At 36.7% G+C, this 72089-nt stretch overlaps 4 protein-coding genes and 2 long non-coding RNA genes across 8 annotated transcripts; 4 read left to right on the forward strand and 2 right to left on the reverse strand.

The window, feature by feature from the left end:
• Positions 1 to 23745: 23745 nt before the first annotated feature.
• Positions 23746 to 24752, forward strand: LOC131640382 (ethylene-responsive transcription factor ERF017-like). Its single transcript, XM_058910782.1, has one exon. It carries the CDS (start codon positions 23883 to 23885, stop codon positions 24531 to 24533), a length of 651 nt encoding a protein of 216 aa, XP_058766765.1. The 5' UTR covers positions 23746 to 23882; the 3' UTR covers positions 24534 to 24752.
• An 8512-nt stretch (positions 24753 to 33264) lies between these two features.
• Positions 33265 to 35162, forward strand: LOC131640384 (uncharacterized). 2 transcript variants are annotated; one of them, XR_009295241.1, is made up of 4 exons: positions 33265 to 33539; positions 34482 to 34549; positions 34659 to 34746; positions 34907 to 35162. It is a non-coding gene; the product is annotated as an uncharacterized LOC131640384 (long non-coding RNA). The 2 variants fall into 2 exon arrangements; XR_009295240.1 differs by having other exon boundaries at positions 34482 to 34746.
• A 10106-nt stretch (positions 35163 to 45268) lies between these two features.
• Positions 45269 to 47166, forward strand: LOC131640385 (uncharacterized). Of its 2 annotated transcripts, XR_009295243.1 has the most exons (4): positions 45269 to 45543; positions 46486 to 46553; positions 46663 to 46750; positions 46911 to 47166. It is a non-coding gene; the product is annotated as an uncharacterized LOC131640385 (long non-coding RNA). The 2 variants fall into 2 exon arrangements; XR_009295242.1 differs by having other exon boundaries at positions 46486 to 46750.
• A 1836-nt stretch (positions 47167 to 49002) lies between these two features.
• Positions 49003 to 51626, reverse strand: LOC131640379 (uncharacterized). Its single transcript, XM_058910780.1, has 4 exons — positions 51422 to 51626; positions 50654 to 50872; positions 49702 to 50520; positions 49003 to 49580 (listed from the first exon to the last, which is right to left on the reverse strand). The coding sequence occupies exons 1-4, from the start codon at positions 51624 to 51626 to the stop codon at positions 49003 to 49005; spliced, it is 1821 nt and encodes a 606-aa protein (XP_058766763.1).
• Positions 51627 to 52856: 1230 nt separating this feature from the next.
• Positions 52857 to 54812, reverse strand: LOC131640386 (uncharacterized). The gene is made up of 5 exons (XM_058910784.1): positions 54775 to 54812; positions 54492 to 54697; positions 53702 to 54143; positions 53003 to 53581; positions 52857 to 52881 (listed from the first exon to the last, which is right to left on the reverse strand). The coding sequence occupies exons 1-5, from the start codon at positions 54810 to 54812 to the stop codon at positions 52857 to 52859; spliced, it is 1290 nt and encodes a 429-aa protein (XP_058766767.1).
• An 83-nt stretch (positions 54813 to 54895) lies between these two features.
• Positions 54896 to 55747, forward strand: LOC131640387 (thioredoxin-like fold domain-containing protein MRL7L, chloroplastic). Its single transcript, XM_058910785.1, has 2 exons — positions 54896 to 54920; positions 55110 to 55747. The coding sequence occupies exons 1-2, from the start codon at positions 54896 to 54898 to the stop codon at positions 55745 to 55747; spliced, it is 663 nt and encodes a 220-aa protein (XP_058766768.1).
• Positions 55748 to 72089: the final 16342 nt, after the last annotated feature.

The following is a 72089-nucleotide window of genomic DNA, read 5'->3' on the forward strand; positions in this document are numbered from 1 at the left end:
GTCAAAGTTGAGTTGACTTTTCAGGCAAAAACCCTAATTTTGAATCTTAGGGTTTTGTTGATTTTTGATCTTTCCTTGATGAATTGTGATCATCCAATGATCAAATGTTGAATCCTTTGACAAAATATGGACTTTGACAAAAAATTTCATTTTTGACTGTCAGTTGACTTTTTTGGTCAAACGGGTCGTCTGTTGACTGTTTGAGCTGCTGACGGTGCGTCTGAGTGAATTGAAGTTTGAAAATTTGTATGATGGTACTTTGAGATGTATGGATGTATATGAAATCCATTTGAGCTCTCAAAACTTGTTGCTCCTGTTAAAACAAGAAAAACCCTGATTAGGGACTGTCTGTATAGGAGGCAGTTAAGCGTACCTGATTTTTGTGCAGTGTTGAGTTTCTGCTAATCATGTGATATTCAGAAGACTTCTAACACAAAAATCTTGGAAATTTGAATTGTGAATGATTGATTTGATTGATTGTACAAATCACTGTGAATTGTACTGTCTGCAGTTTGTCTGTCAACCGACTGTTCGTGTACTGAAGCAGCAGTTAAAGTGAAAAATCAACTGTCAAAGTTAATTTTCTTTTTTTTTTTTTGTTGTTATTTTTGTTTTTGTTTGGTGTGAAGCATGAAAATTTATTTACATGACTTGTTAGAAAACAGAAACATAATAAATAACTGATATTTACGGTATGCGGGCAAAATTACCGATAATAACCTGAAAATTATTTACTGCACAGAAATAGAAATATTTGACTGGCAGAAAACACACAAAATATTATCTTAGTAATTAAGCAATATTATGACAACTAGTACAACATTTAATACTGACAGTATAAATATTACATACTATATTGAACAGTACGACGAATAAACGGTACGTTTAAGAAAAAATAAGAAACACGGCAAATTTTAAAAATGACGGTTGACGAACCATGCTATGATTAATAACATGTAGAGGATTGGGAGTGCAACCATTGCAGGTCCACACTTCTCAGGACTGTGTAGGCAGAAGAAAGTCATGATCACCGTAGCAATGGTGATGACTGTAAGAAACAGTGTCTCTATCCATTTTGCCATTCTTGCTAGGAAAGAAGAAAGAAAATGGATGATGAAGTAGAAATTTGAAAGATGATTTAGAATTTGATGTGAGATTTGTGGGAAGAATGAGAGGTATTTATAGAATGGAAAGATGATAGAGACGTTGGGGAATGATGTGATTCCGTACAAAAGGAAATTTGAGTGGTAGTGAGATTTGAAAGAAAGTGTAAGGTATTGTTGGGAAAAGAGAGATGGATAGAATAAAGTTGAGATTTGAATTTGAAAGGATAGATTTGAAAAGATTTTGAAAATAATGGAATATAGCACAAAAGTTAGTGGGAAAACAAAAACAATTGTTACCAGTACAGTGTGAGTTTCCTGCTTTTGCGCCTGCAAAAAGATTTAACCCTGCATGAACTGTGTTAGTACTATTTATCTGTAAAATAAATAAATAGTATTTGTGAAGTAAAGAACAGTATTTGGCGTTTGCGTAAGAATAAATTCCACTGTAAGCCAAGTTACTGTGTAAGAAAAATTCTGAAAACCAAGTTCTTCATATGTCAGGATATTTTGAAAAAATCCATGTTTATATGAGACTCTTAATTTTCATATTGAAACTTTCCTGAAAAAAGAAGTGGGCAAATTTTGGGGTATAACAGTTGCCCCTATTCAATCTTCTTAAACCTGAAGAGATTGTCTGAAATCTGAGGGTAGAAGATGATTGAATAAATAGATGCCCTGAAAATTTGCACTTACCTTGATCAGCAGAGATGTTGGAAGTTGCATTTGAATGTTGTCTGTGAAATGTTGTTGGCAGATTGAAACATTACCTGAGATGGGCTTTCGGATGCCACCTGGACAATGTGTTGATGGTTTGTTCATCAGAATGAATCTGTTGATTATATCTTGATGAAGGATTTGAAAGTTGATCATTGTGGAACCGTTTGAGGATCTGCAATGTTAGATCGTTCTGGAACCGTCTGAGGTTTCGCCTTAGATCTGCAATGTTAGATCGTTCTGGAACCGTCTGAGGTTTCGCCTTAGATCTGCAATGTTAGATCGTTCTGGAACCGTCTGAGGTTTCGCCTTAGAAATGCTAGATCGTTCTGGATCTGCAATGTTAGATCGTTTCTGGAACCGTCTGAGGTTTCGCCTTAGATCTGCAATGTTAGATCGTTCTGGAACCGTCTGAGGTTTCGCCTTAGATCTGTAATGCTAGATCGTTCTGGAACCGTCTGAGGTTTCGCCTTAGATCTGCAATGTTAGATCGTTCTGGAACCGTCTGAGGTTTCGCCTTAGATCTGTAATGCTAGATCGTTCTGGAACCGTCTGAGGTTTCGCCTTAGACTAGCAATGTTAGATGATAAATGAGTTGAGAATGAGAGTTCTTCAGAGTGAATCTTTGGTTTGATTGTATCTGAAAGGACTGCTTGTCTGAATAAGTTTCAGGATGAACACTGCATGTGAGTGAGAACATCTTTGCTGAAGACATCTGTCTACCTGAAAAATCAAGTTAATAATATGCGATGTCTATGATGCATGTATGATATGAGATCCTCGAGCTAGAGGAGAAATATGCAAGTTATGTTGTGTATGAATATGCGTATGATGCATGATTGTGAATGTGAATATGAGTGTGAATGTGATGCATGGTTTATGCAGCTTAGAGCGTGTCAAGCTCCTGATTGGGAAAATAAATCCCAGCTTAGTCGTCAAGAAATGAAGGCATTGTGATTGGGAAAATAAATCCCTGCTAGCCATTTGGAAGTGAAGGCATCGTGGTTGTTGATGATCTTCTGTCTCGCTTGAGTACCCTGGGTTGGGGAAATTCTTTGAGAACCAGGATGTTCTATTGAAGGATCTTTGATTACTGCTCGGGGATGAACAGTAGTTTTGAGAGTTCGGACTGTGACGCCCTTTGGAGTGGGAATGAGGAAGATGCATAATCCTCCGATGCACTATCTGACCAAGTTTGGGTGCGGAGATCACACCTTCTGAAGACAGTAATCTGGAACAACCCTGCTGGGGAATAAGACTTCTTTCGAAAGAAAAATCTTTTTGAGGGATTTGTTGAGGAATGTGTCTCCATTGGGGAAACTTCCTTCTGATGCTGGTTTAGGATAATGTCCAAATAATTGGGACATGTCCGGAATGCTATTCCTGTTTTTCCTGGTAAACATCAATCATATTCAAATGCATATGTTCATTCAAAATATCATTGGGATGCTCGCGTATTCAAAACAGAAAAAATGAAAATGTTAGTTATAAGCTGCATTGATTTTTGAAAAGGTGCCGTGATAGGCGGATTAGTATAGGGAGACAACAATCCTAGAAGTAGGAAATTGTCAGAAAGTTTTGAAAAGTATTTATGAAAAGAAATAGCTATGTGAGAACGATCCAGTCAAGTTTCAATTCTGCTATTGCCAATCTGTCTTCGAGCATCTCATCCCTCACTTGTTGGAGGAAAGTGATTGGACTGATCGGTGTCTTTGAGGTGTTGAACCTTGTCGGTGAGTAGGCAGCTGAGCGGGACATAGTTGTATGCTTTATTCCCTAATTTTTGCCTAGGCTGCCCTTTCAGGTTTTCAGCCTACCGGGATTGTATTTGTTTTGTCTCTAATTTTTGCCTGGATCGCCCTTTCGGGTTTTCAATCCACCGAGACGCTCATTTTTGCCTAAGTTGCCCTTTCAGGTTTTCAACTTAGCGAGCTGTATTATTTTTTTTTTTTTTTAAGCAAAGTACTTTTTGACTATGTCCGCATTCACAGGGTGTGGGAAATCCTCGCCATCCATGGTGGTAAGCAACATGGCACCGCCGGAGAATATTTTCTTGATTATGAATGGTCCCTCGTAGGTGGGGGTCCATTTGCCTCTGGGATCACCTTGTGGTAAGATGATGCGTTTGATAACCAAGCCACCAGTTTGGTATGCTTGACTTTTGACTTTCTTGTTGAATGCTTTGATCATGCGCTTTTGGTATAGCTGGCCATGACAGATAGCTGCAAGTCTTTTCTCATCGATCAAGTGTATTTGGTCGAATCGAGTTTGAATCCAATCGTCTTCGTCTAGATCGGCTTCTTTCATGATCCTTAAGGAAGGAATCTGGATTTCGATTGGGAGAACTGCTTCCATACCGTAGACTAACGAGAATGGAGTTGCCCCTGTTGAAGTACGCGCAGATGTGCGATAACCATGAAGAGCAAAAGGTAACATCTCATGCCAGTCTTTGTAGGTTACTGTCATCTTTTGTATGATTTTCTTGATGTTTTTGTTGGCGGCTTCGACAGCGCCGTTCATCTTTGGTCGATATGGAGAAGAATTATGATGTTTGATCTGGAACTGCGTGCAGAGTTCAGTAATCATTTTGTTGTTTAGATTCGTGCCATTGTCAGTGATGATCCTTTCGGGGATGCCGTACCGACAAATGAGATTGTGCTTGATAAACCTGGCTACCACATTCTTGGTGACAGAAGCATATGAAGCTGCCTCTACCCACTTTGTGAAGTAGTCAATAGCGACCAGGATAAAGCGATGTCCGTTGGAAGCAGTAGGTTTGATTTCTCCAATCATATCAATACCCCACATTGCGAAAGGCCAAGGAGCCGTCAGAACGTTTAATGGAACTGGAGGTACATGCACTTTGTCGGCATATATCTGGCATTTGTGACAAGTTTTGGAATGATGATGGCAATCTGTCTCCATGGTAGACCAGTAGTAACCTGCTCTCAAGATCTTTTTAGCCATTGTATGTCCGTTGGAATGAGTACCGAAGGTACCATTGTGTATGTCTTCCATGATTTGTTCTGCTTCCTTCTTGTTTACGCAACGAAGTAAAGTCGAGTCATGGTTGCGCTTGTACAAAGTTCCATTGCTTAGGAAGAATTTGGAGGCAAATCTCCTTAGAAACTTTCTGTCGTTAATAGATGCCCCTTCAGGGTACTCCTGGGTTTCGAGATACCTTTGTATTTCATGGAACCATGGTTTGTCTTCCATTTGTTTGGTATCGATCTCATTGCAATAGGCTGGTTCGTCTTGCCTGTAAATGGTGATCATAGGAGCTTCGTCGTCCCAATTGACTTTGAACATGGATGACATGGTAGCTAAGGCATCAGCTAGTTGATTTTCTTCGCGTGGGATGTGTTCGAAAGTGATCTCCTCGAAGTAAGGAATCAAACTCAACACATGTTCTTTGTATGGAATTAGATTTGGGTGCTTTGTGTCCCATTCCCCTTTGACTTGGTAGATTACCAAGGCCGAGTCTCCGTAGACTTCAAGGAATTTGATTTTTAGATCAATTGCAGCTTTGAGACCCAGAATGCATGCTTCGTATTCGGCTATATTGTTGGTGCAATTGAAACACAATCTGGCGGTGAAGGGTGTATGACCTCCTGTGGGGGAAATGATCACAGCTCCGATGCCATTGCCGAGCGCATTAGAAGCTCCGTCAAAAACCATAGTCCATCGGGATCCTGGTTGTTTGTAGTCATTGACTAGCATAATGTCTTCGTCTGGGAAGTCAAAGTTCAATGCCTGATAATCATCTACTGCTTGATGAGCTAAATGATCAGCTACCACACTTCCTTTGATTGCTTTTTGCGAAGTGTATTGAATGTCATATTCTGTTAGGATCATTTGCCATCTTGCAATCCTTCCAGAGAGAGCAGGTTTTTCGAACACGTATTTGATTGGATCCATCTTGGAGATCAGGAAAGTGGTGTGATTTAGCATATACTGTCTTAATCGGCGAGCCGCCCATGCTAAGGCACAGCAAGTTTTTTCGAGTAGTGAGTATCTTGTTTCACAATCGGTAAACTTTTTGCTAAGATAGTAGATTGCGTGCTCCTTTCGACCGGAATCGTCATGTTGTCCGAGTACACACCCCATTGAATCTTCTAACACAGTTAGGTACATTATCAGAGGTCTGCCTTCCACAGGAGGTAACAAGATTGGCGGTTTTTGAAGGTATTCTTTGATTTTATCAAAGGCTAACTGGCATTTGTCATTCCATCTTTCCACTTGATCTTTCTTCAGTAATTTGAAGATTGGCACACAAGTAGGAGTCATATGGGCAATGAATCTGGCTATGTAGTTTAGACGTCCCAAGAATCCTCTGACTTGTTTCTCGGTACGGGGTATAGGCATTTCTCGAATGGCTTTGACCTTGGCAGGATCAACCTCAATACCTTTACTGCTGACGATGAAACCTAAGAGTTTACCGGATCTTACTCCAAAGGTACACTTGTTCGGGTTCAGTCGCAATCTGTATTTCTTGAGTCTGTCAAACAGCTTGTGTAAATGACTCAAATGTTCTTCTTCGGTGTTGGATTTTGCGATCATGTCATCGACATACACCTCTATTTCCTGATGAATCATATCATGAAATAGTGTTACCATTGCTCGTTGGTAGGTAGCTCCAGCATTTTTTAGACCAAAGGGCATTACTTTGTAACAAAAGGTTCCCCAGGGAGTTGTGAAGGTTGTTTTTTCCATGTCTTCGGGTGCCATCTTGATTTGATTGTACCCTGAGAATCCGTCCATAAAGGAGAATACCTTGCATTGTGCGGTATTGTCAACTAGTACATCGATGTGTGGTAAAGGGAAATCATCTTTAGGGCTTGCCCGGTTCAGATCTCTGTAGTCTACACACATTCTGACTTTCCCGTCTTTTTTGGGTACAGGCACGATGTTAGCTATCCAAGGAGGATAACTTACAACTTTTAGGAATCCGGCATTGAATTGTTTTTCAACCTCGTCTTTGATCTTTTTTGACATATCAGGCTTACTCCTTCGCAGTCTCTGTTTGACCGGAGTGCTTCCTTCTTTGATTGGCAGGCGATGAACTACAATGTCCGTGTCAAGGCCAGGCATATCTTGATAAGACCAGGCGAATATCTCGGCGTAGTCTTGCAACAATTGAATCAGTCTTTGCTTGACACTGTTTTCTAAGTCAGCCCCAATTCTGACCTCTTTCTTTTCTTCGTCACTGCCCAAGTTGATGACCTCAATCGGCTCCTCATGAGGCTGTATGGCTTTTTCTTCTTGTTCTAGAAGTCTTGCAATTTCTCTTGGCACTTCACAATCTTCCTCACTTTCGTCCTCAGTTTGGTAGATCGGATTTTCAAAGTCATGACGGGCAATAGCAGAGTCGTTATTGACTGGATCCAGCGTGTATGTGAATCTGCATGGTAGATATGTGAGTGTGTATGAAGAGAAAAACATAGCTATTTGAAAGTGAATAAAGAAAGAAAAAGGATCACAAAATTTTGAACATGCAAGCATCCCATGATTTTATTGGATGCACATAATCATGATATGACAAACCCTTTTTATAGAAGGACCGTTGTGCTAAGGCACACGGCTTTCAAGCTCATGGTTCGATTGTTCAGGAACCACTTTTATCTTTGCACAATATACACAAAGAAAACAGGAAATGGCATTTACTCCTGATCAAAGGAGATCACATCCTCTGCTTTCCAGTTGTTCAATCCACCGTTGTTAGCAGGGAGCACCCAGCTGTTCCAGTTGCAGTTGTTCTTTTCGTCTTCCGTAGCATTGATTCCGCTAGTGGGAAAATGCGTAGGTAATTCCTCAGGATAAGTTGGATGATTTGTTGGATATGAGAATCCAGGTGGAGGTCCCTCTATTGGCTGAGCGAGATGCTCGATAAGGCCGTCCCATGCAGTAGGAATGATGTTTTGAATAGAGACTTGTGCATCCTGATAAGGAGTGTACTGTGACAGAAAATAACCTTCGTTGTTTGGCATCTTCCTGGCTTCTTCAAGAGCGAAGTTGTCGTCGTACTGTTCGTCCCATCCAGTCGGGACAATGTCTTTGATGGGAGTTGAAAAGCTCGGAGGAGCGGAATATTTCACCATATAGTCGTATTTGCCGCTGGGTTCTCCTAGCGTGTCCCATACTTCTTTGGGTGGATTTTGATATTGCTGAGTGACGGGACTTGTGATACTTCCGTCATTTTGATTACCCTCTTCTGTTGGAGTAAGATCTTCCAGAGCAATGTAAGAATTCTGAGGTGTGATATACTGGTAGTTGTAACCGTCATTTGGTCCTCCCACAGCATCCCACATTCCCATGGTAATGGGTGGAATTTCGTCTGGATATGGCTGAATGATGTGGTTCAAGTATGTCCCTTCATCATCAATGGCGTTTACTTCTTGGCTGGCGAAGTGTGATATTAACCCTTCAGAGCGAGGATTTTGATCATTCTTTTGATTTTCACCATTATAGCCCAGACCTAGCTTGTCGGACTTGTAGGGTATATCAGGGAGTTGTCCCCATACTGTGCGATCACCCTGTTCAATCATGGCTTTGGCATCTTTGAGAGAAGCCATAGTTGTAGCTGGAGTAGCAGGAATATGCTTGGTGGTAGAGATATCTGGAGATACAACCTCAAAAGCTTGATACGGAGTTTCGATGGATTCGCCCTCCATCTCAACATACTTGTCGTTGCTCAAGTGACTGACCATATATTCTTCTTCGCCATAGACTGTGACAACCTTTCCTTTTACTGGGTATTTTAACTTCTGATGCAGGGTAGAAGTTACAGCGTTTGCCCCATGTATCCAAGGGCGTCCTAGTAAACAGGAGTATGTTGGAAGAACGTCTATTACGGAAAAGATAACATCGAAAGTTTGAGAGCCCACTCTGATTGGGAGCTTAACTTCTCCGTACACCGTTCTTGTTGACCCATCGAAGGCTCTTACAACCACATCACTTGGTTGTAGCACAACTCCTTTGAAGTCAAGTTTTTCCAGTATTACCTTTGGTAACACGTTTAGAGAGGAACCATTGTCTATTAGCACATGAGACAGAGTGGTGCCGTTGCATTCGATAGAGATGTGCAGGGCCTTGTTGTGATTTCTTCCAGCAGGAGTTAGATCCACATCAGAGAAACCAAGACCATTGGGCACTGTAAGACTGGCGACACAATTCTCAAATTGGTCGATTGGGATTTCTTGAGGCACATGCGCAGCTTGAAGGAACTTCATTAGAGCTTTAGCATGAGCTTCTGAATATTTTAGCAGAGATAACATTGAGATTTTTGAAGCAGTATGCCCCAGTTGTTCGACAATATTGTAATCACTTTTGCAGATGATTTTCAATATTTCGTCCATCTCTTGCTTTGATGGATCCTCAGCAGTGATCTCTACCGGATTTTGAACTGGTTTGATCAGTGGCTCTTTGCCTCGAGTGTTGATATCTGGAATAGGAATTGGAACCTGGATTGGACTAGCAGCAATATTTGGAGAAATTTCTGGTGAAAAGATTCTTCCACTTCTCGTGATCTTGCTAGTGCCTGCAATGTTACTTACAGCTGAAGTAGTTAGTGTTGCGTCCTCTTTAGTCGAGGGATCCTGCTTAACTCCATGAATGTAAACATTAGTGTCATATCCCCATGGGACAGCTTTGTCTGAGGAGTATGGAAATGGAGTTGGTCTAGCAATGACTACTGATGCCACTTTGAGTGTAGCAGAAAGTTTGAATGGAGCCTTGGTAGAGATTTTGAATGGTAAGCTGGAGATCACTGAGACGTCTGCCATTCTTATCCCGTTGGCAAAGACTTTGCCCAACATGTCCATAGAAGGGAGCCTCTCAAACATAATGATACGGCGATCCATGTGTTTTTGAATTCCCATCTTTAGATTTTCACAACCATTGGGTTGGCGTGAGCAATAAAAGCAGTCGGGATCACAACCTGGAAAGTAACCAGCTTGGATGAACTTTCTTTTGACTTCGAGGAGTGGAATTGATACTTCGTTCACATCATAAATGTAAACTGTGTCTATGATAGCATTAACAGTTTTGTCATGCTTTGGCATAGGTGCTGTGATGACATTTGGAGTTTCTGGAGGATCGAACTCAATTTCTCCAGCATCTATCATGTCTTGGATTTTATTTTTCAGGGCCCAGCAGTGATCTGCGTCATGTCCTGGACAGTTTGAATGATAGGCACATGTTGCATCAGGGCGATAATTCAGAGAAGAAGTATTGACATTCTTCGGAGGACCCCTTAATGTGATCAGATCCGCTTTAAGCAAGTGCTGCAATGCCTGAGAGATTGGCATGTTGATTTTGGTGAAAGTTCTTCTTGGTGCATCTGGTCGATGCGTATATTTTGGTTGTTGATCTTTTTGAGGTGCAGATGCGGAGATCATAACTGCCCCTACAGATTGATGCTGATCACTTTTGTGACTTGTCTGAATTTGCGCTGTATTGACCTCATTTCTGATGGGCCTTTTTGTAGTACCAGAGGAGGATCCTACTTGAATTTTTCCATTTCGAATGCCACTTTCGACACGTTCTCCGGTCAGTATTAGGTCAGTGAAACCTGATGATGAACTTCCCAGCAAATGGCTATAGAATGGGCCAGTTAAAGTGCCCATGAACATGTCGACTAGTTCGCGATCAGATAAGGGTGGTTGAACCCTTCCAGCCATATCTCTCCACTTTTGTGCATACTCTTTGAAACTTTCTTTTGGTCCCATAGACATGCCTCGCAATTGAGTACGAGTGGGTGTAAGATCAGCATTGTATTGGTACTGTTTGTAAAAAGCAGCAGCTAATTCTTCCCAAGTATGAACCTTGGTATTTTCTAGCTGGTAGTACCATTCGAGTTGTGTACCTGACAGACTTTCTTGGAAAAAGTGAATCCACAATTTGTTATCTGTTGTATGAGGTTGTATCTTCCTCACATAAGATCTCAAATGTAGTTTTGGACAAGAAACTCCATCATACTTTGCAAAGGTTGGAACTTTGAATTTTGGAGGGATGACAACATCCGACACGAGTCCCAGATCATTGAAATCTAAGCCAGGTATTTTTTGTATTTCCATAGCTTTCATACGATCCTCCAACTGTTGGTATTTGTCATCATCCTGTTCGTCTCCAGAATGATCTTCTTCTTCATTTGAAGAGAGAGAGGGTTTAGCAGAACCCTGGTTGCTTTGATTATCTTCTTGTTCACCATCACCGACTATTTCAGGGATTGGTGGCTTTTTGATCTTTTTGACAGGGATCTTGATCTTCCTTCTCAGGTAACTCAAGCCTGCAGATTCTTTGGGCTTCTTCTTCTTCTTGAGTATCAGGGCTTTCAGCTCTTGTTGCCCCTTTGCCAGTTCCAGAATTGCCACTTGAACTTGGGCATTCTGTACTTCGAGATTCTTGATGCTTGCCTCAGATTCCATCTCTTCTGACTGAAATAAACAGCGAAGAGATGAGAAACCCGTCATGAGAACCTGTTATGAAATGTGTATGACTGGATGCCATGTATGCAATGTGTATGCAATGTATATGAATGCAATGTATGAAATGCAATGTATGAAATGCAATGTGTATGCAATGCATGTGAATGCATGTGTGCAATGTTTTCAAGGATCATAGAGTCTAGATTTGTTAAAGAAGCAACAAACGTTAGTTAATCAATTTATTCTTTTTTCTTTGCCTCATTTGGGCTTACAAGACAGAAAATAAAATAAATGATCTTTCAGGTCTCCCGTGGGCGCTTTTTCTTTGTCCCCAGGAATGCGTTGATTCTTTGTTCTTCTTGAAGCTGTCTGGTGAGCTCGAATAGCCTTCTCTCATAGTCTTGACAGTATGATTTGAAGGTGTCTCTTTCCTCTTTGAGTTGAACCCAAGATTTTTGCAACTCTTCTAGGTCAGTTGGCATGTCCGGGTGTAAAGTAACTTGAGGTTCGTATCCTTCGACCTCTGGCTCAATAGTCACAGGTAGAACAGCAGGATATGGCATAAGGAGTTTCTGAGCATGAGTGCGGACCCATCTGAGGTAGGGTTCCATAGGAATAGAATTCCATTGCCCCAGAGTTTTGCTTTCTATTCTATAGACACTGTCCCAAGCCTGTATGAATCTTCGTCGGTGTCTGTGAGAATCATTCTCGTAATCAAACACAATGCCACGGATAATCATGTCATGAGGACCGTTGCTTCTTGCATATCCGAATTGGCGTAGAGCTAGAGAGGGATTGTAAGTGATACCTCCTTTAATGCCAAGGAGTGGCACATTAGGGTATTCTCCACAATGATCAATGATAGTAATGTCTCTTTGAAAGAAGTTGTTCCATCGGATATCTGAATGAGATAAAGACATGATTCTGTAAGACCATTGTGCTCTTTGTTCATTTCTCAGTACTGATCGGGGAAGATGACATGTAAACCACCTAGCCAGCAGTGGTATACAGCACATGAGAGTTCCTCGCTTCTTCGTGGTACGAGTGTGTAGAGAGTGTAGGATGTCTCCCAGCAATGTTGGTACCGGGTTGCGAATTAGGAAAAGGTTGATGATGTGTACACTTATGAACTGGTCGGAATTAGGGAACAAAACCAACCCATAGATCAAAAGAGCCATAACTTCTTCAAAAGCTGGATAACTTTTGTTTTCTAGCAGTAGTCGAGCCTTTTCCAGTAAGAATTTGGCAAGCAAACCCTCAACTCCACTCTTTGTTTCCCAATTGGATTTGATTTCTGACTTTTGTAGATGTAAAGCAGCAGCAATGACTTCAGGTTTTGGTTTTCTTTCTAAACCAGTGAAAGGTAATTGATCTCGGATTGGTAATCCAATTAATTCAGAGAATTCTTCCAAAGTGGGTACCAACTGGTAATCAGGAAATGTGAAGCAATGATGTTCAGGGTCGAAGAACTGGAACAGGACCCGTATCATGTCTTCTTCAAACTTTGAGGTAACCAAATGGAGTAGGTGACCATGCTTTTCAGTGAATTGAGCATTCCTGGGGAATTCTGCTACCAAGACTTTGAGTTCAGATGGCACCGTTGAGATATTGATTCGGATGTAATCTCTGGTGGCGGGAGCCATTACCTGCAAAAACAAAAGTAAACTCTTTGATCCTTGAAATGTGTAGTGAAAAATGATGTGTTTATGATGCAAACATGTGGCACACAAAAACAAATCAAACAATAGCCTTAGGTTTAAAGGCTTGCATGAGGTTGATAGGTGATACCCTCCCCTCTGAAGTTGAGTTGGTTGAAAACCTGTCCTAGAATAGTATTCGGGTTCTATGATCCTTGGAGACAACATCTCAATACGGCGCTCGGACGGCCGATCAAGAATATTCCTCGAGGATAACTAGCTTCGATCAATTTCAAAGCTAACCACTTAATAGGCCACAAGTCAAGTTCAACTAAAAGGTTCTAAGACAAATTAGTGTTAATGACACTTTGGAAGCCTAATATACTCCTTGATCGCTTTCAAGGGACATCAGTATAAACCAAAGTATCACACTAACGATGACTACCAGATCAACCGTATCGGTACATGCCGTACAGTTTCCTTGGTCTATTGTCATATACTTAAGGTATCTCGAGATTCGGGTTAGAATCTTTCACACAAGCAAAGTACCCAAGCAAACCTGTGAAAAGTAAAGCAATCAGATCAAACAATTGAAAACATCGAAATGATCTATACTCTAAAGGTAACCCCTTTTGAAAACATTTTGAATTTGTATTCCCCAGCAGAGTCGCCAGTTCTGTGGACCGTCCTTTCGGGCCATACCCCTCCGTGGGTGGGATACGTGAACTGACTCTTTTTTGTCGATCGGACGCTTTCGCGTCACTTTTGAAAAAGTTTACAGAGTCGCCACCGACCTTTTATTTTATCCAATGAAGGAAAGGTTTATAAAAGAAACAGAAAAAAGACCTTTGAGAGATTCTGGGTAAGGGGGTAGGTTATACAAAGGGAAGGTGTTAGCACCCTTTGTATCCATGGTTATCCATGGGCTCTTTAGTTTGCTTAGCTCATTTGCTTTACTTTTCAATTGATTCGGAATGCTTTACCTGTGTTTTTGAAATACCTTTGCAAATAGAATTTGTAATGATCCTTGTGCGGATATATACAAATGCTTGTTTATCTTTCGAAAGATGTTTTGAAAAGATCGTTAATTTTGTAATGATCCGTGTTTGGATGTATACAAAATATTGTCTTTTGGAAAATTCGTTTTAAAAAAACAACAGTGTATGAGAATTTTGTTTGTTTTGATTTTGAGCAAGCAAACTAGGAGGTCTACCCTGAGTTAGGAGGTCTTTATCCTTGTTCCCTTTAAAAATCTATCCATTCGTCGGATATAAACAAAAGGTTCGATTTTGTACTCGAAACAGTAGAAATGTAACTTTGATTTTGAAAAGAGTGAAAAGGGGTTACCCTAGGAGGTGCAAATGTGATTGTGATTGAATTCAGATATTTATCTTTGAAGTTAGTGATCTGACGGTTCAGTTTTATCTTTGACATACACGCAGTTTATATGGGTGCTGGAAATTAAAATGCGGAAATGTAAAGTGCAGAAAGTAAATCTACGCTATTACATCGATTGTGCGGGAAATGTAAACTAGCCTATTTACATGAATTTGACATCCTATACATTTATCTAGGAATTTTAAATTGCAAGAAATAAAAGGCATATTTTTGTATTTTTGTGATTTATTTTAAATATAATTAATGCATTATTAATTAATTTAAAATAAAGAAAAGATGGAAATATGATTAAACCTAGCAAATAAGTTTAAAAATATGTACAAAATGTTTGTTAATTGATTTTAGAACAAAACTAATTTTTTTGGAATTTTTGAAATTTGTTTTTGGATATTTTAAGTTAATCAAAACATAATTATGCAAATAATTACACAAATAATTAAAACTTAAAGAGAAAATTATCCTAAATATGTACAAAATTAGTTTATGATATATAAACAATATTTAACACAAAGAACAATTTTTTTTTATGATTTTTTGACTAATTAAAATAATTAATAAGCAAATATACAAATACATACTAATTAATTATGAAAAATATTGAAATTTTGAAGAAAAATAAAATATTTTTGTTTCATAAAATAATATATTATTTTAGAAGTTTAAAATATTTTTTGTGGAATTTTTGGAAGTTTTTAACTATTTTTAATTAATTTATCAAAGAAACTAAAATAAAAATAGAAAATAAAATTAAAAATATAAGGATACTGATCTGGTGTGGCAATTAATGAAGGAGCATGGTGAGCTTGCATGTGTGAGGCGTTGGATTGGCTTTGAGATTGATCCAAGGGCACAGATTTGTAGGTGCATGGTATGATGGTGTACACTGAATCCAAGGGGATTCAAAGTCTTTGCAGGGGCCCACGCTGGATTGACCAGCGAATAAGATTTGAGGGAAGGGCCACCTTGGCGCGCTGAAAAGTCAGACGAACCACGCTTGGACGCGTGGTCGTCTTCAACCTCCAGAAGTGAGGTTTTCAGCTTCAAATAGCGGGGGTTTTTAACCTCCCCTATTTGGACGTTAAAATTCCAGTTTTTTAACAACCTATGAACCTGCAAAAAATACGAGTTAGCAATAGAAACAAGTGACCCAGATCCACTAATTAGAGTGTCCTGAATCCAAATATGTCATTTGTTTTAAGGTTTGAAGCTCCTAGCTATGGATACGAAGAAGATGAAGCTTAAACACTCATGGACTCGTTTTAATGGTGGAGCCTGATCCTCACGTTGGAACACTCATGCTAAGGCCCAGATCACACATATAGGTCCCCATAAGGATGTTAGGGTGGTTAGTTTGCAGTGAAATTAGTTGCATATACAAAAACGAAAATAAAACTCATATGTACATGAAGAGCTTTAAGTGCTTTATACGACTCTCATATGTCTATATTTAGAGCTCAATCTTACTCTATAATGTTTGAGGAGATGATTAGAAGTGTTTATTGGTATTGATATTGATTGGAAATTTGAATTTGAAAATTACAAAGTATATGCAAATTTTGAGAATTTTTGTGATATTTCTTGCTATACTCTTGCCCTATTTCGTGTGTCCCTCTTTTGCTGAAGTATGATGCTTCTTTTATAGCCCAAAGTTGCTTGGAACTCAAGCTAAGAAGCTTTGTTGTCTTTGTTGAAAGTTTGATTTTTAAAATATTAAAAATCTTTGAATTGTTGACCAAGCTTGACTCCATTCAATGCTCTTGTCTTGCTCTTCAATTCTTGCAGAAAAAATGAAGATTCCTTGAAGTGAGTCATACTTGGAGGCCAAGCAACCATTATCCATGCATTTTCCTTTTAATTTTAATCTTAAAGTAAGATAAAATTATGCAAAAAATGGCCAATAAAGATGTGGGCTTTGTCTTGGTCGTGGGAGGCCCATAGTAACATGGCAAAGATGTTTGGACCATAAAAACTTGGACTCATTTGGAAAAAAAACATTTTTGAGCAATGTTGATTTCATGCATTTTCCCAAAATTTAGCCAACTTCAACAAGGTGTAAATCCTTCAATTTTTGTCATATGAAGGAGATCTTGCACTTTTTGGAAACCTCAAAGAGTCCTCTAACCAATGTCTTTGGTCTCATATCAAAATGATTTTTGGTTCTCCTTGTGTGTCCATTTGAAAAAAGTGTCTTTTTGTTGACTTTGAAAATGACCTGTAATGTCTTTGGCCATATTTTTCAAATGGTGAATGCTATGACCATGGGATCAATTGCATTTGAAAGATAATTGAATTTCCTTCAAAATGAGCTTTGGTTGACATTTTTTGGATGAAGGATGAGAGAGTTATGATCAGTCAAAGTTGAGTTGACTTTTCAGGCAAAAACCCTAATTTTGAATCTTAGGGTTTTGTTGATTTTTGATCTTTCCTTGATGAATTGTGATCATCCAATGATCGAATGTTGAATCCTTTGACAAAATATGGACTTTGACAAAAAATTTCATTTTTGACTGTCAGTTGACTTTTTTGGTCAAACGGGTCGTCTGTTGACTGTTTGAGCTGCTGACGGTGCGTCTGAGTGAATTGAAGTTTGAAAATTTGTATGATGGTACTTTGAGATGTATGGATGTATATGAAATCCATTTGAGCTCTCAAAACTTGTTGCTCCTGTTAAAACAAGAAAAACCCTGATTAGGGACTGTCTGTATAGGAGGCAGTTAAGCGTACCTGATTTTTGTGCAGTGTTGAGTTTCTGCTAATCATGTGATATTCAGAAGACTTCTAACACAAAAATCTTGGAAATTTGAATTGTGAATGATTGATTTGATTGATTGTACAAATCACTGTGAATTGTACTGTCTGCAGTTTGTCTGTCAACCGACTGTTCGTGTACTGAAGCAGCAGTTAAAGTGAAAAATCAACCGTCAAAGTTAATTTTCTTTTTTTTTTTGTTGTTATTTTTGTTTTTGTTTGGTGTGAAGCATGAAAATTTATTTACATGACTTGTTAGAAAACAGAAACATAATAAATAACTGATATTTACGGTATGCGGGCAAAATTACCGATAATAACCTGAAAATTATTTAATGCACAGAAATAGAAATATTTGACTGGCAGAAAATACACAAAATATTATCTTAGTAATTAAGCAATATTATGACAACTAGTACAACATTTAATACTGACAGTATAAATATTACATACTATATTGAAAAGTACGACGAATAAACGGTACGTTTAAGAAAATAAGAAACACGACAAATTTTTAAAAATGACGGTTGACGAACCATGCTATGATTAATAACATGTAGAGGAGTGGGAGTGCAACCATTGCAGGTCCACACTTCTCAGGACTGTGTAGGCAGAAGAAAGTTGTGATCACCGTAGCAATGGTGACGACTGTAAGAAGCAGTGTTTCTATCCATTTTGCCATTTTTGCTAGGGAAGAAGAAATGATGGATTATGAGGTAGGAATTTGAAAGATGATTTAGAATTTGATGTGAGATTTGTGGGAAGAATGAGAGGTATTTATAGAATGGAAAGATGATAGAGACGTTGGGGAATGATGTGATTCCGTACAAAAGGAAATTTGAGTGGTAGTGAGATTTGAAAGAAAGTGTAAGGTATTGTTGGGAAAAGAGAGATGGATAGAATAAAGTTGAGATTTGAATTTGAAAGGATAGATTTGAAAAGATTTTGAAAATAATGGAATATAGCACAAAAGTTAGTGGGAAAACAAAAACAATTGTTACCAGTACAGTGTGAGTTTCCTGCTTTTGCGCCTGCAAAAAGATTTAACCCTGCATGAACTGTGTTAGTACTATTTATCTGTAAAATAAATAAATAGTATTTGTGAAGTAAAGAACAGTATTTGGCGTTTGCGTAAGAATAAATTCCACTGTAAGCCAAGTTACTGTGTAAGAAAAATTCTGAAAACCAAGTTCTTCATATGTCAGGATATTTTAAAAAAAAAATCCATGTTTATATGAGACTCTTAATTTTCATATTGAAACTTTCCTGAAAAAAGAAGTGGGCAAATTTTGGGGTATAACAGATGTATTTTAAGTGTTTTGGGCGTACAACCCTGATTTAATATGGCACTATTAACCGCAACGATCAATAGATTCGATCGCCATAGTTAACAGATTAGTAAAGGATTTCTGGCAATTCTAATCGATTGATTCGATTATCACTTTTAGCAAATTGATGTATTTTAATTATTAATTTATTAATTTATCGTTACCCCTTATAATCGATAGATTCGATTACAAATAATAACGAATTGATAAGGGGAAATATGCTAATCATCATAACCAATAAGGTGGTTAAAACCATTTAGCAAAATAATTGTATTTTAATTTATAGGATTTGATTAATTAAATTAATCGATTATTAACCATCGCGACCAATAGATTTAGTCGGAACGAATAATAAATTAAATCCTAATATCTTGATACTTTGGGCAAATGGGATGGAGCAAACCCTAATATCTTAATGTATTTATAAGGGTTTTTTTAAAATTAGTTAAATAAATTAAATCGAATTAATCGAGATAATCGGAAAATATAATTTTAAACCCTAGTCACTAATCTAACCCTAATTACATTATTAACTTAATCCTAAAAATCAAATTATATAACAAATATGTTGAATTTAATATAATTATACAAATAATATATACAAAAAAATCTAATAGAACCTGGCTTTATTCCTGTGTGGGGAGCTATTGAAGGTCTATGGTGGTCTTTCAATCCCTGGCACGTTAGATCTGGATAGTAGGAAATCTGATGGTGAAGACTGGTGGTGCATGGAAATCTGATGGTGAAGACTGGTGGTGCATTGTAAGCTACATGGCAAGAGAGGCCCTGGATCCGTAGCAAGTAATTGAACAAAAATAATATAGGACGCTGGGTATCGAACCCAGGACCTAGGGGCGACAAACCTTCTCCCTTAACCAATTGTGCTGGTTTGTCTTTTTGTAAGTAATGTAATCCGAAAGTATTATGTTAGAGAGTAAATTAATGCTGAAAATTTGAATCGAAAGTCAAACCTGGCCCCACTGGTCTCTGCACCCACCAATGGTATGAAGAGAGAGAACACCTCCTCATTGACCCACCAATCATGTTGCAGCGCGCGCATCCCTGAGTCCCTGCATTTTGAATGGACAAATGGTAATCCGCCACGCAGCTATCGTCGGTCCACCATGCTTCAGAGTCACCGGAATAACTTTCCGGTTATCTTCTCCGACTGTACTCACGATTCTACCTGCGAAACAGCGTAAATAAAAGCCAGGAAAAGACCCTATCCACCTAATTCGAGGGTTGCGCATCCAATGGTGCAATCCTTTTGACCTGAAAATCGTTGTATCGCGAGATATAGAGAAGATGATGCAAACTCGGGCAACAATGGCAAGGACCTGTTCTTGCGTTCAAAGTCTCATGTGATGGTTCAGACCTCTCCTATATTGCTCCATGAACTCATTAATATCGTTAGCTCAGATTAAAAGTACCTGTAATAATGAAATACGAAAAAAGCAAAATACAAGTGAAAACTTAATTACTGTATGCCATGTTCAGACGTTGCTGGGCGTGGATTTTGACTCTTTCTCGTTCTCTTGATCCTCAGGAAGGGATTCAGATCGTTAGAATTCCTTGAAAGTGATCAAGGACCATTCTCTTGTATGCCCTAGTTTTGCATCGTTTTCTTTTCTCTAAACCCTATTTTCTTTTAGCCCTATTTTCGTCCCCCCAGCCCCCCATGTTTTTTTAGAATATATATGATCTTCTTAGGGTTCCTAAATGGGCTCTTGGATCCCTTGTATCAAGTGAGAAAGAATTCTCTTAAAAAAACATGAAACTTTCTATATTGAGACCCTCCTTTTTTCTAACCAAATGCCATTGAATTTGGACCTCTTGAATTTGTTATTTGGGCCCCTTGGATGATCTAAAATGATTCATACATTTCAATCCATTTATTTGATATTTTTCTAAGTTTAATTTATATTTAAATGGATCAAAATCCATAATATAAAAATCATGAAAGTGTGGGAAATCCTTGGGATTGAAGCTTGATAATTTCCATGGAGATACCTTGAGATATATGGAACACCTTGAGACCCATTTGAGACTTTGAAGATTCAGATTCTTTGATAAAGTGCAAACCCTAGTTTATGAGGCCCTCGATTAGGAGACTGTTGCTCGAGAAGAAACCTTGAGCCTTGAGTTATTGGAAATAAAGTGAGGGACCTTTGATTGAATATAGGAGGGCAAATTTTGGGGTATGACAGTACGAACATGCTATGCGGTGTTTTAGCTAGTACGATTGTTGAGATGATAACATATTGTTGTGATTAAATGTATTATGTTGTGGTGAATATCAAATGGTTGTGATATTATTATGCTTGTATATTGTGAAATAATGATTATGAATTGTTGGTGGATGTTGATGATGAGCATGTCGTGGTTGATGCATGCATTTCATAATCATGTTGTGGGCTGTATCCTTTATGGTGGTGGGACAGCGGTAGCTAATTCCCATTGTGTGGAATTAGTGAGAGAAGTAGCCGAATCTTTATGGTGGTGGATCGGTGAGATGGGTTATCCCATGTTTGGTACCACATGCATTTAGTTGCATTGCATTAGGTTGTTGTGTATAATTAGAACATGAATGGAAGTTGTCCAATGTTATGATTGTGTGTATTCTGATGTGAATGACTGTATTTGATGAATGTTGCTATATTATCTGAATATAATTGATTTGGGTGAATAACGTATGGATGAAGTTGTATTGTTTATATTCCTATAACATTTGTTAATGCGAATGAAACTCACCCTTACTGTTGTTATTTTTCAGATTGAGGAGTAGCTTGTGTACTTGGTGAGGATTAGCTCGTCAAGTAGTTCGTTAGAGTCAGTTGGGTCTGTGTCATGCTTTGGTCGTGTAACACCGGGAACGTTATTTTAGAATTGGCTGATAAACTTCTGTTTTGTTTATGGTTTATGGTTGAATTATGAGTCTTCGACTCCGGATGTTTGATTATTCAGGTGTTAAGATTATTCCGCTGTGTTAACATGCTACCTGAATAATTTTTGGTTTATCGTTCCTTTGTGGCATGACATGAATATTTGTTTATTTTATTGGAGTTGTAATACCCTTTTTCATGTTTTACTCTGATTTTGATGTTAATTTTCCGCGGGGTTTAGAAGGGTGTTACAAAAAGACTACCTACCCTTCTTATGGTATGGATAGTCCCTTTCAAACGAAAATCTTAAAGTACAGAAAGATATTAAACTTAGGGTATGTGCTTTTAACTGCTTACTCACTATTCAAACTCAAATTACTTTTCACACCCTTTTTTCAAATCAATTAAAAAAGGCTACGCTTATTTACAAGCTATAGTCCTTATTCAAATCTTTTCAATTCACACACGACACTCTTTCAAACAATTCAAACAAAGTGAGCTAAGAAATTAAAAGCCCGTGGATAACCATGGATACAAAGGGTGCTTACACCTCCCCTTTGTATAACCTACCCCGCGAACTCAAAATCTTTCAAAGGTCTTTCCTGTTCTTTTTGCCTTTCCAATTGGATAAAATAAAAGTCGGTGGCCACTCTTGCTATCCGCAACATTATTAAAAGTCAGTTCTCCCACCGTATTACACTATTACCGTTTGTATTTGCCTAAGATATTCTATTATCATGTCTTAAAATACTTTTAGAGTGTGTATGGATGTAGCATTTTAATAAGGTAATGTAATATTTTGAGGGAATTTAAAATGATTTGCACAAAATTTATTGTTTGGATACAAAAATGAAGAATTGTTAAAATGATGGAAGTTTATGGAGTATTTTATCTAAATTAAATTTAATCATTTTGAAATGACACCAAAAATCAAAGAATTTGAAATTTCTCTCATACTCCATTGAATCTATTTGTTACTATTATTTTTTCAAATTTTGCAAATTAGTCCTCATATTTTTTGAAATTATAAAATTGACCTCAAAAATTATAAATTGGTCCTTAATAATTTTTAATATTTACAATTTGATCCTTCAAACTTTTAAAAATTGTAAATTGATCCCTACTTTTCAATTCTTTAATTTGGTCTGAAAAATTTAAATTTTATAAAAAATGACCCCAAAAATCTATCAATGAATTATCTTAATACTCTATCCAAACAAAATAATTTAAAAATAAATGAATTTCAATTGAATCATTTGAATTGTTTTAAATTTTAATTTCCTTTAAGATTTCAAATTTCATATTCCAAACACACTCTTAACATTTTTTTATAGCTTTTGTTTGGACGTATGTTTGGTGAACCTTTGACGTGCGTGTCAATAAGAGATACATGAAATTTCGCCGCACCCACTTTTGTCTTAAGTTAAACTAAAATATTTAATGTATTTATTTAAATTTGAATAGAATATTTTTAACTTTTTGTTTATATTTGAAATTTTAACCTCCCATTTATATATAGGATTCTCTAGATTTTTTTTACTCTTTGTGTAAAATTCTTTTAAGTTTTTCGATTAAATTTTTCAATTTACTTATATTTCTATGATTAATAATAAACTTTTAAGAGAAATTTAAAATAATTATTTTTAAATATAAATTTCAAAAATTAACTTTCCTCCCTCCATTTTTTATTATGAGTTATTTTGAAAAATATAAATTATTAATTATTTTACAATATTAATAAATCGTTAATAATCTTTTTATTATATATTTAAGTATTTATTATTTATTTTCTCTTATTTCAATTTTTAAATTTAGTTTTTTAATATCATTAATTAAAAAACAATTTTGTAAAATCGTTTTTAAGTTCCTTTTTTATCTAATAAAATTACATTTTTTATATAAAAATATTAAAACAATTTATAATAAAAAACAAAGTTTTATACTTTATTTTATTTTTATAACTTAGTCAAGAAGACTAATATTTAAAACGAAAGATAATGGATAATTACTTTTTCATGGTCATCTAGAAAATAAATTGCACAAACAATTAATGTATTGGGAATGTGAAGTCCTTAACACCAAAGGAATGAAAATTAAAACCACTGGCAGTAAAAACCGGTTCCACCGTTGGAAATAATTATCACATTAATTACCAATTACCATACATTGTTCCAAACCAAAAACGAAAATCCCACATTGAATTTAAAACTCTAGAAAAAAAATGCACATTGTTTTCATCACCCATTTTTAATTCACATGCATCTTTCATTTAAGATCACATGGTTCAACTTTGTTGTCTAGAGACACTTCACAACGCGTATGAGTTTGGGGAGAATCATAAGTTCATCGTGATCGTACACGTGTAACGATCCAATGGATCAAATTTTATTATTCTCTCTGAAATCAAAATACACGTCTTAGAACTCAGGAGTGTTGACTCTTTTAACAGTTAGTCAAACTTCTTTCACTCGTTTCTTCGTGCTTGAATTATATATAAATTGTTTCACTCTCAAACGCAGCCAAACAACAAACGACAGAGATTTGATTCTTCTTTTAAAAAAACACTTTCTGAGTTTTGTGTTTCGGTTCCAACAACAAGCGACACAACAAAAAAACAACATCGTACTATTCTACTGTAATAACCATGGTGAAGACCAACGTGGAACAACAACCTGCGGCGGAACGAAGTGATTCGGTTTACCGAGGAGTGAGGAAGAGGAAATGGGGGAAATATGTGTCCGAAATCAGACTACCGAACAGCCGTCAGAGAATATGGTTGGGCTCTTATGACTCTGCTGAGAAGGCGGCGCGTGCATTCGACGCGGCTATGTTTTGCTTACGTGGCAGTGGTGCTAGGTTTAACTTTCCCGGTAATATTCCGGAGATTCCTGGAGGAAGGTCTATGACTCCTTCTCAGATTCAGGCTGCGGCAGCCCGTTTTGCGAATTCGTATGTTCATGATTCGGATCCGGGTCAACCCGATAATAATGCCGTGGAGGTGGAGTCTTCTTCATCGGAGGGAGCTGCATTGTTGATTCCTATGGAATCAGAATCACAGTCTCCGGCTGTTTCGGATTCGACATTTCAGACGGAGTGTGATTCGAAGCAAAACGGGTTGTTTTCGGATTTGTTTGCGGTAAACGGGTCGAGTAATATCGAACCCGATTACTCAAATTTTCCGAGTTTTGATGATTTTGGAGGAGATTTTTATATCCCGGAGTTTCCTAATTATGATTATGGAGAAGAGAATTTGGATGGATTAATAATTAACGATACTTTTTTATGGAATTACTAAGAATTTAAGGATAGGTATAGGGTCGGGTCGGGTTGGTTGTGGATAGTTTTTGTTTATCCAAAAGGCTAATTCCGGATCATCGATTCGGGTTTGGGTTGGTCATTTTTTTATAGGATCAATCCTTAGGCTAATTTAGTACCAGTAATATTATTCACTTGTAAAGTTCTAAGCTTATGTAATTTTATTTGTCATTCAATGAATTATAGTGATTTTCCATAATTAGAGTAAAGGCCAGTTCCAGTAATTAACATAAATATAAATTGTTTTTTCATTTTGATATTGTGATAAAGACTAAAAAGTTGTTTTTAATAGTTTATAAATTATTTTTTAAGATCATCAATTGACTAGATTTAATTGAAGAGATAATTTGAACTCTTTAATAAAAAATATAGAAATTTTTGTTAGATGACGGCAACTTATATAAAAGAGGTTGAATAAATCTCCAAGATAACATTTCAGTTTTTAAAATATTTTTGAAAAAATAAATTCTATGACAAGTAGAAGTTTTAAATTTAGATCGAAAAAAATGTCTAGACCGAATTGATTATTGAAAACTCGGATATACACACAATATTAAGAAATGTATAACAATGATAAACAATTAACACACAAAGTTCTCAATCAAACGTTATAATAGTTTCACTAAGACAACCTATTTCTAATGAAATTAGTAGAAAAACGTAAATTGACAAATTATTGTACATTTGATTTTTTTTTTTTTTTTTTAAGTTTGTTGATATAAAAAACCTTTTACAACCAATTTGATTGTAAGACAATCAACTAACTTAGCTTTGAACAATTAATTGAAAATCACTACGAATCGATTACTCAATCAATGTATTTAACAATTTGCTTATGAAAATTTAAATGAAAGATAGAGAGAGAAAGAAAGATAGATAGAGAGAGAAGTTGTTTAGGAAGCTCACCGACGGTCCTCGTTACGGCTACATATGTTGTAACACTCTAAACTCTGCACATGAATTTTTGCATAAATTAATTATAAATACAACCACCTAAGGTGTCACACACATCCTGCCCCGTAACACGAGTTTTTCAACCAATCTAATTGGTATCACATGTTCATATGGGAAACAAATAACCATATCATCGCTTGCTCACTTCCATTTCAAAGTGTCATCGCAGCGGAAATCATCGACAATAATTATGGAAGATAAAGTAAGAAATTAATCATAGGTTCAAACTTCAACTTTAATAATGAAATAAGAGAGTCGTAAAAGATCAACTCAACAGCTCTCGAAGGCTCATTAACAAAAGTTAGTCTTACGAATTCAACTTAACAACATAAGAATTAAAACAGTCGTTCCCAATCCAATGTTACATAATCAGAGCAAGACGCTACTAAATAAAACGATAAACTATGGATTAAATTCCATGGATATCTTCCACTTACTTCAACAAGCTACTCTTGAGTATCTGCACGATGCCCATATAAAGCATCATTCAAATAGAAGGGGTGAGAATACAATTCAATAATCAGTGGTAAAGATACTTGGAAGTAGAATAATTAACAACATCACACATCAATCACGACGGCATAACTATATCAAGTATTCTCATCCGCACATCATAACACATAATAAATCAGTGATATGCAATCACAAATTCAAATGTACTTAACAACTGAGTCAACATGCATGTGGTACCAAATTATAGACACTTAGGTTTATTTCACTCCATGATCCCCACCATAGAATCGATTCCTTCTTGGAACCGGAGCACACCAAAATCGCTACCATCACCATAGGTAACGCTTCACTAATCCCCCGTAAGAGGAATTAGCTACTCACACCCAAACCTTCATCATAGGATCGAGGCTCATCGTAAAGAATCGAAGTTCATAAAATATTAATGCATGGACTCTCAACATGCAACAACAACAACAACACATACACATTGGCCCCTCTTCTGACTATGTATGCCACAAATAACATAATCAAAATAAACATAGCATATGTATAATTAAATATGCAACATTTTTAATAATCATCACAATTATTCATACACAACAATTAATCATAGACACATATAAGTGTAACACTCTGAATTTAATTAATTATCTAATTAAATTGATTAAGGATTTATTCGTTGGAATTAGTTGAAGTCGAGATTTATCGGTATTATTCTAAAGGCGTGATTGGATTAATGTGTTGATTTGAGCAGTTAAGCTTATGGTCAGATTAGTCGGGGAAATATAATAGCGAGTTGGTATTATTTGCGTTATGGATCGATTGTAGTTGCGAAATATTATTGGGAATAATATTCGTTTATGTTGTGTGGCTATTTAATTAAGTATAGTATATTTTATGATTTATTGGATATATAATATAATGAAGTTAGTAGCATTGGGCCTAAGTGGTAGAGTTATGGGTTAAGCCCATTAGTGAGGTAGTAAGAGTTGGAGTTTTAGAGATTTAGTCTCATAACTCATTTTGGTAAAAGAATAGAAAGAAGAGAAAGAAGAGAGGAAAGCTAGGGCATAAAGGGGAAGAACTCCATTGGTGAAGATGAAGTTTTTGCTAAGGTAAGGGTTGGCATGATGATGGATATGGTAGAGATTAGGCTTCATAATTGAAATCCATGAATATATAGAGAATTGTAATGTTGGTGATGTTGATGAATATTGAAATTGATGAATGTTTTGCTGAGCACTTGATGAATTATTAGAGATTTAGATGAGTGAATGATGTTGTGATTTGTGTTCAACCTTTAATCTTTCAGTTTCATAGTTTTGGTATTGTTAGGGTTTGTGACAGATTTCCATGATATTATGGTTGAAAACATGTTTTGAATGATTATTGTTGATGAATGATGTTAGTTGGTATTGTTATATGATTCTAATTGCTGTTTGGGAAGGGTTTGGTGTGGTGGAAGTGGAATTATGCAGGTCTGTTTAATCTGTTATTTTTCTGCATAATTGCGCGTCCGCTAAGCGGCCCCTGGCTCGCTAAGCGGATGGTGAGTGAAAATTTGTAAATGCGTGAGCTCGCTAAGCGGAGCTGCGAAAACTGAAAGTTACTGTTTTTAGTATGCACAAGCACGCTTCAAGCTGGCTTGTTGGAAATTAAACTCCATTAAGTGCGCTGGAGGGTCGTTGAGCGGACTCTGCTGTGTAAAACTTTTTTAAACTTTGAAATGATGTATCTTTTGATTTGTAGCTCTTTTTTAAGTGTCGTTTAAACCTATGGCAAGCTAAAATAGATTCCTATCTTATAAGAAAGGATTGAGAACCATTAGAATATTATTTAATATGACTTATACTTTTTGTATGTGTTTGATATGTATGAATTGATAATGATGTTGTACGCTATATATGATTATTTGTATGTGTTTGATATGTATGAGCTGATAATGATGCCTTGCGATGAATTAATAATGAATAAGTTGTTATTAGGAAGTTGAATATGTCGTGTTATGATGTTACTTGATTCGTGTAATGTGATGTTATTGTTAATATGATGAATTCGTTGTTGTTATTGCGGAATATGATGAATGTGTTGATGTTGTTGTTAATTAGATTAATTATTGATGTTTATTGTTAATTAGACAAATTGTTGATGTTTGTTGTTAACATGATGAATTAGCTGATGTTGTTATTAATATGATGAAATTGTTGTCGTTGTAGCTAGTATGTGGAATTTGTTGTTCTTGTTGTAGACCATATGGTCAATATTGATAAGTTGTATTGTGAAGTGAATTAATGTTGTATAATGATATGACAAAGCAACGTGATTGAGACGTGATGAATTACTATAATAGTAATGATATGGTTATTGCCATAGAACCTTGGCATTGAGTTGATGTGTTCTAGACGATGTTGTGACGTATTGTTTATGTTGTATTTGTGGATGTGCGTCATTTGAGTCACATCTATTGCATAGCCTGAAAATTATGGCAAACACGAAGGCCTGAAAACTATGGAAAACACGACGACCTTAATGGCAAATAGCGACGATGTGCCCAATGGAAAATGTTTGAGACAGGAGTTTTACTCCAATGGTACCACATGCATATGCATAAGTTTGAGTCACATTGAATTGCATTCGAATTGCATTTGAATTGTGTTTGGATTGTTAAGATGATGAGATGTTTGTTGTGATAGGACGGTGAGATGTTTGTTGTGACGTGATGATCTTATAATTGTGAATCTGAATATGTTGTCCTAATTTATTAATGACATTGTTGTCGTGTTGAAAGTTGTATTATATTGATAAGTTATTTTGCGATGAAAATTGTTGTGAGATGTTCGTAAGTACGAAGTGCGCCTAAGAGAGGAGATGAATTAGGTTCTTAAAAATTTTATCGGTTTTTGGTGTTGTATAGATTATATTTCTGGTTTATGCTGAAGTTAGGGGAAGATTAAAAAGCAGAAAAATAAATTACACAAGGATATATCCTGGTTCCCCTCACTATTGTTGGTAACTTGTACAACACACAGCAACAACACCAAGAACAATCCTCTTGGACCAAAAATAAATCTCTTGGATTTTTCACTAAAACTACTTATGAGAACAATCCTCTCAAAGTGAATCTCTTGCTTCCAACAATCCTGAACAACAAGGTAATAACAGATTTATCATGAATTGATAATTACATATAATTGATAATTGAAATTTGGTACAACAGATGAAACAAATTCTATCAGTAGAATTTTTCTTCTCTTTTAATATAGTATATCACACAAATATATAACTAATAATGCTCAAGAACTTATGTTATTTGAATATGAAAATAATGCACAATTCTTGACACTTTGAAAATTAACAGTAAAGTACAGTGGAAATCTTTGTGTGAATATTTTATGAAAAAGAGAAGTGTTATCCGTAAAAAATAAAATTTGAATAAATATAGCACTCACACCTTTTGGAAACCAGACATATCATTTTAAAAAGAAATGTGACAAGGTGTTAATTTAAAATGAAGAGATGTAACATTATAGTGCCATGAAGAGATGTGTCTGGTAATAAAAAATAAAAATAAAAAATGGAAGAGGATCAATCTATTGTACAATCTATTGTTCCAAGATTTTAACATGTAAGCAAGACAATAGATTGTTCCAATATGACAATCGATTGATGGTTTTTAAAAAAGAGTTTTTTGAAATAAAATGCTAACCAAAAATGGGATGGACCCCAACCAAACTTGAACCCATGAGCTCTTGGATAAGATATTTATACCAAACTATTACCACTAAAGCATTTGTATAATTCATTTAAAATATGCATAACAATTATCATATGCTAAAAAAGTTTTTTTTAAATGAATTAATTAATTTTTTTTATGGTTGGAACTAAATGAGAGATCTTAAGCACTAAAAATTATATATTTAAATATGAAATACCATATTTACCATCTTGTTAAAATATCTTTTTGAAACCATTGAAATTCCATTTTCCTTTCTTTTGCTTTGATTATATTCTTTAGTCATGTCTTTGTCTTCATCAAAATTATCTTAAAAAATGAGAGCTTGAATTCACAATGTTATGTGATAAGAAGTGGTGAAATTATGTATGATCTATACCTCTTATATTATTTATCATGCATTCCTTTATATTGTAAGATATCTCACCCCTTTGCTGATATTTCTCATACCATGGGAAATGGGCAGATACTCAAGATTAGCTGTGGATGTTCGAGGTTATCTTTATGTTAAGTCAAGAGGGTCTGGCTCTGATATGTAGCACTCGGGGGGATCGTCGTTATTATTTAAGTTGTTGTATTCCATGTTGACAATTATTTTAAGTTGAATAAAAGATGTTTCTAAGTTGATTTTAAATGTTAAGTTGAAGTTGGATTCCATTGAATAAAGTTGTGTTTCCGAATGCTATGTTAAATAAATTATAAGTATGTTTGTTGGTTTAAGTTGAGATGTGACATCCTATTATATGTTGAATATTTTTAAATGCACTCTGATATTCACTTATAATTACCCGATAGAATTGGGGTGTTACAATAAGCATCTTCAATATAACATTATTATAACCACACCAGTGTAATAACAATATTATCAATATTCAACATTTACATTATTAACCAGTTATAATTAGCATTTTCATCAATTATTCATGTTATCATGACACATTCATCCCCTGAAACTAATTTCATTTGATAGTAAATTGTGTTATCTTTCCAACACTTTAAATGGGACGTCATTTGGACTTATAGATAAAAAGTTATGTTTGTTCTTTCATCACTCACTGCCTGCTCGCTAACGCTCACTTAGCGAATTACTGCTGCCTGCTCACTTAGAGAACTCTCGCTTCCTGCTCTCTAACCCTCGCTCAGCGAACACGTACATGACTGTCGCACGCTCGCGAAAAATGAACAGAGTCGCCACCAATATATTTATCCCATAAGGGAAAGGAATATCAGGAAACCTAACAAAGGAAGGAACAGGGTCTTGCGACCAGAGAATCAAGGTACGGGAGTCGGTTACGCAAGGGGAAGGTGTTAGCACCCCTCACGCCCATCGTACTCGATGGTATCCACCTACGTTTGTTTCTATCTAAAGGGTGTATATCATGTCTATGTCTAAATGCGAAATGAATGCAAAATGTAGGGAAAATAAAGAATTGTACTCGCACGGGCCCTACCCCGCTGCCTACGTATCCTTTTCAGGAATCAGAGTTACCGTAGCTCGGCTAAAGATTTTCTGTTTGTTTTTGTGTTTTTTAATTGGGCGGAGTCAACGTTCACGTTCTTGCATAAGGGAACACCTACGATGCGTACGAACGGAAATGACATTGCCCTTAGGTGCCTACGAGGCAAAAGAAAAAGGAATGATTGGTTTGTGTCTTTTAGGATAGATGAGTGATGAACAGTACCCAATACCGGGCCACTCACCACTTTCTCTACTTTGTTTTAGTCTGAACCATTGTTAGGTGTTTTGAAGTGTTTTTGGTTGTGTATTTTTTAAGGGGAGTTTACTTCACAATTCGAATCACATAAAATGTATAATGATCGAGAAGCAGATTAGGGAATGAATCCCACTCACTTCCATCCCATTATGTAATGTTTGAGAAACAGATTAGAGAATGAATCTCACTCATTTCTCTCCCATTAATTAATGTTTGAGAAACAGATTAGGGAATGAATCCCACTCGTTTCTCTCCCATTAAGTAGTGACCGAGAAACAGATTAGGGAATGGATCCCACTCGCTTCTATGTCACTAAGTGATTGAGAAATAGATTAGGGAATGAATCCCACTCATTTCTCTATCACTTTCTTAATGTGATTCGCATCTTCCGTTTATTAATGTTTTAAAGAGTTGAAAAGAAAAAGAATGCAAAAGGGAACTAGATCTAACATTCTAATCTATGTTATTCTAATCTACAAATGGCCCTAAGGTCGAGGATAACTATCCTATCTCAATTCCCCTTAACAAAGAAGGAAGAGTCTACGGGAACATGACAAGCAATAGTAAGGAATAAGCAACATCAAAGCAAGAAATGAGAGGCTAAGCACGGAAACAAGAGAGGAAAGCCCCAAGTCAGTAGCAAAACAAGGGATTGAATGTCCCAAATCAAATACAAAAGCACCACGGTATCACACAAAAATATCCACAAGAAGTTACCAAAGTATCGCATGCATCATTACTTACCAATTAGCGGGCAAACATCAATTAATCAAAACAAAAGCAAGTAAACACAATGAGCTAGGCCTCAAGTCAGTAGCAAACTCAATCATCTAGTTCTAATATCCTATGTTACTCTATATTAGTCAATTAGCATGAAGCAATACAAAACTCTAACCAAAACTAGACAACACTAGGTTAATACTAGCTAAGCGGTTTCAAATTGTGAATGAAGTTAGAAACATGCAATCAAATGGTACAAGTCAGTAGAAAATAGCCTATACTAGATGCCTAAACAACCACAAAGTCATGCCAAGAAGTTTCACACAAAATTACGGGTCATTTGTACAAGTTACGGTGCAATCGTCAACCAAAAACAAGTTATTTACATGTAAGAAAGAAAAATCAAGTAAAATAGGAAAGCATGATCTAAAATTTTCAATTCCAGGTCTTAGGACCTCTAAACATCCCTAATTATATGTACAAAAAGGAATCAACATTATTGCGTGAATGCATTTCAATTTGAGAGCACAAACGTCACAAGCATCTATTAGAAACGCATGTTAATCGAGTCAAACAACACTAACCAAATACCAATCAAAACAAAGAATTAGGAATTCATTTTTTATACACAACATCATGGGTTAGTCTACAGAAATCATACAAAAATTGGTAATTAAATTCTAGTCCTAAGGTACTAAACGAAATTGCTTTACAAAATCTATCGAAACGTGAAGGAGGATGAACATATATGAAGAAAGGATTTATTAAAAATAGCAAAATAAAATCTAAAAATATGCAAAAAAACTACAATTATGTACACACACAATCCTACTTAAAATCTATTTTTATTTATTTTTTATTGCATAAGAAAATGATTTTCCAAACAGAAATTCAGAGAAGAAACAATTTCAAATAAAAGTAAAAATCTGTCTAATGGGGAGTGTGTTAGTAAAAAGCTGTAAGGAACTAGATCTTTGCTAATGGTGCATTTGGGCCTTGTCTGGGGGGTGGAAATAGCGGTTTCACGTGGCCCATGCAGAATGTTCACTATCAGATCAAGTTTTTATTATATTTATTTTTTATCAGGTTTTTATTACAACAGAAATTAACAATTAATAAAAAAAAAGAAAAGAAAAAGGATTGCAATAGAGAATTGGGGATTAGGGATTACTGAGTGTGGCGATTGGAATTCTCAACGTATCTTCTTCCTCGCTCTCATTCGCGAACGGCGGCGGAATGATCTCCACTTCTCCGATGAACTCAGAAACCGCTCTCCGCCTCTTCGATTCAATTCTCAGGCTCTCGTCTCAATCTCGTCTCCGATGTGTGTTGAAGGTGGTACAAAGGCGATTCAAGCGATGATTCGATGATGATGATGCTGTTGGAGACGAATCGAGCGAAATTGTTACAGGTTAGCCATTATGTTCTCTTTTTCTCATTTCTGTTACGACTTAATCTCTTCTTCTCTTTTTGATTTGTTCTTCTTCTTCTATCTTCTATTCCGTGCGCGGTTTCTTCTGTTGTTGTTGAATTATTGCGTGAGAGTGAGTGAGGTTTGGGAGAATGTGAGTTCGTAGTCGTGTGGCGTGAGAGCTGAGGGATGATGGTTGAAGATGATTGGTGAGAGGTTGAAGATTGAAGGTTCTTTGTTGATTTTCTGTGTAGAGTGATGAATGAAGATTTGTTGAACGATTGAAGGTGGTTGATGGATAGTGAAGAAGATGAATGATGAAGGTTCAGAAAGAGAGAGAGGTTGAAGATGAGAGTGGATCTGTGATGGTGATGGTGAAGGGTAGAAATGAGCGTGTAACTTGTGATTGAAGGTGGTGGATCAGTTATATAGAGATGGAGGTTCTGAGATTCAGTTAGAGAGCGAGGATGATTGAGGGCCTTTGGATTAGAGAGAATCGGTTGGGAGATGGAGGGTGAAGATTGAGTAGGTTTTTTCTGTTATTTGTTAGTTATTGATTCAGTTAGTGAATTGGTTGAGTTTGTAACAAACTGTTAGGAAAGTTAGTTTGAAGTTGGTTACAAGGCGGTTAGTAGAGGTTTGAATTTCTGTTATGTGTTACTCATGAAGGTAGTTATGGTTGGTTAGAACCCTGTTAGGAGTGTGGAGATTGGAAGTTAGTTACAGTTAGTTAGAAGTTTGGACAGTTAGGAAATTAACAGTTAGAAGTTGGGTGTGAAGAGTAAGGCTGACAGTTAGTTGAATTTTGTTATGGCTGAATGTGTGTAGGTTAAATGTGAGTTAACTGGCAGGTTTTGATATGTTTTTTGACTGACCATGAAATACGTGAACTTGACTTGAGATGGATGCGAGCTGAATGTGTCTCTTTTATGTGGATGACAGGTACCTTAAGTCGGGATGGCACACGGTTTAGAAACAAGAATCACTTGGTCAAAGCAATAGGTTTTGCAGTATGGAGCTGTTTGGTTTTTCATGACTGTCACATAACTTGTCTTTTTATTCTTTATTTCTTTTAGTATGGATCTGAATTGGTTATATTTGTGTTATGAGTGTGTGCAGGATTTGATGCTGAACTGTTGTGATTCTGTTTGGGAAAGTGGTTATGCAGGTTGCTTTTAACAAGTGAAGAAATGGCTGCAAGTTGGTGGTAAGTAATATGTATGCAGGGGCTGATTTTGAAATGCTATTTTTTGGTTAGAAGTTAGGATGAATTAGTTTGAAAATGATACGAAATGAGACTGTTTTGGTTTAGTTTGCAAAACTGTTTTGAATGAAGATAGTTGTGTGATATGGTTTGAATGTTGCAGGATTGAGATTTGGCTTCGGTTGCGTTTCGTGTAGCATTATGAAGGTTTGTGTGGAATGGGGTACGGCTTGGAGCTTTGAGGAAAAGGTTTACAAGATGGAACAAGAGATAGAATCAAGACTTTAGAACAATTTTGTATTTGAAAGGTGTAATGTGTAATTGAAATTGGATGAATGTATAGACATTTGGATCTTCTGAACTTTTGTAATGGATGAGAACCTTGGGACAATTTTTGTAATCTTGTAAATTTTCCTTTATGAATGACTTTGAATCCTTGAATTTATCTCTTGACTTTGTGGGCATCTCAACGATGTTTCTTCTGATTTTACCTCTAGATCTCAATGACATGAAGAGTGAATGAAACATGGATAATACTTGAATGAGCTTGAATCGGATGTTGAACTTTTCTTCAAGTAATAAAGCCTTTGCAACTATTCCGAATTCCTTCCACTTTATCTTCTAGTCTTATACGTTTGAGAACTTTGATTCATTTGACAAATGTAAACACAAATTTGAATTCAAAGTATTAATGGATCCAAATTCGACTTCACTTCTCAAAGAAACCTTGACTTCAATCCAATCTTCTAATCCATATCAACTTGTATGACAAGCGCCAGTAGCTGAAAGAATAGAACTAATAGAAGAGCAACCCTATGAGGAACCCTTGAAGAGAAAATATAATTTGAAGCACAGAAGAAGTGAAGATCACGGCATCTTGAATTCCGTCTTCAATTAATGGACCTAAATGAGCGCATGAACCCAAAACTTCTAATTCCTTTATTCGAGAAGCAGCTTCACGACTTTATTTGTTTGAGAAAGAATCAAAGTATTAATTTCAAGCAAATTTATTTGAATCCTTGATGAACCACCTAAATACTTGATCTCTTGAGAAGCCCTGAGTTTAATGAAGTTCATGACCAAATGCCTTGAGTTGAGAATGAGAAAACCCTAATCCAGAAAGACTTCAATGAAAGCAAAGCCACATAATCACACCTCAGATCCTCACATTTGGTAGGAAATTCCTTGCCATAAAAGTTCTTTCTTGCTAGTCTTTGATTGATACCAATGATATGCATGCATGGGTATGGATTATGACCTGAGTGATGTATGCAGATGAAATGAGAAGCCTAAACCAGTTAGAAATTAAAGGGTAGGACAAATTTGGGGTATGACAGCTGCCCCTATTTAATCATCTTAAACCTGAAGGTGAGGTTGGCGTTAGCCTTTCGAACATTCGAGGTAGAAGAAGATTAAATATCAAGACCTGAAATTTGTCCTGAAAAGATGGTGTAAGTGTTATCCTTATTTTTGTTTTTGTTTTGATATCTGCTGGGGAAAGAGAAATTTGTTTTTTTTCTGATGGAAGAATTTATGGTGAGTAATGGATTGAATGGGGATAACTTGTAACGTAGCCAAGGTGCCAATACAAGGTTCTCAATGGAAATGATTGTTGTATGAAACTGTGATTGAAAAGTATGGGTCCGACGGAATGATAGGATCTACTGACTCAGAAATGAAAAAAGATGAGGATAAGGTCAACGGACCTACGATCCACAGGAAATGAAAAAGATGAGGATAAGGTCAACGGACCTACGATCCACAGGAAATGGAAAAGATGAGGATAAGGTCAACGGACCTACGATCCAAAAGAAATGAAAAAAAGACGAGGATAAGGTCAACGGACCTACGATCCACAAGAATGAAAAAAGACGAGGATAAGGTCAACGGACCTACGATCCACAGGAAACGAAAAAGACGAGGATAAGGTTGACAGACCTACGATCCACAAGAAACGAAAAAGACGAGGATAAGGTTGACAGACCTACGATCCACGAGAATTGAAAAAGACGAGGATAAGGTCGACAGACCTACGATCCACAAGAATTGAAAAAGATGAGGATAAGGTTGACAGACCTACGATCCACAAGAATTGAAAAAGACGAGGATAAGGTTGACAGACCTACGATCCACGAGAATTGAAAAAGATGAGGATAAGGTTGACAGACCTACGATCCACAAGAATTGAAAAAGATGAGGATAAGGTTGACAGACCTACGATCCACGAGAATTGAAAAAGACGAGGATAAGGTTGACAGACCTACGATCCACGAGAATTGAAAAAGATGAGGATAAGGTTGACAGACCTACGATCCACGAGAATTGAAAAAGATGAGGATAAGGTTGACAGACCTACGATCCACAAGAATTGAAAAAGACGAGGATAAGGTTGACAGACCTACGATCCACAAGAATTGAAAAAGATGAGGATAAGGTTGACAGACCTACGATCCACGAGAATTGAAAAAGATGAGGATAAGGTTGACAGACCTACGATCCACGAGAATTGAAAAAGATGAGGATAAGGTTGACAGACCTACGATCCACAAGAATTGAAAAAGATGAGGATAAGGTTGACAGACCTACGATCCACAAGGAGATTATTGGAAACACTTAGGCTGGGGATTGAGAAAACTAAGTATCGGCACCGTGGGTGGAGGAGATTTGTAATGGAGTAGCAGATATCAATTAGAGTTTGTAAAGACAACTTTTTACGTGGGGAAGTATCTTCGTCTTGATTGGGGGATGATTTGCATTATCTGGCTTATGCTTTGTATGCATGTTTCACTTTTTCTATAGCGTAATGATCCGACTTTACGGATATGCTACGCTTTTTGAGGATGCAATGTTATATGCAATGAATACTATATGCAGAATGCCAAATAAAGGCATTAGTGATGTAAACACCAGGGAGAATCCCCTTAGTGTTAAGGACCACGTGGAGGTGCCAATAGATATTGGAATTTGATTTGTAGGATGCACCTTCTTTGACTTGAAGAAAAATTCTGACTTTTCACCATGTGCCACTGCTTGGAGGATTTTCAGCTTAAGGAGATTCCCTTGATTCACCATGTTGGGGATGAGAAATCTAGATAAGGAGCCTTGGTTAAGGAAGTAGGACGACTCCTAGGAGAAATAAACTCCTATGCTCGAGGAATGGAACAAACTCTTGGGGGAAATAGACTCCATGCTTGGGGAGAGACCAAGATTCTAGGAGAAATAAACTCCTATGATTAGGGAGAGGACAATAAAGATCAGAAGATCGTGCCCCAAGTTTCATGACCCATGAAGGAAATTGCCCCTGTGGATCCTTGGAGAGATTTGCCGAATCTCGACGTAACTGCTCCAGATTGGTTGAACTCAAGAGAGATTCCTCGACTTGATTGCCCCAGATTGATCAAAGCTTGAAGAGATTTATCGACATGATTGCCCCAGATTGATCAAAGCTTGAAGAGATTTATCGACATGATTGCCCCAGATTGGGTACATCTTATTAGAATCCTCAAGCCTTCGTTGTTTTGAAGTCAAACAAACATGGAAACAACTCTACCACGCTCAACGGAGTCTTCAAACTCTTCCCTTCAAGGTAATCAGGGAAAGCATCAACTATTCATGCCCAACAGAGTTCTTTAGAGAACCTTCCCCTTGATGGTCAGCATTTGGAATGATTAGCTTTTACTCCTCGGAGTTCTCAAGTCTCTTGTACTTTGATATGATCAAGTTGCTCACTGATTCTCATTCTTGAAAATTTCCTTGATGTTAAGCACATATTTGTATGCAAAAGAATGTTAATTCTAAGAATGATGATTCTAATGCAAAGTGTATGTTAGCCTTGAAGTTTTAAACTCTTTTATTGAAATGAGGTTGCGACCTCTTGTGAATGGATCACTAGTTGACACAACCTCGATTTTTTGCATATGGAAGATAAAGCAAACGTACGATACCAGCATGGATATGAGTCTCGCTTCATTGGGAGTCAGTTAAACGCTATCTCTTGGGAGTGTGCTTTCAAAATAACCCTACTTCAATTAGGACTTTTGAGGGTTGTAACTTGGCCAGGTTCACGGTTTTTTTAAAAAACAAAGGATTTTTAGGCTCGAAATTATTTGGTACCCACCCCCTTCATGATGTTCTCCATTCCTAGGTTCAATTAACTCGACATGAGTGTTCGTTCCTCACAAGGAATTTGGAATGGTTGAGGAATCAATGAGGTTTTTTGGACATGGCAGTCACTTCATCTTGCATTTTTGGTGTCTGATCACACGACTTTGTTCTTTTGATAAGGATTTTTATTTTGTAATCCTTATTTTTCGCTTCTGCTTTCCCTAACTTTTGCCTGGACAAATTCTCTTGAATTTTATTTTGGAGTCCAGCGGGATGCCCTAACTTTTGCCTAAGTCACTTATTTCAAGTTTTTGACTTAGCGGGCTTTCTTTTTTTTATTCACTTTTGAACAAGTCGTGTGATCTTGCGTTGCTCTCGATTTGTGGGAGGTGATTGTGACTGCCTCGTTTTTTGATTGATGAAGGATAACCATCGTTGTGTCGTCATCTCCTGACCTCTTGATAGAATAAGGATAATCATTGCGGTTTTGAAATTCCTCAACCTTTTGAAGGATAACCATTGTTGTATCCTTAGATGCACCTTTTGGTGAGTTTTGAACACTCGATCGAGTTAAATGGACACTACCCTGCCCCAGGGTTAAAATAAGGGTTTTTTTTTTTTATGATTAGAAAAAGAAACTCCTACTTCAAGGCTCAAAGGGGTTGACGAGGGTCTATCTCCCTTATATCTCCAGTGTTTGGGGATTTGAAACAATGCCTGTACATCCTCAGTAGGGTTTTATTCGAAAACACACGATTAGAGATTTTGCATTTTTTATTTTTCATCATTCTCCCTCAGCTTTTTGCATAAGCGAGCAATTAATAAAGTTGGTATCGTAATGCCAAAACATTTTACGAGTGATAACGAACGGATTACTTCAAGACAAACATAAACAATGTATTATGATTTTCATTCAGAAATTAACAAGTTTTTACATGCTATTGATGCTTAAACACACAAATGAAAAATTACAATGAGAATGCAGTAAGAAACTAAATGAGTGTCGTTGTTGAGGAGACTCGTCTCCGTCTGGACTTGCTGATCTCGAATACTTTCATCATTTCCTTCCAACCACTTCGGATTACTTCAAGAGAGAACTCCAACGAAGCCACCCATGAGTCGTAAGCTTTTTCTTTTTTCTTTTACTTTAGGGATTCGAGCAATGCGAGTGAGACAATGCTCAAGATAAGAGTAGGTCTTGCTTATCCCTCGTGCGGGAGCCCCAAGCATAGATGTTGTAGAAGTATCCATTATCGAAAGTGGAGGAACCTTGCATGGTCATCAAACTGAGAACTTGTGGTGAAGAAGACCTTGAGAATCAGGAGCATTGTGTAGAATACTCTTGATTACCACATGGAAGAAGATTCTGACGAAGTCACCCAAGAATTTGTAATGCTTTAGGGATTCGAGCAATGCGAGTGATGCAATGCTCAAGATAAGAGTGCGTCTTGCTTATCCCTCGTGCGGGAGCCCCAAGCATATTCATTGAAGAAGTATTTACCATTAAACATGGAGGAACCTTGTGTAGTCACCAAACTTAGAGAAGCTATTTGTTGCAAAGAGATCAAACACCAACTGAAACACCAACCTCCACGGATACAACTGAGCATAAGAACCTTGAGAATGAGAGATGTTTCTACAAAACATTCTTGATTACTACTTGAAAGAGATTCTGACAAAGTTGCTCGAGAATTTGTGGTGCTTTTATTATTATCATACCAACCAACTCAGACAAGGAAGTAGTTTTCAACCAAAATAGGGAATACTGAAGTGAGAATACGGAAATGAAGTGATGATTGCCAATGTTGAGGAGCCTTGACTCCATTTGGGCTTATTCTTCTTTTTTTTTTTTTTTTTTTTTGATACTTTCTGGAATACGGGCATTCACTTATGCGTGAACTCTTCGTTTTATGCGCAGGCCATTTGGAGTGAATGATATTACTTTGGAGTCAATGAGATCTTGGACTTTGTGTTTCAAAATACTACAATCCTCAGTTGAATGTCCAGATGTCCCAGAATGGTACTCACACCTTGCATTTAAGTCATATCCTTGAGGAATTGGTGTTGGAGGGGGCTTAAACTCCCTTAGTTGGACCAAAGAATCCTTGAGCAAATGAGAAAGCAGCTGACTATAGGTCATAGGAATTGGGTCAATTCTTCTTGGTGGTCTCCTTGGCATTTGTGGACCCTGCTGATGGCAATGATTCCAGTACCCATTCTGTTCAGGTGTCTTCCTCTTTTGACCTGGCTGTGAAACAAATGGAGACTGATGAGGTGGGAAACCTGGAACCCAAGATGGTGCATTATGCTTCTGATTTGAAGTAGATCTGACATAGAAGTATGAATCAACCTTTTCTTCCACCGCAATTGGAACCCCATTTCCTTGAACAAACATACCCTCAGGGGTGAACAAAATCACTTTTGAATCAATGAGATCTTGAACTTGATGTTTCAGTGCCCTACAATGCTCAACATCATGACCAGGCGCCCCAGAATGGAACTCACATCGAGCATTGGCATCAAAGTTGGGGGGAAGCTTTTCAGGCGTAGCCAATTCTCGTAGCTCAACCAACTGAAGCTCCAGCAAACGGGGAAGTAACTGAGCGTAAGGCATCGGGATAGGATTGAGAATTCTCTGAGGTATCTTAGGCTTTTTTCCACACATTTGGCCCCCTTGAAGAACAAATTGGCATGGAGGTAATGGCACATGGAGTTGAGAAGGAACTTCCTGAGGTATTCCATGAGTGGGAAGGGATCCTACTGAAGAGAAGGGATCAACAACTTCCGTTGCAGTAGTAGGAACAACATCCCCTTCCTTCCTTAATACCGTCTTCAGAACTTCCATGACCAAGCTCAATTGAGTCTTCAACTGACTATTCTCTTCTTTTAGTGCATCCTGATTATGGACCAAATCTTGCATCTCCAACATAAGATGACCCATTTGTTCCCTCATCTCGTCCATTTCCTCACGGAGTTGTTCCATAGTTGACTTCGGAGTCGCGGCGGTGGGAAGTCAAATTTGTTGTTGATCTGGAAATTTGAAGAGAAAGGGTCCCATAAGTCTTTGAAAGAACCATGAAATGCTTGATAGTATGAATGCATGTTTCATTTATGAGAGATCCTAAAGTCTTTTCACACACTTTCATTTTTCTTTTTTTGGAATCAAAGCTTCTCTTTTTTTTTTTTGTATAGAATATCTTTTCTTTTCTTTTTTGCTTCTCTATTTCCTTTTCTTTTACATATCTTTTCTTTTCTTTTCTTTTCTCTTTTTTTTGGAAATAGACTTTAGGATCTTTCATAAATGGAGTGGACAAAGCAATGATGTTATGCAATGCAAAAGCATGGGATCAACGGTCAATATAATCTTAGTAACCACTGTACAATCCTCTGAATAACTGATACAGGTCAAATGTCACAGGATCAAAGGTCCGACACCTTTTTGAATACCAGGAAAACAAATAGTCACCAACAGAACAGAATAGTCACCAACGGTACCTGTCATGTATATCCCACCCCACTCACAGGTGTAGTCTAGGTCAAGGTAGGTCAATGGCTTCCAGCGTTATCAGTTCTCCTGAAACACCATCATTGTCGCAAATACATGCCAACAACGGTATCTCATTTGAACCTCGACTGGTCGTGGGTCTCATGATCGCAATCAACAGAACCTGACATTCTGTTGGCGTCATGACTATCCACTCTATCCTAGGTATCCTATGTGTCACTCTGGCCTGGGTATTGGGCCTTTTACCTCATAAAACATCCCACCCAACCTGCAAAACAGAACAGAAGACCCCAAGGAACACAGAATATAATCCATATGCATGATGTGCAAACAGAAATAAACATGATATGCAAGCAGAAAAGTAAACATGCAAACATATATACAAGGTATAGACATAAAAACAAATAAACACCCAGTAAATAAACAAACAAACGCGGGCTAGGATCGACTCACTAAGGATGGACCAGCAACAGGTCTAGCAACCTCCCCAGCAGAGTCGCCAGCTGTCGCACGCTCGCGAAAAATGAACAGAGTCGCCACCAATATATTTATCCCATAAGGGAAAGGAATATCAGGAAACCTAACAAAGGAAGGAACAGGGTCTTGCGACCAGAGAATCAAGGTACGGGAGTCGGTTACGCAAGGGGAAGGTGTTAGCACCCCTCACGCCCATCGTACTCGATGGTATCCACCTACGTTTGTTTCTATCTAAAGGGTGTATATCATGTCTATGTCTAAATGCGAAATGAATGCAAAATGTAGGGAAAATAAAGAATTGTACTCGCACGGGCCCTACCCCGCTGCCTACGTATCCTTTTCAGGAATCAGAGTTACCGTAGCTCGGCTAAAGATTTTCTGTTTGTTTTTGTGTTTTTTAATTGGGCGGAGTCAACGTTCACGTTCTTGCATAAGGGAACACCTACGATGCGTACGAACGGAAATGACATTGCCCTTAGGTGCCTACGAGGCAAAAGAAAAAGGAATGATTGGTTTGTGTCTTTTAGGATAGATGAGTGATGAACAGTACCCAATACCGGGCCACTCACCACTTTCTCTACTTTGTTTTAGTCTGAACCATTGTTAGGTGTTTTGAAGTGTTTTTGGTTGTGTATTTTTTAAGGGGAGTTTACTTCACAATTCGAATCACATAAAATGTATAATGATCGAGAAGCAGATTAGGGAATGAATCCCACTCACTTCCATCCCATTATGTAATGTTTGAGAAACAGATTAGAGAATGAATCTCACTCATTTCTCTCCCATTAATTAATGTTTGAGAAACAGATTAGGGAATGAATCCCACTCGTTTCTCTCCCATTAAGTAGTGACCGAGAAACAGATTAGGGAATGGATCCCACTCGCTTCTATGTCACTAAGTGATTGAGAAATAGATTAGGGAATGAATCCCACTCATTTCTCTATCACTTTCTTAATGTGATTCGCATCTTCCGTTTATTAATGTTTTAAAGAGTTGAAAAGAAAAAGAATGCAAAAGGGAACTAGATCTAACATTCTAATCTATGTTATTCTAATCTACAAATGGCCCTAAGGTCGAGGATAACTATCCTATCTCAATTCCCCTTAACAAAGAAGGAAGAGTCTACGGGAACATGACAAGCAATAGTAAGGAATAAGCAACATCAAAGCAAGAAATGAGAGGCTAAGCACGGAAACAAGAGAGGAAAGCCCCAAGTCAGTAGCAAAACAAGGGATTGAATGTCCCAAATCAAATACAAAAGCACCACGGTATCACACAAAAATATCCACAAGAAGTTACCAAAGTATCGCATGCATCATTACTTACCAATTAGCGGGCAAACATCAATTAATCAAAACAAAAGCAAGTAAACACAATGAGCTAGGCCTCAAGTCAGTATCAAACTCAATCATCTAGTTCTAATATCCTATGTTACTCTATATTAGTCAATTAGCATGAAGCAATACAAAACTCTAACCAAAACTAGACAACACTAGGTTAATACTAGCTAAGCGGTTTCAAATTGTGAATGAAGTTAGAAACATGCAATCAAATGGTACAAGTCAGTAGCAAATAGCCTATACTAGATGCCTAAACAACCACAAAGTCATGCCAAGAAGTTTCACACAAAATTACGGGTCATTTGTACAAGTTACGGTGCAATCGTCAACCAAAAACAAGTTATTTACATGTAAGAAAGAAAAATCAAGTAAAATAGGAAAGCATGATCTAAAATTTTCAATTCCAGGTCTTAGGACCTCTAAACATCCCTAATTATATGTACAAAAAGGAATCAACATTATTGCGTGAATGCATTTCAATTTGAGAGCACAAACGTCACAAGCATCTATTAGAAACGCATGTTAATCGAGTCAAACAACACTAACCAAATACCAATCAAAACAAAGAATTAGGAATTCATTTTTTATACACAACATCATGGGTTAGTCTACAGAAATCATACAAAAATTGGTAATTAAATTCTAGTCCTAAGGTACTAAACGAAATTGCTTTACAAAATCTATCGAAACGTGAAGGAGGATGAACATATATGAAGAAAGGATTTATTAAAAATAGCAAAATAAAATCTAAAAATATGCAAAAAAACTACAATTATGTACACACACAATCCTACTTAAAATCTATTTTTATTTATTTTTTATTGCATAAGAAAATGATTTTCCAAACAGAAATTCAGAGAAGAAACAATTTCAAATAAAAGTAAAAATCTGTCTAATGGGGAGTGTGTTAGTAAAAAGCTGTAAGGAACTAGATCTTTGCTAATGGTGCATTTGGGCCTTGTCTGGGGGGTGGAAATAGCGGTTTCACGTGGCCCATGCAGAATGTTCACTATCAGATCAAGTTTTTATTATATTTATTTTTTATCAGGTTTTTATTACAACAGAAATTAACAATTAATAAAAAAAAAGAAAAGAAAAAGGATTGCAATAGAGAATTGGGGATTAGGGATTACTGAGTGTGGCGATTGGAATTCTCAACGTATCTTCTTCCTCGCTCTCATTCGCGAACGGCGGCGGAATGATCTCCACTTCTCCGATGAACTCAGAAACCGCTCTCCGCCTCTTCGATTCAATTCTCAGGCTCTCGTCTCAATCTCGTCTCCGATGTGTGTTGAAGGTGGTACAAAGGCGATTCAAGCGATGATTCGATGATGATGATGCTGTTGGAGACGAATCGAGCGAAATTGTTACAGGTTAGCCATTATGTTCTCTTTTTCTCATTTCTGTTACGACTTAATCTCTTCTTCTCTTTTTGATTTGTTCTTCTTCTTCTATCTTCTATTCCGTGCGCGGTTTCTTCTGTTGTTGTTGAATTATTGCGTGAGAGTGAGTGAGGTTTGGGAGAATGTGAGCTCGTAGTCGTGTGGCGTGAGAGCTGAGGGATGATGGTTGAAGATGATTGGTGAGAGGTTGAAGATTGAAGGTTCTTTGTTGATTTTCTGTGTAGAGTGATGAATGAAGATTTGTTGAACGATTGAAGGTGGTTGATGGATAGTGAAGAAGATGAATGATGAAGGTTCAGAAAGAGAGAGAGGTTGAAGATGAGAGTGGATCTGTGATGGTGATGGTGAAGGGTAGAAATGAGCGTGTAACTTGTGATTGAAGGTGGTGGATCAGTTATATAGAGATGGAGGTTCTGAGATTCAGTTAGAGAGCGAGGATGATTGAGGGCCTTTGGATTAGAGAGAATCGGTTGGGAGATGGAGGGTGAAGATTGAGTAGGTTTTTTCTGTTATTTGTTAGTTATTGATTCAGTTAGTGAATTGGTTGAGTTTGTAACAAACTGTTAGGAAAGTTAGTTTGAAGTTGGTTACAAGGCGGTTAGTAGAGGTTTGAATTTCTGTTATGTGTTACTCATGAAGGTAGTTATGGTTGGTTAGAACCCTGTTAGGAGTGTGGAGATTGGAAGTTAGTTACAGTTAGTTAGAAGTTTGGACAGTTAGGAAATTAACAGTTAGAAGTTGGGTGTGAAGAGTAAGGCTGACAGTTAGTTGAATTTTGTTATGGCTGAATGTGTGTAGGTTAAATGTGAGTTAACTGGCAGGTTTTGATATGTTTTTTGACTGACCATGAAATACGTGAACTTGACTTGAGATGGATGCGAGCTGAATGTGTCTCTTTTATGTGGATGACAGGTACCTTAAGTCGGGATGGCACACGGTTTAGAAACAAGAATCACTTGGTCAAAGCAATAGGTTTTGCAGTATGGAGCTGTTTGGTTTTTCATGACTGTCACATAACTTGTCTTTTTATTCTTTATTTCTTTTAGTATGGATCTGAATTGGTTATATTTGTGTTATGAGTGTGTGCAGGATTTGATGCTGAACTGTTGTGATTCTGTTTGGGAAAGTGGTTATGCAGGTTGCTTTTAACAAGTGAAGAAATGGCTGCAAGTTGGTGGTAAGTAATATGTATGCAGGGGCTGATTTTGAAATGCTATTTTTTGGTTAGAAGTTAGGATGAATTAGTTTGAAAATGATACGAAATGAGACTGTTTTGGTTTAGTTTGCAAAACTGTTTTGAATGAAGATAGTTGTGTGATATGGTTTGAATGTTGCAGGATTGAGATTTGGCTTCGGTTGCGTTTCGTGTAGCATTATGAAGGTTTGTGTGGAATGGGGTACGGCTTGGAGCTTTGAGGAAAAGGTTTACAAGATGGAACAAGAGATAGAATCAAGACTTTAGAACAATTTTGTATTTGAAAGGTGTAATGTGTAATTGAAATTGGATGAATGTATAGACATTTGGATCTTCTGAACTTTTGTAATGGATGAGAACCTTGGGACAATTTTTGTAATCTTGTAAATTTTCCTTTATGAATGACTTTGAATCCTTGAATTTATCTCTTGACTTTGTGGGCATCTCAACGATGTTTCTTCTGATTTTACCTCTAGATCTCAATGACATGAAGAGTGAATGAAACATGGATAATACTTGAATGAGCTTGAATCGGATGTTGAACTTTTCTTCAAGTAATAAAGCCTTTGCAACTATTCCGAATTCCTTCCACTTTATCTTCTAGTCTTATACGTTTGAGAACTTTGATTCATTTGACAAATGTAAACACAAATTTGAATTCAAAGTATTAATGGATCCAAATTCGACTTCACTTCTCAAAGAAACCTTGACTTCAATCCAATCTTCTAATCCATATCAACTTGTATGACAAGCGCCAGTAGCTGAAAGAATAGAACTAATAGAAGAGCAACCCTATGAGGAACCCTTGAAGAGAAAATATAATTTGAAGCACAGAAGAAGTGAAGATCACGGCATCTTGAATTCCGTCTTCAATTAATGGACCTAAATGAGCGCATGAACCCAAAACTTCTAATTCCTTTATTCGAGAAGCAGCTTCACGACTTTATTTGTTTGAGAAAGAATCAAAGTATTAATTTCAAGCAAATTTATTTGAATCCTTGATGAACCACCTAAATACTTGATCTCTTGAGAAGCCCTGAGTTTAATGAAGTTCATGACCAAATGCCTTGAGTTGAGAATGAGAAAACCCTAATCCAGAAAGACTTCAATGAAAGCAAAGCCACATAATCACACCTCAGATCCTCACATTTGGTAGGAAATTCCTTGCCATAAAAGTTCTTTCTTGCTAGTCTTTGATTGATACCAATGATATGCATACATGGGTATGGATTATGACCTGAGTGATGTATGCAGATGAAATGAGAAGCCTAAACCAGTTAGAAATTAAAGGGTAGGACAAATTTGGGGTATGACAATACCGCACGCATCCATGTGTACAACTGGGGAGCGACTACACTGGCGTACAACTACCATATACTCGGAGATAGATGCTTGTGGAAGACAAGGACTGTGACTGGCAGTTGTTCCCTCTTAGTGGTAACAATCTTATATTTATACGATGTATTATTTTGGTGTACTATATTCCATGAGCTTAATTGATATACACTGTCAGTGTAAATTTTTTTATACCATCATTAAATTCTGAACATCCAATTGTATTACTTTAAAAGAAGTTAAAATAAGAGTCAAATCTTTTATACTTATCAATGGTTGTGATTGACTGACAGTGTAAAAAAAATTTACACTGTCAGTGCATGTCAATTAAATTCATATTCCATTACCTTTAAATTACACTACTTTGATGTACTATAATTTGATGGTTTATTTTTGTTAAAGATATTGAAATTTAGAAGTAAAATGGAATTGATTTAAAAATATAATCGCGGAACATTTGAAAAACACATGACGAATATTTTTCAAAACTAAACTAGTAACAAACCCGTGCTGCCGCACGGGTAATATTGATATGTTTTGTTAATTCATGGAAAAAACTAATTAATTTAATAAGTCGATGATAAAAACACGTTATATTTCAGACGCAAAAACGGTAAACCAAGAAATTTGAAATTGATAAAGTCAAATCATTACAATAGGAGTGTTAAAGTCAGCACACTTGTTTTTGCATATGAATTTGACTGAGATTATAAAATATGTAACAAAGGCTAATAAAATAAAACATCTTTGCAACATGAATCTCCAAAATCAAGACTTTGTTTGGACCTGAAATAGCAAGGAAATCAAAACAAATTATATATGGGAGATGTACCGAACAACAATAAGGCCTATTATTATGTTAACGGCATAATAAGCTTCTATTTATAAAAGCACACCTTTCAAATGTTATGGAAGACTTCTTTGAATACAACATTAGTTGTTGAAAGCATAGGTTGTTTCTCTTTGTCATGAATAAGAATCCTTAACCCCTTTTTGGATTTAACTCTTGAGATAGCGACAAATAATTGGCCATGGCTAAAAACTTCTTTTGGCAAGTACAAACCCACATTGTCAAGTGATTGACCCTGAGACTTGTTAATAGTCATGGCAAAGGAAACAATAATTGGAAATTGGCGTCTGACCAATTTGAATGGCCAGGGTGATTGTGAAGGGGACAAAGATATTCTAGGAATATAAAATAAGTTACCAATATTTTTTCCAGAAATTATCTTGGCTTCAATGACATGAGGAGCAAGCCTGGTAACAGTGAGCCTTGTACCATTGCACAAACCTTCAAACTGATCTAGGTTGCGCATTAACATAATAGTGGCCCCAACTTTTAACCTTATTGAATGGTTAGGCAACCCCGAAGTTTTAAGGGCATTTAGGAACTCGGGTGTTACATGCTCGAATGCATCAAAGCTATTTGCATCAGATCTATCAATAGAATCACTACTAAAGTACTCTTTCTCTTCTCCTACGTGCATTAAAAAATAGCTAAATTTAGTCGATATATTTTGGCAACAATAGTCTTATAAGGTATAAAAAAATGTCTCTAGTATTATCCGAAATAGATTGAAATAAGTGCAATTTAATACCTGGAAGAAGGTTTGTTATATATTGGTTGATATCATCAACAACTTCGATTGTTGAAGCTAAGATCGCACGACTTTGAAGATAATTGGAATCAAGATAGTTATGCATGAGATCAGGGTACGTATCTTCAACAATTGCTTTAATGGGATATGTGAAGTTGGTAATTAAGAACTCATCTGGAATAGGAATATCAGCATAACCATCATTTGGCTCACACATGGTCCCATCCCCAATTTTTAAAATCCACTCAGAAAAATTCCTTATCTCATCATTTGTTGAAGTAGGTTGACCAGTTTGCAAGCGCATGTTCTTTGTAAGCCTCAATACTCTACAATGATCCCAAATATAAGAAGCATTGATTGTTGCATGGATAATATCAGATCTAGTACCTCTTGGTATAACAGGGAGGATTTGTCGGAAGTCACCACCAAACACAACGACCTTACCTCCAAAAATTCTCTTAGATGCATGTGTGGTTCCACTCATAATATCTTTTAAGGACTTGTCAAGTGATTCGAAGCAAAACTTGTTAGCCGTAGGAGCCTCATCCCATATGATAAGATCTGTCATCTTTAGAAGCTCAGCAAGATCATCTTGTTTCTCAATGTTGCAAATAGAAGTTTCTAAGGTAGGTACAGGAATCTTAAATCTAGAATGAGCTGTTCTTCCACCTGGTAACAACAAACTTGCAATCCCACTTGAAGCAACAGGCAAAACAATTTTTTTCTTAGACCTAAGAGATGCTGATAAAGTGTTCCACATGAAGGTCTTACAAGTACCACCGTAGCCATATAAAAAAAACACACCACCTTGTTGCTTTTCTACAGCATCCATGATTTCCTAAAAAAATGCTTCTTTGCTCATCTATGTATAGAGATGTATTCCAATAGAGATGTTAATTACGATTGATAGTTTAAAACTTGTAAATTTGCATATATAATAGGGTCTTAATACCTGTAAGAGAAGCGTACAAACTTTCAAATAATTGTTGTTGAGCAACAACATCATATTGACGTTCATCATAAAGTAGCCTATTTCCTGTAAAGGATTCAACATAATCTTTCGGATATGGCATTGTCTTGAAGTCTTCCAAACTTCGGTTATTATTTTGCAAGAGTGTTTCAATAGCCATCAGTGTTCGTTCTTTTAGTTCAGCATCACTCATTGTCAGCGCTATGAAAAAAAAAGAAAAGCAACAATTCAATTAATTACCTTTTACACACATATTTCAAATGTTTATAAAATGTTAGTTTCGAGTGATACCAAATATTTGTGATACAACACGTGTTATAAAGAACCATTGCATGTAAAGCACGTGTTATAAGGCATTAATGGAAACCTCATACTGACCAGGCGTATTACATATTAAAATGTGATGTAAAGCCATAGTGCAGCAGTGTATTGATGCATCCTGTAAAACAACCTACTTGCAAATTCTTTAATGGCTATATGCAGTTATTTATGGTTGGGGAAAGATGCGCTGACGTGAATAATTATATGCAGTTTTTAAAAGAAGTGCCATGTTCCATATTTTACATAAGACGAATGGGTACTGGTGCCTAGCCAAATATGGAACATCATTGCATAGCGTTTTCACGGCCCACTAACCCAATCTGTTACAAAAGAATACATAATAGGTTCCAAGATTCATGCCGAGTGAGAAACTTTAAAAGCTCACACAAAATTGAAACATAAATTAGAATTATAGTAAAGCTAAAATACCTTGATTTCCCGTGAAAACGCGTTGATCATAAAGAATGCCATCCGATAAATATCTCCAAGTCTTTCTCCAAACATGGTCGGGTCTATCCATGGATGATGATAGCAACATTGTCACGAAGAGCTTGCGTAAAAATGGACCTGAACCCCAATGATGCGCCTCTTTGATGGCCTCGACAAAGTCACGATCATCTTGTAAAAATCCCATCGCAAAGCATGCGTCTCTAAAAGTTTTGAGTTTTTTACCGTCAACCGTCTTGATGTCTTGATAGCATAGAGGACCTTTTTTGACGGTGAGCATCATCCTTAAATAAAACAACTCTCCAGTGCTTTGAGGAACCCAAATGAGGCGACCAATAGTATACCCTTGTTTCCTAGGTTTCCAACTTTGACTTCGTTTATGATAAACAAATTTAGAAACAAAGTCTCCATAAGTTAGTGATCTTCCTTCTTCATAGATTTTGTTATCCTCGAACCAAGCTGTAAACATAGACTCTGTCACACTTGGTTTGAGCAACACATCACCAACCTGCTCGTAGTCTTTGTAGTACACAGTTTTCACCTTCCATGTGAAAAAATAATCTCTCTACTGCTGGTTTTTTGCCATGTATGGAATAAGAAAATATCCTCCAACATGCCTCACTCGGGGAGATGTATCGACAATCCAAATATTGTTTGATCTCGTCAACGTTGTTTTTGTCTTGGCCTTGAATGATTGCTGAAATTCTATCGGAACCCTTGTTTATATATTTGAAAAGGTATTTGATAGAAGTACTTTGGTTGCACCATTCCATGTTAATATGGGCTTCGTACTTCAACAACAAACTTGGATTGTGAGGAACAACATGACCACTATGAAAGATGATGCCATTTTTTTCGATTGTGTGTCAGTTGTTTCTTCTCCTATAAATCGGATAGCCGTCTTGGTCCACTATAGTCGTAGGTTGAAATTTCTTAGGGTAAAACTTGGTGCACCTCATATCTTTCGTGCAAGGTGCGTTGGGATTTGCCAAACCACAAGGACCATGAACCATGTGAGATTTGACTATTTTATACAACCGAGGGTGTGTTTCGGGATCGGGCACTTCACCACTGATGATCTTATCAATGTCTTCTGGACCTGGATATTTGTTTGAAGGATGCAAGAAGATCAATATATGGGCATGAGGCAATCCTCTCTTTTGAAACTCAATGGTATACATATCTACCATTGGAAAAGCAACAACAAATTAGCATTACTGTTAGAATTTATATAAGGAAATCAAAGTTTAGGAAAAAAAACTCACAAGCAAGTACTTTCCCAAGAACTCCTTTTTTGGTTAAATCTGTAAGCAATTGATCAAACTTGATTTTGAAAACTCTTGAAATGATATCCGATCGATCTTGAGGCTTCAAATGAAGAGGTTCGAGTACTCTTTGAATCTCAGGCCAATTTGGATTACAGGTAAAGGTAATAAACAAATCTGGAAATCCAACTTTACTGCATATAGCCATACCGTCATAGTAAAGTTGGCCCATGCTCGTTTGCCCATGCTTAAACCTGGATTTTGACTCTGCTCTCCCTCTTCATTTAAAGAGTTGTACTTGGACACTCGAAGCTTTGGTTGATTTTTCCGTAGCCATTCAAGTTTCTCGGACTCCAACATAGTGTAACCATCGACCAGAAATTGTTGGAACAACCTTCTAGAAGATAACAAAGTCTTAGCCTCGTTTAACCTGGTTTGAATGCGAAAGGCAAGAAATTCGCGAATTGTGAGCCTATTCCTCATGCTATTTTCGTTGACAGGCAAGTCCCTTTGAGCGACATCTGGTCTATAACTGTCCTCACCATAAGGAAAAATCAAAGGATACTGGTAAGCCATGTAAGCGGCATGGAGTTCGTTGATTCTCTGAAGTCGTCCTCCTCTTGTTTGCATTATGATATCCCTCATTTCTGCCGTGTCAATATCACCAACAACCAAGGCTGCAACTTCAGACACAGTAGGTTGATTATACACTCTCCCATCGGTGGATCGGCTAGAAATAAGTCGTAGCTTCAGGTTTTGAGTGTCCCCACCATTTAACCATTGTCTCGCCATTTGAAAGCTCTTAGCATGGGGATTGAATTCATAAAGCATACTGGACAACTGGTTGACGACAGCAGGATCAATGATCTCTTTGTTCCTTGCAATCCAAACAAACTTTCATTAATTCATTCACAAAAACAGTACATTCCAAGAAGAAATAACTACATTATATAATTCAGCTTACAACCAAAAACAGTGAGTAATAACAGGTAATTACCTTAGGCCATGCATCCGGTTTTCCACCTCATTTTCGGTGTCATAAATATATAATTGAGCAAATTTCAGTTTTCCACCTTGCGGAGGCAACAAACTTCCTATTCGATGACATGTTTGACCTTGTATCCTCAAGGTTGGGGGACCACGGCCATCGTTAAAACGATTGTCAAACTTGGCTCCGGGTGATGTAAATGCAAACATCATATTGTAAAGTCGGATATGTTGTTGAAACTTCTTGCTCACCGTATTGTCATGATCAAACAAAAGTTTTGCAAGCTGTTCCGGAGGCTGTCTTAGGATTGGTAGTTCAACTTTTCCGTTTCCACAACACATCATAAACTTTGGGTTTTCTGAATGTGTACTTTTGTGCATCCTCTCTTGATACCACATCATTGATTTACAAAAGCCACATTCGATAAGAGGGGAACCGATATCGTAATATTCTACATAAGCAAACAATGTATCAATGTTAGAAAAGGAACAATTTCGTGGCACAATAGTGTTAGGTGGAAACTAAATGTTCTGGTGAAAAAAGCTGACCTTCTGAATACCCCCCCCCCCCCCCCCCCCCCCCCCCCCGCGTTGTAGTTTATTGAAAAAGGTGCTTCATATTCGTCTGACTCCGAACAGTTATCATCTTCAGATAGGTAGGCTGTTATCAACAAACACAGTTAATTATACATTATCTTCTTTTGAGGTATTATTTAGATATGTATTTCAAATAGAAATGTACTTTCAAAATATGTTTTATGATAATACTTTTGAGTGACCGAACATAGTATTAAACATACCTGTAAAAGGGTCGTAGTCGCTATCATTGTCAGAGTCGCTATTAAAATCCATGTTGACTGTAGGTGTAAAAATCGGACATGTTGTCTTCGTTCTACGATGGTGGTTGTTTGTGGATTGTGACAACGACGACACATTGCCTTCATTAACAGACTGGTTTCTATCCATAGCTATGTCAACTCTAGGTGCTGATGTTGTAAACACATTCCTGCAGTTCATAAAAGTCTTATAAGTGATTATTATACGGTCATATATGTATTAAACAAAGTACATGATGATTGGTACCTTGCACGGGGTGTAAAAGTTGCAGTAGACTGCCCCATATTTATGGTATGGATATTGAGCAGTCTGTTTCCTCCCGATTGCAGGAATGAATCGGGCAATTGTTTTCTCGGCCTCCCTCTAGATGGCTTGGGAACTGTTGCAGACCTGTTTATAACATCCAATTCATGAAGTTGGCACTTATTAATTATCCATAGAGGCAATGTCACTGGTAAACTAACATTTTTGTTGGCTTCAATAAGAACCACTAAGTGCATTAAAAACCCTCTGCAATCTATTATAATGATGTAGTCACCTAATTATATAATCACATTTGGACTCCTGATAAAATACTGTAGTTAGGGCGAGAATTACAACAGTTCAAGCACTCAAATCGGATGGTACTAATTCGAAAAGAAGGGGGCGAGAACCGTATAGTGACAGTGATAGTGATGATGACGACGAAGATGATGTGCCGTTCTCCTCAAAACAAAATGACCCTTATGCTATGAATCTCGAAGAGAGACAGGAATGGAGGAGGAAAATTCTGCAGGTTATGGATAAGAAACCTGATATTCAAGAGGTTGTAGATACCGATGAAAAGAAGAAGATTCGGCAAAAGCTTATTAATGATTACCAACTTGTTGTGGAAGAGGAGGATCCTAATTGGCCTCAAGATGCTGATGGTTGGGGTTTCAGTCTCGGCCAGTTTTTCAATAAGATTACTATCCAAAACAAAAAGAAGGAAGTTGATGATGATGACAATGATGATGTTGATGATGATAAGGAAGTAGTGTGGCAAGATGACAACTACATTCGTCCTATCAAAGACATTAAGACTACGGAATGGGAGGAAACCGTGTTTAAAGACATTAGTCCCTTGATTATTGTCGTGCACAATCGGTATAGAAGGTTTGTTCTACTTCTACATTTAATCTTTGCTAGCTTGTCATACTATTCTACATTTTATACCTTAGCCCTATATTTGCTTGAGTAAGTAGATGATTTGATTTTCCTGCTACTGTATGTGTGAGGTGAGCAATGTAGTCAAGCACGATATCTTAAGTAGGACATGCCGGCTTGTGAAATATTGTACGGGCTGTTAGCATTAGCATTGCACGTAAGATCCTACCGAAGGAGAACATAGTAATTTCATACGTATATAAACACACATACAGAAAAACACGAAAACTATAATAGAGACACAAAAAAAAGCCCCAACACGTTTTTTTTTACGATGTTGTTTCAAAAAGCTCGGTCATGACCATTCTGACGAAGAAAACGATCTTTCCACGATCGTAGCATTCTCAGACATCCTTAACACGTAAGATCTTACAATCTTAAAATACATTACTTGATGATCTTGACTATACTGGAAATGAGTATTTTTTTTGGATTTCGGATTGTTTTAGAGAGAATAAGAGATGTGGTTTGAGAGAAAGAGATGGTTATGTATTTATATTATGATTCAGATACTAAGAACATGAGAGACCGCTCTTAACTTTTAACCTGATGTGCAGATAGATAGCCTCGGCATTTGGCTATAGTACCGATGACGTTGCTGTTACGCTTTTGAAGTTGGAGTGTTCTATATCTTGTTTACGATAAAGCAAGTCCAAACAATCTTAACTAACTTTTTCACATTTTTGCTTAGATGGCTAAGAAAAATACTGTAAATGATGGAACTTCATCAAATCAGGGCAGTGACATTGTTGTCTCTATTTAGTGTGTTCGTCACTCCATTGTACTTATTATTTTTACAATATCGATCATAACAGTAATTCATTTTTAAGTCAGACAGAGTTATAGAAAAATAGGAGATCTTATAAAAATGGTCCAATTTTTCTTACACTACAGTATCACTTAAAAATGGTCCTATGAAAGTATATACCACAAAACTATTATAATAATGTAGTCAACTAATTCTATAATCACATTTGGACTCCTGATAAAATAAAAAAATGTTGCTCAGGGCAGTGGCAATGTTGTACCTATTTTGTGTGTTCGTCCCGAGATACAGATTCGACGTGGCATTACCATCGGCTGCTGGTATAGCAAATTGTCTGGTCAAGTTCCTTGCCATATTTGGGATTCCATATTGATTCTTGGGCCTACCCCGACCTGGTCTGTTAGTTGCTGTAGCTCTGTTGAGAATTAAAGCCATGACTTGCTATATCAAAAGTATGTATAATAATTGCTATATATGTAAAAGCTTAGTAAATGGTTATATATGTAAAAAGCTTAGTAAATGGAAAATGGTTAAATGGTTATATATGTATCCAGCCTATATCACAGTTTCTAGAGGATAACGTCTGCTATACGAAACTTGAGTTATTTGGATCAAGCTTTACTTGACACACAAGTTAATGTGAACTGGGGCACTACCTCCCATTTGAGTTTGGCTCATCAACTATGTTTACTAAATAATTAAAGTTGTTCAAAAGAAGTCAGTAGAAGAAACTAACGTGGATATATTCGACGAACTTCCAGCCTCAATGACGATGTTGTCTTGTTCAGGCGACGGTTCAACATTAGAGGAAGGAAAAAGTACATCATTTTCCTTCGTATTAGAACTGGATGCAAAATTGGAAAATAGATTTCTTCCCAAAGTTTCCAGCTGGCAGGACCTGAAATTTGTCTTAAATTGGTGTCTTGATATGCTAGGTTCTGAACCTTCGAAACGTGCACTGAAGACAACAGGCGTTCCAGTTGTTTGAGCGTTGTTATTAATGTTATTAAACGATGCGGTCAAATCGAGCAAAGGTTGCCTCAGTGTTTTTGTCATTGGAGTATTCATCACGGTATCACCAGGCAGTAGTTGTTCAGGATTACCTTTTTGACGTTTGGAACGATTCTCTTTCAAAATCAACGATCTTTTTGATCGTGCCTTTTTCTCGTCAAGTTTTCTGTCAAAAGGGTCCATAGTTGGCAACACCCTAAACCTACAATAATCAAGCAAAATTCCAATGAATTCAGTTAGTAGGTGTAATTAAAAGACAAATGAACCAATGCCATTTACACCTACAACACCCAACATAACTATTATGTGTACACCAACCAATGCCATTTACTATACATTTAATGAACCAATGGCAGAGTGTAAAGTTTGGTTTGTTAAAAACGATTAAAGTTCATGCCATCAACAAATATAACTTGGTAGTTGCTCAAAATAAATGAGTCCCACCAACTGAATTAATTGAAAGTTGTCTCTTCTTTCAGATTATTATAAAATGACCATAATGAGAGGTAAGTAAAACATGTTTCAATAACAGGTTGGAATGATTTCACAGAATAACTTGAGGCCAAGCCTTTACAGAGCATTCAAACTAAGGTGAGTAACCCAGGCCCCCCACAACTTATTTTTGTACAACATAATAAACCAGCATAAGGTATTCCTCTATCAAGCTTAGCTTCTTTGTTTATAAGGGAAGCATAGGTGTTTATATTTTTGTATAATCTCAACTGTAGTGCATCCAAGACATTAACATTGACAGGAAGAGTATATATGTTTTATAGTTTCCATTGATTTTCAGATTTTAACAACAATGAAGATGGTTTACCTGAAAATCTCTATGTATGTTGTTAACAGTATGGGAGATATGTCCACACTTGCAACACAGGCATCCCATAATTCTGAGCCATTACTTTTATTGTTCAAGGTATGTTAGGTAATTGACTTATTCGTTAAAAGTTTCACATTGCCTAAGTTATGTTGATTTTCGTGAACATATCTAATTTTTAATTTTAAATGAAATCTTTATCTATAATCAACAATCTAAAAAACTTGTTTCAAAAATATAATGAAATCAAAGTGGATCAAAGTGTAGCATATAGGACTGCCAAAATTATAATGAAATCAAAGTGCAATTTTAATACACATCTACTGACACGTTTTGTACAAAGGCCATGTATAGATTTTAAAAGATATCAAAGTGTAGCATATAGGACTGTCAAATCCTTAGCTGAAATTGTCAAGTAAATATATAAAATGATTTAGCTGTTGCAAAAGTGAAATTTGATTGTATCTAAAAGTCTACATGTGTGCCATAGACCTCAAGAATTGTAACATTTAAACAGACTAAACATAAAAATGGCAATTGAAAAAGTAAAATTGAAAGTATAATTGTCATACCCCAAAATTTGCCCACACAATTTCTCTTACATAAATTCAAATCAATACGTAAAGCTCCTAGACAAATTCTCCTACACAAAGGCCCTGAACTAGGGTTTGGTTCTTTCAAAGGAAAATCACTGAATCAATGGCTCCAAGATATCCCATATGGCTCAATATATCCCACATTACCTCCATGACAAGTATCAAGGCCTATCTCAAAGTTCTGGCCCCTCAAGTGTTCAGAAAGTCAACAGTCGACTAATTGACCTAAAAAGTCAATTGTGGTCAAAGCAAAGTCAAAACTCCTGATTTTTTGTCAAGATCCTCATATTGAAGTATCATTCACCATATGATCAAGAATTGATCATGGTTCATCAAAGAAAGACAAAAAAATCAACAATTCAAAAAGTTTCTAAATTAGGGTTTTTTATAGGAAAAGTCAACTGAACTTTGACCAGCCATAACTCTCACATGGAACATCATAAATTTTCCATCCAAATCTCATTTTGAAGGAAATTTGATTCTCTACAATTTTGTCTCTCACATGCCAAGTCTAAAAATGCTTCATTTGAGAGATATGGACTAAAACATTATAGGTCATTTTCAAAAGTCAACAAAAAGTCATTTTTTTTTTCAAAAAGACACACAAGGAGCATGGAAAATGATTTTGATATGAGACTTAAGACACTGGTTAGAGGACTCCTTGACGTTTCTAAAAAGTCTTAGAACACTTCCATACCTCAAAAAATGAGAGAGATAGGCCTTGTCAAAGTTGAACTATTTTGGAAGGAAAAATGTGAAAGAATTTGGATTTTTTGCAAATGGGCCCAAAATCTCTTGATTCAATCTTGCTTCCCAAGTCATCTAGAAGATCCAAGACCAATGCCACGAAATTTTGATGATTATTTGATTTTTTATTGATTTTTTATTTATTAAAATATGATTTAAATCAAATAAATCAAAGAAAATTGAAAAGATTTGATTTAATTATATTTTTCAATCAATCCAATCTTCAATAATATCCCATAATCACTAATAATTCGTGCTAAGGCTAATTGGTTGGAAAAATTGGATTCTTGACCAAAGTTAGAAACTTTAACAAATCAAATTTTCTCAATATGCAAATCTAAGATTGAAGAAGATTTGATTCAATTTCTGTTGCCCTAGTCATTCTCCTATAAGTACTTAATGGAACAAAAACCCTATAGAGAAAAAAATTCGGCCTCAAGACCCCTAGTGCCATTCGAGAATTTTGAAGAAAATTGAGAACGTGAATTCTGAGTTGGAGGATAGTTCAAGAACTTCTAAGCATTGGTTCACACTCTTGGAGGTTCATTAAAGCTTTCTGGATCCTTTCTCTGCCTCAGCACCCCCAGAAATCCCTCAATTAAGCTAAGGTATGTCGTTTCGGATTCAAGGTCGAATGCATCAATTCACGCATAATTCATGGATTTTGCTTGCATATTAATGTTTGTGATGCTTCTGTGAACGATTCTGGACATTTAATCGAATTTCTGTGCGTGTTTAGGGACGATTACCATATTAGGGTTCGTCTTTTGATTTTAGGGGTTTTTTTATCTAGAAGGTTTTGGACCCAATAATTGGTTCAGGTGAGTTCGCATGAACGAGAGGGTCACGATTATGGCCTTAGATTTGATTGTTATGCGCGTATGAGTGTCTTTGCAATATACAGGTGTAATAGGTACGCTCTTTTTACAGCCAGTCTGTTAAAAGCGCTGTAAAAGACTATTTACAGGTTCTTGACGAAGAAGATGATGAGTTGTCATCATGTTACTGGTCAGATTTCAAAATTCCCGCGCGCTGGCCATTATTGATTTTGTTTCATGTATTTTGTATTGAACGCGTACATTTAACACAAGCGACGCTTGGCTGGGATGGTAAGAAGCTCTTGTGTGAACTGTGAAGGCGTGGGTTCAATCCCCACTTCCCTTCATATTATTTTGGTAAGAGGCAACGTTCAAATCCCATACACGCTGTAGCGGTAAAAATGTGACTCGACGCGTTTATCGCGCGCTCGAAGTACAACAGAGTCGCCACCGAACTTTATTTATTCCAAAAGGAAAGGGAAAATATCGATAAAACCCACGGATAAAAAGAAAACGGATAAGATGGTCATCGCAACCAAATTTTAGGTTCGGGAGTCGGTTAAGCAAGGGGAAGGTATTAGCACCCCTCACTTCCATCGTACTCGATGGGACCCATTTAGTTAGTTTAGTGTTTGAGTGTTAGCGTAATGTTTGTGTTCTTTAACTTATTAATCGAGAAAAGATAAAAGAAAAGGTTTTTTTATTATTATGCTCGCCAAGACGTTTGTATCTTGTGCCTACGTATTCCCTAGTGCAATGGGAAAGTCAGAGCAATCGTAGTTCGGACTAGAACCAAGAAATGTTTGTTGGTTGAATTTAGCGAGAGGTACTCGATCGCTTTCAAATGGAAATACTACGCGCACATGGATATGAGATCACTACAAGAATGGATAACTAAATCAAGATAACACATGATTTTGGCCATCATCGCATTCGAGTGGAAGATATTCGATCTTCACATGTGGAAGTATGTTCGTATTGAAAATTGGATAAGTGTCTCGTTTATGAAAAGAGTTTTAAAAGCCATAAGGCAAAAAGGTTTGAATGAAATTGAAGTTGTGTTTTAAAGGGACATTTAGCAAAGGATTGAGCATAGGTGTGCACCTAGCGCGTCTTTACCCAAGGTATTGAACAGGAGCGAGCCCCATTGTCACTTGTTGTCCTTGTTAATTAATGTATTCAAAAGATCAAGGTATTCAAGAGGTGTGCACCCCTTGTCACTTAACCTCTTGGTTTGCTTAAAGTGTTTTAATTCAAAAGATCAAGGTATTCAAGAGGTGTGCACCCCTTGTCACAGGATCTTTCGGTTTGATTAGTGTGTTTGGATTCAAAAGATCAAGGTATTCAAGAGGTGTGCACTTCTTGTCACTTGATCACTTTGATTTTATTAATGTGTTTTGATTCAAAGGATCAAGGTATTCAAGAGGTGTGCACTTCTTGTCACTTGATCACTTTGATTTGATTAATGTGTTTTGATTCAAAGGACCAAGGTATTCAAGAGGTGTTCACTTCTTGTCACTTGATCACTTTGACTTTATTAATGAAAGGTTTTTAAAAAAAGTATTAATCCAAAAGAATCGAGGTATTCAAGAGGTGTACACCCCTTGTCACACGATCTTTCGGTATGATTAAGAAAAAAGAGTTTTCAAAAAGGAGAAGCTCGACGTTGGATCGAGAATTATTTGAAACGACTTGGCATTGGACCAAGATTTATTGATTTTCGAATTGTGAGATTAATCTAATATTTTTGGTATTTTTAATATGAGAAATAAATAAAAGTCAAATTATAACATATTTTTGTATTTTTTGAAAATTATATTAGAAAACAAAACAAATAAGATATCATGAAATAAAATTAAATTGGGCTTAAAAAATAAATGAATGGGTGTATGGAGCAATAGCAATGGGGTTAAGGCCCAAGAAAATAATTAAAGAAAGACTAACAGCAAAAATGAAAATAAAAAAAATATAATAAAGCTAGTTGAGCCGGACCGGGTCGGGTCAGATGGAACCCGGACCCGGCTCCACTCCTAACAAATCAAAGAAACCTAAAACAGAGAGGCAACAACGCCTCTTTCTCCTTCTTTGTATCTATCGTGATCTCTGCATTTTCAAAAGGCAAAAACGAAACTTAAACTCTCCAACTCTCTCGTTTCGTTCAACTATGGCTACAACAACAACAATCGAAACCAACACACATCCCTCTCGTTCTCTAGCTCTGTTCTCTCTCGGTGACACTCTCAATCGCAAACGGATAAATCAAGCACACAAATCCCAATTCCCAGTAAGAACCCTAAATCTATGAAGGATGGCCGCGCCCCTCTTCCTCTCAATTTCTCTGAAATTCAATCCGAACAAAACAAACATGGCGGAAATCGAACAACAACCAAAAGAACAATGGAATCTATTTACACTATCCAAACAATCATGAAATCAACAACAAGAAATAATAAATGACGAAAAGAAAGAAGGAAAATCTAAGGTATGCTTCTTGTTACCCTTGTTTACGATTCAATCTTCCTCTTCTGCTCCTTCCTTCTGCGAATGCTTCTACGATTGATGTGGTGAGGTGTGTTGAATTTGTTGATGGTGTTATATGCAGGTGAATGAATGAATGTTAAGAGGGTGAGTATTGATATGTGAAGAGTGAGTTTTAACAGAGTTGTGTTTCTGTTTGAGGTTTGTGTAGATTTATGGGGAGGATTGTCGGACAAAGGTTTGGTGGTGAATGGTGAAGGTTCTGTTATTACTGTGAGGTTGAGGGTGTTGTGAAGGTTGTATGGGAGTGCAGGTTAATGTGTATTATGGAAGGGTTTCCTTTGGTGTTTGGAGGAAGTTATCTGTAGTGAATTTGGCGGAGAGTTTGATCCGTTTTTTTTTCTCCCCCTGCTTGTGCTGTGAATGAGTTTTTATAGATGGTATTGTGGGATTTTGGGGGGAAAAAAAGGATGGAATTTGAACTTTTTTGATAACCTGTTGTGTGTCTTTTTGCTGCAGGTTGGTGTGTTGCCATTTGTGTGCAACTACTGGACAGATCAGAGCAGGTTTTGGACCATTTCTTTTGGCTTGGCATGGCATGGATAGCAAGATGGAGCAGATTTTTGTTTGTTTTCTGCAGGGAGAATGCAGAGTTTTTTTTGTACCGTTATGTTTGGACTGTATAGTAGGGTGGTGGCAGAACACCTTTGGTGGACCATTTGCTTGAAGAAAAAACGTGAACATGATGTAGAACCAAAAAGAGTGGCTTCTCAACCAAACAAAAAGACCATCTTGGGCTACAAATTTAAATGGGCCCTTACAAAAATAACTTCCTCTATTTTATCTCTAAAACTAAAATAAACTTCAATAAAAAATAACAAAAAAACATTAATTCTAAAAAACAAAATTAAATTAGAAATTAAGACAAACATCTCTATAAAAATAAAAATAATAATAATAATAACAACAACAAACAACCATTCTAAATAAACAGAAACTTAGATAAATAAGCAAATATGTGAATGCAAAAGTTATTTTTGTTGACTTTAAGTAGAAGTCAATTTTTGAATATGAATTGTGGCATGCCTAAACGAATGAATTGTCTAGGGCAAAAATTGGGGTGCGACAGATGCCCCTATTTAATTATCTTGAGCCTGACGTCAATGGCGGAAAGTAATTAAATACAAAAGGATCCAAATTTTTGTCCTTCATATGCAAATGAAATGCAATGCATGGACTCTTTTTTTTGTTATTTTGAATGCAATATGGTATGAGACGGATGTTGAACTCTGTGGGGAATAAGATAAACTAATGTTGGATAGACTTGGAAAAGAGAGATAAAACTCTGGGTAAAAATACAGTAGAAGTGTCTAAGAGTGACATTAGACGGAGAAAAACACCTTATTGTGGTAAAGGCAAAGAAGACCATCGACTTTAGCTAATGTACTAAAGATGGAAATGAGACCTCTTATCAACTAATGTACTGATAAAAGATGAAAAGGATACACGACTTTAGTTAATGTACTAAAGAAGGAAAAACGATTATATCATCAGTTAATGTACTGAAGATGTGAAACAAATCGATCTGCATCAGTTAATGTACTAATGAGGGAAACAAGAGGGAATTGTCATCAGCTCATGTACTGACGAAAGGAAATCCTATACCAGTTAACATACTGATAAGGCAAGAAGAAAAAGGCCGACGTCGGTTAATGTACTGACGAAGAGAAGCCCTATACCAGCTAACGTACTGATAAGGATGAGACAACCATGATCAATCATCGGCTAACGTACTGACGATAGAAAACAGGAGACTTTTGATATCAGCTAATGTACTGATGAAAGTCCCGCATCAATTAATGTACTAATGACGGGAAATGAAAGTGCATATTATCAATTAATGTACTGATAATAGCAAGAAGTGGTGAATGACATCAGCTAATGTACTGATGAATAAAAGTAAATTGACATTATCAGCTAATGTACTGATGAATATAAGACGAAACTGCTTTGGTAAATGCCAAGTGAGTTGGACTTTGATCTCAAGGTAAGATGTTTGATAACAACGAAACCTTGAAAGAATGCAAATGAGTATGAATTTTGTTTCTATGCATGATATTGAATTTTTCTATGCATGAGATGTGAATGTAATGTAATGCAATCGGTTATGACAACTGATGTAGACTCTTTTGTGAGGGTAGATCGAAACTCTGATTCCTCAACACAAGAACACTGCCAATCATGGTCTTGTCACACTGATGATCCTCTTGGAAGGACTGATAAACTGCTTGGGGATTGCTGAGGACGACTGCCCCTGACTGGCTGATTGTTACCTGATCGTTGCTTCAGTCCTTGAAATGAAAGTTGGGAACGCTTGCCCCAGTATAAGTCTTGAACAACAGGATCTTGAAGTAACGTGCCCCTGATAGGATCACTGATCGAGTTTCTCGACTGTTTGAACTTCCTAAAAGATGAGTACTTGCAAATAAAATGTTCATTCAAAGATGGTAATTTTAATGTGATGCTCAAAGCATATTTTGAAATAAAAAATCATTTATTGAATGATATTATTGATGTAAAGAAAATGAATCAAAGGTCCAAACACAATGGTCTAGACATTCAAAGTGATGGATAAAGCAAAAGGTATGGTAAAACAAACGATTTGCAAAGATCTTAAGGAGTCAGGTTAACGCAACCTTGTTGTAGCATGCTTTCAAAATAAGACCTTGCTTCAATTAGGTCTTTTGAAGGTTGTAACGTGGCTTGGTTCACGGTTTTAGAAACAAAGGATATAGGCTCAAAAACATTTGTACCCACCCCATTCTTCGTGATGAACTTCAATCCTACGCTCAGTTAACTCAAATTATGCATTCAGGTTCCAAAAGGCTTTTGGACTTGCACCTATGATAATGATGATGGTTTAAAGACCAAGGGAATCTTTGAGATGGCAGTCACTTCTTCCTTTTGATAGTCACAACGTTTTATTGTTATTCAAGGAATTTATTGACTTCTCTTTTTTGCTTTATATCCCTATCTTTTGCCTGAACTGTTCCATTTGAGATCACAGTCAGCGGGATGCCCTAGTTTTGCCTAAGTCTCCTTCGTAGGTTTTGACTTAGCTGGCTTTTTTTTGAAATATTTGTTTGTTATCGGAAAGATAATGACTGCCTTGATAACGATTGATGATAACCATCTTGGTCACTTTTGATTGAAACCCTTATTGAAAGGCGTACTTAATGATTCTCTTGAATTTGGATGCACAAATAAATTAACTGAGAACTACCCTGCCCCAGGTTAAAATTGCGGTTTTTTCGTTTAAAAAAGAAACTCCAACTTCGAAGGCTCAGAGGGGTTGACAAGGGATTAACTTCCTTATTTCTCCAGTGTTTGGGATTGAAACAATGCCTTTACATCATCAGCAAAGTTTTATTTGAAAGCATATAATTCAACAATTTTGGGTATTTCGTTGTCATCATCCTCCCTCCAATCTTTGCATAAAACACAAGTTTAATAAAGAGAGTCAACAAGAGATATATTTTTGTTTTTTTTTTTGAAAGAGAAAGCATAAAGAAACACACAATGGATGTAAATGGATTGATTCAAATATGCAATGTTCATTTCATTAAACTTAACATTCAGGAACAAACAAAGTTCAATGCAGTACACAATACAACACAAGGAATTTGCAAACAGAAGGAAACAAGGACTAGTGAATAATCAGTGACGAGGATGATTTGTCATGTCTGATATACTGGCTCTTCAACTGGATAACTTTCGCTCTTAGCAAATCTTGGCCTCGTTGAGGTTCTTCTATAGTCTTCAGATTCATGCCTCCAGTTCAATGTGTTGAGGAATCAACATGACGGTAGACAGGCCACTTGAGGGTGAAGACAGATGAAATGAGTCTTTTGTTGACAACTTGAATGTATGAATGCATATGCTTGATTTTTTTTTATGCATGAATGATGCAATGTCATATGATATGGAATTCAACACGATGCTATACAAAGATTGAATTAAAATGAAAAATGTAAATGGATGACAAAACTTAATAAGACAGTTCTATGTTCTTTTACCCAAGAATCCCCTCACAAGGTTAGCTCTAAGGTTTTTGATAGTAGAGATGTCTACATCACCATAGATGGAACGGGTTCTAAAGGTCCTTGGAGTTAACGACGAAATCAGATTTCCATCATGCGACGGGTGAACCATCTTATGATGAATTTCATGAATAAGTCTCCTCCAAGTGGGGTTTTCGTATTAGCCGTTCAAGGTGTTCACCTTGGGGACTAGCACTACACAACCACCTCCTAACTTATGTTTTTCTCTTGTTTTTCAAAGCTCGGGTTGAGAGCTTCACTCAAGTATCATTCCCATACCCACAAATGAGTATATACAAAAATAAATAAAAAGCGATAAAGCAAGAGTAAAGGGACATAAATAATACAAGAATAAATATAAAGAACGTAAGCATAAAAGACGCAAGAATAAACAAACAAAAGAAAACACTCAAACATAAACAAACTAAACTAGGGTTGACCCTCTTAGGATTGTATGTCCCCAACAGAGTCGCCACTTTCTGTAGCGGTAAAAATGTGACTCGACGCGTTTATCGCGCGCTCGAAGTACAACAGAGTCGCCACCGAACTTTATTTATTCCAAAAGGAAAGGGAAAATATCGATAAAACCCACGGATAAAAAGAAAACGGATAAGATGGTCATCGCAACCAAATTTTAGGTTCGGGAGTCGGTTAAGCAAGGGGAAGGTATTAGCACCCCTCACTTCCATCGTACTCGATGGGACCCATTTAGTTAGTTTAGTGTTTGAGTGTTAGCGTAATGTTTGTGTTCTTTAACTTATTAATCGAGAAAAGATAAAAGAAAAGGTTTTTTTATTATTATGCTCGCCAAGACGTTTGTATCTTGTGCCTACGTATTCCCTAGTGCAATGGGAAAGTCAGAGCAATCGTAGTTCGGACTAGAACCAAGAAATGTTTGTTGGTTGAATTTAGCGAGAGGTACTCGATCGCTTTCAAATGGAAATACTACGCGCACATGGATATGAGATCACTACAAGAATGGATAACTAAATCAAGATAACACATGATTTTGGCCATCATCGCATTCGAGTGGAAGATATTCGATCTTCACATGTGGAAGTATGTTCGTATTGAAAATTGGATAAGTGTCTCGTTTATGAAAAGAGTTTTAAAAGCCATAAGGCAAAAAGGTTTGAATGAAATTGAAGTTGTGTTTTAAAGGGACATTTAGCAAAGGATTGAGCATAGGTGTGCACCTAGCGCGTCTTTACCCAAGGTATTGAACAGGAGCGAGCCCCATTGTCACTTGTTGTCCTTGTTAATTAATGTATTCAAAAGATCAAGGTATTCAAGAGGTGTGCACCCCTTGTCACTTAACCTCTTGGTTTGCTTAAAGTGTTTTAATTCAAAAGATCAAGGTATTCAAGAGGTGTGCACCCCTTGTCACAGGATCTTTCGGTTTGATTAGTGTGTTTGGATTCAAAAGATCAAGGTATTCAAGAGGTGTGCACTTCTTGTCACTTGATCACTTTGATTTTATTAATGTGTTTTGATTCAAAGGATCAAGGTATTCAAGAGGTGTGCACTTCTTGTCACTTGATCACTTTGATTTGATTAATGTGTTTTGATTCAAAGGACCAAGGTATTCAAGAGGTGTTCACTTCTTGTCACTTGATCACTTTGACTTTATTAATGAAAGGTTTTTAAAAAAAGTATTAATCCAAAAGAATCGAGGTATTCAAGAGGTGTACACCCCTTGTCACACGATCTTTCGGTATGATTAAGAAAAAAGAGTTTTCAAAAAGGAGAAGCTCGACGTTGGATCGAGAATTATTTGAAACGACTTGGCATTGGACCAAGATTTATTGATTTTCGAATTGTGAGATTAATCTAATATTTTTGGTATTTTTAATATGAGAAATAAATAAAAGTCAAATTATAACATATTTTTGTATTTTTTGAAAATTATATTAGAAAACAAAACAAATAAGATATCATGAAATAAAATTAAATTGGGCTTAAAAAATAAATGAATGGGTGTATGGAGCAATAGCAATGGGGTTAAGGCCCAAGAAAATAATTAAAGAAAGACTAACAGCAAAAATGAAAATAAAAAAAATATAATAAAGCTAGTTGAGCCGGACCGGGTCGGGTCAGATGGAACCCGGACCCGGCTCCACTCCTAACAAATCAAAGAAACCTAAAACAGAGAGGCAACAACGCCTCTTTCTCCTTCTCTGTATCTATCGTGATCTCTGCATTTTCAAAAGGCAAAAACGAAACTTAAACTCTCCAACTCTCTCGTTTCGTTCAACTATGGCTACAACAACAACAATCGAAACCAACACACATCCCTCTCGTTCTCTAGCTCTGTTCTCTCTCGGTGACACTCTCAATCGCAAACGGATAAATCAAGCACACAAATCCCAATTCCCAGTAAGAACCCTAAATCTATGAAGGATGGCCGCGCCCCTCTTCCTCTCAATTTCTCTGAAATTCAATCCGAACAAAACAAACATGGCGGAAATCGAACAACAACCAAAAGAACAATGGAATCTATTTACACTATCCAAACAATCATGAAATCAACAACAAGAAATAATAAATGACGAAAAGAAAGAAGGAAAATCTAAGGTATGCTTCTTGTTACCCTTGTTTACGATTCAATCTTCCTCTTCTGCTCCTTCCTTCTGCGAATGCTTCTACGATTGATGTGGTGAGGTGTGTTGAATTTGTTGATGGTGTTATATGCAGGTGAATGAATGAATGTTAAGAGGGTGAGTATTGATATGTGAAGAGTGAGTTTTAACAGAGTTGTGTTTCTGTTTGAGGTTTGTGTAGATTTATGGGGAGGATTGTCGGACAAAGGTTTGGTGGTGAATGGTGAAGGTTCTGTTATTACTGTGAGGTTGAGGGTGTTGTGAAGGTTGTATGGGAGTGCAGGTTAATGTGTATTATGGAAGGGTTTCCTTTGGTGTTTGGAGGAAGTTATCTGTAGTGAATTTGGCGGAGAGTTTGATCCGTTTTTTTTTCTCCCCCTGCTTGTGCTGTGAATGAGTTTTTATAGATGGTATTGTGGGATTTTGGGGGGAAAAAAAGGATGGAATTTGAACTTTTTTGATAACCTGTTGTGTGTCTTTTTGCTGCAGGTTGGTGTGTTGCCATTTGTGTGCAACTACTGGACAGATCAGAGCAGGTTTTGGACCATTTCTTTTGGCTTGGCATGGCATGGATAGCAAGATGGAGCAGATTTTTGTTTGTTTTCTGCAGGGAGAATGCAGAGTTTTTTTTGTACCGTTATGTTTGGACTGTATAGTAGGGTGGTGGCAGAACACCTTTGGTGGACCATTTGCTTGAAGAAAAAACGTGAACATGATGTAGAACCAAAAAGAGTGGCTTCTCAACCAAACAAAAAGACCATCTTGGGCTACAAATTTAAATGGGCCCTTACAAAAATAACTTCCTCTATTTTATCTCTAAAACTAAAATAAACTTCAATAAAAAATAACAAAAAAACATTAATTCTAAAAAACAAAATTAAATTAGAAATTAAGACAAACATCTCTATAAAAATAAAAATAATAATAATAATAACAACAACAAACAACCATTCTAAATAAACAGAAACTTAGATAAATAAGCAAATATGTGAATGCAAAAGTTATTTTTGTTGACTTTAAGTAGAAGTCAATTTTTGAATATGAATTGTGGCATGCCTAAACGAATGAATTGTCTAGGGCAAAAATTGGGGTGCGACACACGCCACTGGAGAAAAGCGCATGGTGAGACCACGCATCTATGCCGTTGAGGAGTTGCAAGGACAGATCTAACGCCTCCAAGTCTGCAGATGCATCATAGGCCCTCAACGTGAGCAACACCTGATTACAAGCTAAGTTTTCCAAAAAAATCTTCTTTTTATTTACATGATGTTTTATTTGTTTGTATTTATATGTTGTTTTTTTTTTGTTGTTTTTTTTATATAAAAATTATATTCTAAAAATTTCCTTTTATATATATACATATGTATATAATATTAACATTTATTTTTTTTTAAATTATTTTTTTAATATATATATTTATTTAATTAGAGATATTATTTATATATTTTCAAAAATTCATATGTGTCTTATTTTTATTCAAAAAAATTCATAAAAAATATTCTCTTGGTCCGATTTTATTTTTCTCGATTTAATTAATTAGGTCGCGAGACCAATAATTAATTAAATCGTCTACGTTATTTAATTCGAACCCTAATCAGGGTTTACGAAGATCACACTCTACACTGAATATTTCTTTTGTGCCTTTTCAGGGTTATCAACATGGTTCCTTCCGACAATGCGCCCGATAAAAAACCCAGAGCTAAGTACCTTATCTTTAAAGTCTATTATGTTTCCTTTTAAAATTAGGGTTTGTCTTGCCTTCATACTTTTTGCCTTTGCCTTTTTCAGGGTTACCTCCGAGGCTTCCCGCCAACCATATCAGATCAAATTCGAAGCTAAGTGCCTATTTACTTTGTTTATTTTAATTTTCTTTATATCTTTATTTTTAAGGTTAATAGCATTTGCCTCCGAACCGATAATGCACTCACCCCTCTATTTATTCTTTCTTTTCCAATTTTCAGGGTTTGTCGACTGTCAAAGCTACGTGTATTGGTAACCCTAAACCCTAACTCTAATTTTTTTTAATTGTTTAGTTATATCCCCTGGTTTCAATTCCCCTCTCCTCCGCTGGTTTCAATTTCCCTCCCCCGTTACTGCTTTAACTATTAACTGCTGTGGTTAGTAATTTTAGGGAGTGATAACTTTGAATTGAACCTAGAATCACTAATTATAAGATAATATTCTGAATTTAACCACATGATTGTTGCACACACGCACGCTTTTGAGGTAACCTCTCTGTTGCCTTGTTGCCTGTTGCCTGTTGCCTGTTGCCTTTGTGTTTTTTTCAGAATAAGCCATGTCCCTCGAATACGAGGATACCTCAGCCATGCTGCCTCGATAAATAAAGGGCATACGACCCTAATGATGCTGCCTTCGATACACTATATGACCTCGACCCTCGGAAGTTGCCTACCGAAAAGGCTGAGGTATCCTCTGGTTG

This window comes from Vicia villosa, unplaced genomic scaffold (assembly GCF_029867415.1).
Source record: "Vicia villosa cultivar HV-30 ecotype Madison, WI unplaced genomic scaffold, Vvil1.0 ctg.003089F_1_1, whole genome shotgun sequence".
Classification (NCBI taxonomy): Eukaryota; Viridiplantae; Streptophyta; class Magnoliopsida; order Fabales; family Fabaceae; genus Vicia; species Vicia villosa.

Excerpts from the sequence above, each read along its gene's own strand:
- LOC131640379 (XM_058910780.1), bottom strand. The coding sequence starts at position 51,626 with ATGGGATTTTTACAAGATGATCGTGACTTTGTCGAGGCCATCAAAGAG. Across the intron at positions 50,873-51,421 it reads CGTTTTCACGGGAAATCAAG|CGCTGACAATGAGTGATGCT; the intron begins GTATTTTAGCTT and ends TTTTTTTCATAG. Across the intron at positions 49,581-49,701 it reads TATAACAAACCTTCTTCCAG|GAGAAGAGAAAGAGTACTTT; the intron begins GTATTAAATTGC and ends TAATGCACGTAG.
- LOC131640386 (XM_058910784.1), bottom strand. The coding sequence starts at position 54,812 with ATGGGGCAGTCTACTGCAACTTTTACACCCCGTGCAAG. Across the intron at positions 54,144-54,491 it reads CGACTACGACCCTTTTACAG|AATATTACGATATCGGTTCC; the intron begins GTATGTTTAATA and ends TTGCTTATGTAG. Across the intron at positions 52,882-53,002 it reads CCAAAGCTTCGAGTGTCCAA|ATTTGTTTATTACCTTTACC; the intron begins GTACAACTCTTT and ends TTGGATTTCCAG.
- LOC131640382 (XM_058910782.1), top strand. The coding sequence starts at position 23,883 with ATGGTGAAGACCAACGTGGAACAACAACCTGCGGCGGAACGAAGTGAT.
- LOC131640387 (XM_058910785.1), top strand. The coding sequence starts at position 54,896 with ATGGCTTGGGAACTGTTGCAGACCT. Across the intron at positions 54,921-55,109 it reads TTGGGAACTGTTGCAGACCT|TTAGGGCGAGAATTACAACA; the intron begins GTTTATAACATC and ends AAAATACTGTAG.